General features: G+C 32.5%; 2 protein-coding genes and 1 long non-coding RNA gene across 13 annotated transcripts in view; 1 reads left to right on the forward strand and 2 right to left on the reverse strand.

Moving 5' to 3' along the window:
* The first annotated feature begins 10141 nt into the window (after window positions 1–10141).
* Window positions 10142–12475, forward strand: LOC143066278 (uncharacterized). Its single transcript, XR_012975526.1, has 3 exons — window positions 10142–10543; window positions 11556–11623; window positions 12074–12475. It is a non-coding gene; the product is annotated as an uncharacterized LOC143066278 (long non-coding RNA).
* A 19768-nt stretch (window positions 12476–32243) lies between these two features.
* On the reverse strand, window positions 32244–40104 carry LOC143066279 (uncharacterized). The gene is made up of 10 exons (XM_076239272.1): window positions 40003–40104; window positions 37422–37459; window positions 36545–36686; window positions 36073–36321; window positions 35001–35117; window positions 34853–34888; window positions 34331–34390; window positions 33634–33720; window positions 32833–33013; window positions 32244–32475 (listed from the first exon to the last, which is right to left on the reverse strand). Exons 2-10 carry the CDS (start codon window positions 37455–37457, stop codon window positions 32427–32429), a joined length of 957 nt encoding a protein of 318 aa, XP_076095387.1. The 5' UTR covers window positions 37458–37459; window positions 40003–40104; the 3' UTR covers window positions 32244–32426.
* An 18691-nt stretch (window positions 40105–58795) lies between these two features.
* The window catches only part of LOC143066887 (uncharacterized), a 16954-nt gene continuing 3660 nt past the window's right edge, over window positions 58796–72089 (reverse strand). Inside the window, exons 7-26 of one of the 11 annotated variants that reach the window (XM_076239696.1) lie at window positions 71765–71797; window positions 71397–71420; window positions 70828–70842; window positions 70098–70127; window positions 67057–67095; window positions 66468–66491; window positions 66000–66047; window positions 65269–65298; window positions 65003–65050; window positions 64669–64692; window positions 63876–63902; window positions 63294–63317; window positions 62868–62891; window positions 62262–62309; window positions 61950–61973; window positions 61416–61463; window positions 60812–60835; window positions 59690–59713; window positions 59230–59404; window positions 58796–58971 (exon numbers count right to left, since the gene is read on the reverse strand). In XM_076239696.1, coding sequence (XP_076095811.1) covers window positions 58947–58971; window positions 59230–59404; window positions 59690–59713; window positions 60812–60835; window positions 61416–61463; window positions 61950–61973; window positions 62262–62309; window positions 62868–62891; window positions 63294–63317; window positions 63876–63902; window positions 64669–64692; window positions 65003–65050; window positions 65269–65298; window positions 66000–66047; window positions 66468–66491; window positions 67057–67095; window positions 70098–70127; window positions 70828–70842; window positions 71397–71420; window positions 71765–71797 — 758 coding nt within the window. In that variant the 3' untranslated portion in view covers window positions 58796–58946. Of the gene's footprint in view, window positions 58972–59229; window positions 59405–59689; window positions 59714–60811; window positions 60836–61415; window positions 61464–61949; window positions 61974–62261; window positions 62310–62867; window positions 62892–63293; window positions 63318–63875; window positions 63924–64668; window positions 64693–65002; window positions 65051–65268; window positions 65299–65999; window positions 66048–66467; window positions 66492–67056; window positions 67096–70097; window positions 70128–70827; window positions 70843–71396; window positions 71421–71764; window positions 71798–72089 lie in introns of all 11 variants that reach the window. The other 10 variants (XM_076239695.1, XM_076239700.1, XM_076239705.1 and 7 more) reach the window with 10 other exon arrangements.

Genomic DNA, 72089 nt, shown 5'->3' on the forward strand with positions numbered 1-72089 from the left:
AGTCATTAGGTGTTTTATTATACTGAACAACACAGCCATTAAGTATTTTATATATATACCAAATAACTAATTTTCTAAAAGTGTATATATATCATCTGAAAGAAAACAAAAATGTCACATAACTTTATATGCACATGCTGAACTATACTTTATTTTATAATTCGTTTTGTATTAATAAATGTTTCATTAATTTCAATCAAGACTAGACATACTTGTGTTAAACTTTCTGTGCTTATAAAAAATTCTAGCTAAAATACACCAAACGCAAATTCACTTTTAATATACGGAGAGCGAACCCATATTAAGAATAAGGTACTATATTTTAGATCTTCAAAACAATCTCCGTGAAGATTTTTTTTTCTTTTTTATAATTGCTTCTTAAAAGTGAAATTACAATCAACACAAACAGATTCCACCGTTTAAAATATTAGCGGGAGTTTGACGTTGCAAAGCATACGTAACCAAGCAGAGTAGTCAATGAAATCATTATCGTCCAATGAAAAAGAAGCATGAAAAAGTACGGGAAAGATGATTATGAAACTATTCACCGGGGCAATAGTCTTTAAAACTATTGACTGGCAAATGGTTCTGTGAAATGAAATAGCACAACTATTTCATTACTTTTTATATAGAAAAAACACACTGAAGTATAATAAAAGTAAATATTAACTAACCTGATCGAGTATAAGACTTCGTGTCGATTGTTTAATCCTCTTCGTGCAATAGTTTTAAACGCTAGACCTTCCTTCTTCCGAACAGATGAAAAAATTAGTAGCAAAAAATATATGATATGGATCTTGAAAACAGATATTTTTATTCTATTAGCAGTAATATGTAGACATCTAGTAGAAATGAAAATCGAAACAGGGATTGCATCAAAGAGACAACAACCCGACCAGTACAAAACAATTCAAGGTCACCAATGGAAGATGCATTTCATTATTGGCATAAGTTATTGATAAATATAACAGAAATTCGTATTCATTCATGTCTCAAACGAAATAAAGAAGATTAAACAAATACTAAACTCCGAAGAAAAAAAAATAAACGGGGCAAAGTTCATGATCAACTGGCAAAACCAAACGCTCAAAAACATTAACCAGCACAACGAATGGAAACAACCGTCATATGTTTAAACACAGACATTTAGTTTGGTCTCCTCCCGTTTAAAAAGGCCGTAAAAAGAGTTGCATAGCTATCGTGTCCTAAACATGTCAAGTGGAGCACATTAAAATGTTATACCCCCAATTCCTTCCACCGAAGTTAGTGATGGCGTTTTATACCCAGACATTGTTATTTACATACGGAACACTCGAAAATGTTAGACCAACGTGTATTTTGGTACGTTGTATTGACCTTATTTATGATGTTAACCAACGTTTTCTTGAACTGGTTGTAAAGCAAAAACTGTAGATTAAAATCGGATACAAAACATGTTATTTATCAATCTCTACTTCAGCGACCAGTGCGCATTCCTCCCGCCTTAGAAAAAGGAGTGAACTTTAAAAAAAAGGTATTTGGCGTATACATGTAATGACATATATATTGTCGGTGAAATTTATGGCATACATTTTTTGGAGTTTTCTCCTGCTATCAATGTCGGTTAAAACATTTTGCATAGCAAGGTGGAACACATGCTAAAATTGTACCAGGAATTTTAATATTTACCAGTATATCTTGGTACAATGTTTTCGAGTGATCACTGTTTAAATCACAATGTATTCTTATTAATGCAGAGAGCAATCTCATGAGACTTGTACATGCTGTTAAAAAGGGGGAAAATTTCTAATACAAACATACCAAACTGAATCAGCAGTAAATTAGTAAAAATCTTAAAAAACATGAATGTCAATATTACACAACAAGAAGGAGAACTTATTGTATGTTTCTCTCACCTAAATATCTAGTTACCATGGAGACAACACGAAATGGTAAGTGCATGTTAAAGGGGTCTGTGATTATTTTATCTTAAGATAATACGTATTACCTGACAGTTTGTTGTATTTTTGGCCGACATTATGACAAAAAATGAGATTCAACACTTCTCATCAAGATACACCTTGGAACAAAGATCTTCTGAGCTCCATTATTAATAATTGATCTACTTAAACAATTGAAGAAATCTATCGCCTCTGATATCTCCATTTTGAACTAAAGGGCTAATTCCTACCTGTACATACCACAGTACATAAGTGTCTCTATGTTTTCAATCTGAAGGAAGCCAACCATTAGTTTTACTTTTCTTATTCATGGTACAACACAACCATGTGCTCCATCTATTCATCAAATATACAATGACCATGAATGTTCTTAATCAGCATTAAATACAGAAACTACTCAAGTTATTGTCAGAAACCCATATAGCATTTTTAACAGTTGGTAATATCACACCAGTTACAAAATGCGCAAAAGTTTGGAGCATATAAGACGTGTATATCTAGCGGGGTAATTGAGTAACAACATGAAACGTGTTTGAACAAAATCGATGAAAGTAGAAATACGCCGGCTATTTCACACCGTCCAAAAGAATTTGTCATCGTTTCTCTCTCTCAGAATAAGGTGTGTAAAAATTTAAAATGTGTGGCTCACTTCCAAAGAGGAAATCAATATAGTTAAAAAAAAATTTAAACAAATCTTTCAAATATCAGTGACGTCATCGAATGCAGCCGTACACTTCAAATGATATCAATACGTTTTCATCCTCTAGATCGCCTTTCCATCTTTTAGGAACAGTTAACTTTAAGAAAATATCTCTATTCAATTCCATTCTACATCTGTTTGAAGATTGAAGTCAAAGGCCACCATTTTCTACATTAGAGAACGCCTGTACCAAGTCAAGAATATGACAGTTGTTATCCATTCGTTTGATGTGTTTGGACTTTTGATTTTGCCTTTTAATTTTTGATTTTCCTTTTTGAATTTTCGTCGGAGTGTTTTTACTTTTTTCATACTCTGTACTTAGAAATATTTTTGGAAATTTCTGACGCATGCGCAGTCACAAAAAAGGTCAGACATGCACAGAAGTGAAATAGGTCACCTCACTAACCCTCGCCAAAGTACACTACCTTAACTCTAACCCAAACCCTGACCTTGACCCTAACTCAAACCCTAACCCTAACCCTAACCCTAAGTCAAACCCTAACTCAAACCCTGACCCGAACCAAAACCCTAACCCTGACCCTAACCCAAACCCTAACCCTGACCCTAACCTAAACCCTGACCCTAACCCAAACACTAACCCTAATTCAAACCCCAAATGTGTTAAAATTGTTGATTTGGAGGCCTTACTTTATCTCGGAACGGGTAAGTCTAGGAGGGAAACGATTGGATTTTCGTATAAAGTGTTTCCACGAACTTCTTAAAAAAAAGAGTTTTGGAAGAATGGGGGTCAGGTTATTGTTTTTGTTACTTTTTATAAGCGATCTTTTCAATAGTTAAACATGATCCTATGCTTCGATCGGCTTGAACATAAAAAATCAGCCCCGTAACAGGTAGTACTTTTTGACAATTAACCCCGTTGCGAAGACCGTAAGTCTTTTTTCTGCAGTTTGATAGTTGGGATAATTTCGGGGTTAGGCTTCACTCTCGCACAAACGTTTCTTCAGAGAGGTCGGAAAGTGCGGCCGTACACTTCAGTGATACCAATAAGTTTTCATCCTCTAGATCGCCTTTCCATCTGTTAGGAACAGTTAACTTTATGAAAATATCTCTATTCAAATCCATTCTACATCTGTTTAAAGTCAAAGGCACTTTTCATACTCTGTACTTAGAAATATTTTTGGAAATTCTGACGCATGCATAGTCACAAAAAAGGGCAGACATGCGCAGAAGTGAAAAAGGGCACCTCACTAACCCTTGTCAAAGTACACTACCCTAACTCTAACCCTAACCCTAACCCTAACCCTAACACTAACCAAAACTGTCCACAAGAGACCAAAATGACACAGAAATTAACAAATATAGTTAACCGTACGTAATAGTCAGCTATAAAAGGCCCCGAAATGACAATGTAAAACAATTCAAACATCTGTGTCATTGCTTAAATACAAAATACACAAATTGATCAATAACAATGAAATGACTTTTATTTTACATATATATAAATTTATTTTTACATATGATAAGGCAACAAAGATACGTGTTTAACATAATATTTCAACCTTTGGTTTGAACATTTGTTTATTATCATTGTAATCATCAGAGGGGATGGTGAAAGGACAAGGATGATATTTAAACAAAATGATGGGCTAATTAAATCATCAATGATCATTCATCTAAATGCAGGATATGTGTCCATGAGCCTTAGTTTATATTGGAAATAAATGTCAAATATGGAAGATCTAACCGTTTGTAAAAAAGGAAAGCTATTAGTATTGAACCTAGCAATATTTTGTTCCCTACTTGCTGCAAAATTAATTGAAACTTTAATAAAACAGTAGCATCTTCTTTTTTGAGTAATACTTCATTTGCTAGAACTGATGGCAATATAATTTGTCTATTGAACAAAAACGAATTTAAACTTACAATCAAAATACATGTTAACTTTTAAACTCTTTTTAAACAGAAATCAATTCCTCATCAACTATAACATAATTATATTCATTCACAAAATAACAATAGCGAACATCATTCTTGGTTTACAATCTATTTTCTTCGCTTTCTGTTTTCAGTTGTCAAATTTTTTTCAGTATCCTGGCAGATTGCATTAATTAACTTATAAGGTAAGTAGTTTCCGGCAATGTGGATTCCTATTATCATTTCCTTGACAAGCACATAAGTCAGATATTGGGAAGCCAATCTGAAAAGAAAAATTGTATACAAATATTAACACATTTACCTATATACTAAACATTTCATTTTAGCATGTACTAATATATTAACTTCGTGTAATACTTTTTTCGGGGTTATGCATTTTATCAGCGTGTATACACAATAATAGGCAAGTTACAAGTTTAAAGTTAACTGTTTTTGTTTATTAAGTTTAAAAAGTAGCTTGAGAACTCGTGTAACTCAATAAGTCCATTACTGTTTTGGTTTATGCATCTCATGTTGTTAAACGGAAACTTTTATTCAGTAAATTGTTAGATAAATCTGATTTCTACTATTAAGTCTTATATTGAGGGACAGTTTTCATGTTGTTTACCGTATTTTGTGTTTTTCTCATAATCACTCTTAAGGTTAAACATAGTTTTGCAATAAAACGCATATCACAAGGAATGGTCATGTGTTGTCATGAGAAGTTCTCAAGAACAAGAATGATGTATGTATTTCCTTAAGGTATTAAATAAGTATCCTGTAGGCCATTTCATATGCCAAATTGCCAAACATAAAAAAAAAAACACTATAGTGGTACAACCAGTTAAAAGACAGTTTTCTTTATTATCAATTTTGAATATTACTTAAGGTATTTACCTGTACACTTTAAATGTTTGATTCAATTGTTTGTTGTCCATTCTAAAAATCGTTGCATGTCCTGGATTAGTGTATGGATGTCTGAAAACTCAAAATTGAAAACAAGCATGATATATGATGCTACTGTTGCCGATTTTAGGTCGGAAATGATTGTTGTTTAAAATATATTATTTTTACAATAATCTTAAGATGAAACCCATAAGATAAATTGCATTTTGTTTTCTGTATAACTTGAACAAGCCTCTAATTGGTTTCAGATCTAAAATCAGTATTCTAATTATTTGTTGTGTTCTATCACGAAATGAGCAATACTATATGATATGTAATTTGAAGACTTGATAGTTATTACTTCGATTTTCATGATTGGATCTGAAAAGAAATAGATAATGAAAAAGACACGCAATGACAAATATATACTGAATACTTTATAAACTTTGTTTTTTTATGTGAAAAGTATCTATCATGAAATGTACAATTCTAAATGGTATGTAATTCGGAAGACACAATTTGATTTAAGGCTCTTCGTGAAATATATTAAACAAATGATCAAAAACATAATGAGACGCAAGGAATAAGAACGGAGAACCATCAGAGCGTAAATATTTAGATTGTTGTGTTACAACTAAATAAAAGAATCAGTATATCAATTCTTAGAAATATATATTTTAAATCTAATTATTCTATCAATAAACTCACTTTGGATCCCGTCCTGTATTACACAGCAGATCATTGAACAAATTATCATGTACATACTCCATGGCCTAGATATTAAAAAAAAAGAACAGCCATTAATGAACAATGAGGACACCATTTTAAAATGACATTTAGTTACGTATCCTTATGATTTGAGTTAAACATATCTTTGAAATAAGACTGGAAAAAAAATGTTGTTTAAAAAAAGATTAAAAGTGACATGTGTACAACAACAGTTAATCACAATGCATAGTTAGGTGGTGATGCAGTAACAAAGTTCCAGCATGATGTTCCGTTTATATGTTATTTTACTTTCGTTGTGTAATTTTGTAAATCTCTGAATATTTTTCATAAAAGTTCACATGACACATGTGACCGATTGTTTGTGTGATTCCATATTTGGTATGGAAATTAAAAAAAAAATAACACCAGTCACAACATATAACTTTACGAACCCTCTGCTTGATCACATTCATTCCAAAGCCGACCGTCACTCTCTCCCGCTGGTAAATGTTCAGGGGATTGGTTATAAAATCATGATGTCTAGCATGGTTTTCACGTTCACTGGAAGACAAATTTAAACAAACGATCGCATATCAATTGAAATAGACCGAAATTGTTCTTGTTGTGTTGTTCGTTCAATATGAAATACTAACTCGAACATTATAAGAATGTTTTATATCAACGAAAATCGTATTGACAGGTCCGCTTACATTCTGATTGAAAGAATGAAATAATGGACAGACGAAAACATGCAACAGCGAATGCAGATTAATGAATAACCGCCTCGACATGTTGTCGAGGGGATACATACTTGGTAGTATCTTTCTTTTGTATCAAATGGTGACATATAGATTCTTACTCTGCAACAAGTGTATTACGATATTTCTCCACTCGAGACAGTTAAATTTTATTATTTAAAGCGCGAGGCTTGCCGAGCCCTTTAAATAATAAAATTTAACTGTCGAGAGTGGAGAAATATCGTAATACACGAGTTATAGTGTCGGAATCTGTTTCTCTGATGCTTTTTATCGTTCTTTTTCAAAGATTTTCAGAAAATTGTGCTCTTTATATGCGACGTCATCAGGCAAGGTCGCCTTTTTTCATGACGTCACAATAGGAAAATTGAGAAGAAAACAAAACATTTTGACGTCATAATCAAATTTTGACTAATCATTTGCCGAGAACAGATTTTTCACTAGTGAGGAGAAATATTTTTCTCACACCGGTCAGGAAATGTGAAAATAGCACAAAAATTAGAGAAAATATTTATTCAACTCTGTTAATGGTGTCGACCACCACAAAAAAAAAAAAACATTTCTGTACAGCCAATTTTTTTCAATTGATGGGACCAATTTTGTTTGTCTTGAGCAATTTTTTTTTTTTTATAAAATATTTTAAGGAAAAAAATCGTTAAATAAAGATACGTTACCATGAAATGTCTTGGCAGTTAATTATTTCATAAAGTTGTTCTTTACAAGTCAGGTACTGAAACAAAAGAAAATCAATCAGGTATATTGGAAACAGAAGAATAAGAATGAATCAATGAATTTACATTCGCAATATTATTAACATTTTCAATATATAAGAGCATACATTACATTGCACAGGTTATGCATCCAATAACAGAACATTAAGAGGAATGTTTGCCTCTCCAACTGATAATTAAAAGACAGTAGACAACATTTTCTTTGCTCATATTAAGATAAATAATATGATCTGTTAGACATTTTTAATTGAAATTCTCAATAATTATGTTATTATTATCAAGGCTTGATGTTCTAAACTGTATAAATAGATTTAAAGAATATCCGTGTTTCTCTCAGATATACACAAACAATACATACGTGAAGCCTACAAGTTTCCAATGAAATTTTACTTTCATCGTTATCATCTGTATAGTCTTCTTCATAACTTTCATTTTGTTCATCAGGACCTATTATCTGAGTTTGTGCCATCTCTTGAATATTATCTAAATTCATTCATATTAACATTATTTCAACTTATTCTTTAAAGTATATGTATGACATATTATAGCCGTGACAACACAATTTGTAACACATCACAGGTCTAAACACTATAAAAAGCAATACATTTACGAACCTCGTTGTAGACGCATGAACATGTCAAGTTTCGTGGAACGTCGAGACTGATTTTGTTAAAATATATGTACAAAACAATTTCAATAAATGTCAAATAGGGTCGAAAAATACCCAAAGGGACTGTCAACGTGGTTATTTTTGGCCTAGGTATGATGGTCTTATCAGTTTGAAAATTAATTTGATAATTGATGCGGTTCTTCGGATTCACATTAGCGTTGCAATACAAAAAGTGATATATTACATATTAAGTGAAACGCATTTTAAGCCGATATTAAACTTCGTGTGTAACATATGCAAAATATGTGTGTATATGTGAAGGTGATATAATTTCCCTCCGGACAATAAATACACGAGGAAGTAATGCAAAATAACCTGATCTGTTTACAGTGTATGACAAACCTCAACAAACTTTATTGATAAGATCCCTCTTTTATCTTCAAATAATCGTCCAAGACGCCAATAGGGTTACGTGTAATAAAAGTATGGCACCATTTAACTGAATTACTTACCACAGTTGTCCATAATTTAAATGAACGATTTGTTATAAAAATAATCGTTTGAGATGCAACTTGGCTTATGTTGGATAAATAAAACAAGTAATGTATACTGTCCTTTTCGCAGTGTATGATAACATTCAATTGACTTATGGTTACCAAGTCTCCCCTAATATAAATTGCGATAAAAATATATCAATTGACTGAACTTCTTACAGTGTACGACAAACATATTCATAATACTTTTATGCATTTATAAAAAGAAAGGCGTATTCAGTTTTACCCAAAGCTGTGATTGTATAGCGATCAATGTACACTTTAACTGATATTTATGTACACTAACGCTTCAGTCTGATTCCTTTTTTGATGTGCTGATTATCGTGCAGAAGCACAAGGCGTCCCGAAAATGCAGGTCAACCACCTTTTTCGGCATGAAAATGTCCTGTCGGACGAAAAATACACGATTAAGTAATGCAACATAACAACATAAACGTATGTAATCAAAGTGTATGACAAACCTCAACAAACTTTATTGGCACAGAGTCCTCTTTTCTATATAAACAATCGTTGGAGACGTTAATTCGGTTATGTATAATAAGAAATGTGTAGTAGTTAAGAAATAAGAAACGCAATGTGAAATGTCCTTTTCGTGCGGTATGACAACATTCAACTGACTTACGGTTACCAAGTCTCCCCTAATATAAATGACAATAATATATATAATACAATGCTTCGCTGAGCGCACTTGATACGACCTCAGTGGTCAAAACCCTGAACAGTAGGGGCAAATTTGAACATAATATTCAATCTTGATACTATCTGAATTTGGAGTGTGATCACATGTTTGCTATTATATTTTAAAGATTTCTGACAAAAATTAAATGTGGTCAAAGATTTAACAAACTTAATGCGCAATACTGTGCAATTGAAAATACCTCTTCTTGAAACTTTTCATAAATTTGATCTTTGAAAAAATGTTGAAAAAAATATGAACCGTTTAAACAATATTGGACCCTAACCCACCCCTATCCCCAACTCTTTTAAATCCATCTTAAAAGTATAAGATAAAAAAATTACATCATAGTCATGGCTAAAATTAGAAAACCTTGTTCAGCAAAATTTGATAGTGATATCTAAAAAATAAATTCCTTCATCAAACCAAGCCCATTTCAGGTGGCTTGGTCTTATTCAAAGTTTCTGTCAGAAGTGCCATTTTTGTTTAATCTTTACAGACAGTGAATCAAATTGGTCGAAAAAACGGATGGTCCCGGACCATATAAGCACAAAATATTACCTTTAAACCGGTATGTTAAAGGGACCATTTTCAATGAAATGATAGTAAAAATTGAGGTGTTCAAATATTTTTATCGGAAAATGAAAAAAAACTGTCTATGACACTTGGTCCAAAACTGTAATATGAAAATTGAAATATAGCGCGGGTAGGTTAATGCGGTTTCAAATAATTTTTTACAATTTTTGGTGATTGCATCGAAATCTCATCTATTACGTCATTTTCGAAACTATACGAATTTTGATTGGCTAAATCGGACGTTGGGAGAATTTGCTATAGAGTGGTGATTTTTTGGCTTCACCGAGGTCAAAGATTTATCAACTTGTTGTTTTTCGACAACGGCATTGCGACATTAACAATGTCTTCATACATGATCATTGTTCCCTTGAACACTTACAGTTTTAAGTAAGAAAATCGCCAAAAACTAAGATTCATCAACGTCAATGTTTAGCTTGTCACGTCAGTCATTATTATCAGCTGTTGAGCACCTTGTCACAGAAGTCGGCACATGGAAATCACAATGGAAAGGTGGATTTAGCATACATTTTGAGGTAAATACGTTGTAAATTGTAACTCTTTATCACCGGTACCCATTTCTTCTTATTGAATTTGTTGAAGTGAATCAAAACATTTATAATTCGTCATTTATTTGGATAACCGACGACGAAAACCGTTGACCTATGAATCAATCAACGAATCAATAAAGTTAGCTAAATGGAAACAATGCTCGGAGAAAGATTGTTTTAATATTAGTTTTATTAGACTTGATTTTTCCCAAGCTAACTGTTACATAATAATTACAACCCCCCCCCCCCCCCCCTTAATTCCCCCTTGGTTTAGTGTATACATGTAATAAATTAAAACTATTCATTTTTACTTTGGTAGTAAATTAAGGGGTGCACCCCCTATATTATCATACCCAGTCTACCTATCCTTAAGCTTAGTCATTTTTTGTTTATACTTTTATACACCACCTACGCAAATGAACAGTGTTGGTGTTTTTACATTTTAAACAGCGAATGACATTGTTTCAATTCAGAATTATTTTTTTTCATTGTGATTTAAGCATAAATTTTATTAAAATAAAACATGGATTTGTTTCACAAAGAGTATTTATATATCCATTGTCATTTCTAAGTTTATAAAAAATACCAGAATTTATAAATGCATGTTCAAACAAATAAAATGTACTATTATTAAAGTTATATTTCAGTTATCAGGCTACTGAGATTTTACAAAATGAGAGAATTTTTCATCTCAGTTAATATATTATCCAATTTAATTTTTAGTAATAGACATGAACATTTTAAATTGATCACCACTTTCATTCAATTGACATAAAGACTATTGATTACTTGTAGGATTTGCTAATCCAAATAAGTGACTTTAAAAGGTGTCAATCTACATTGATGTAAATATTTCAATATCATACAGATTAAATACCTAACAGTTTTTTTTAAGTATCTCCTTTATTGCCTATTTCCTACATGTTTAACAAAAAACTTTTGGTGTGTTTATTGCTTTAAAGTTTTGACTATGCAATTTTATATTTGTCTTTTGCAGAATTTGTATTCACTGGTTTTTTTTACTGCTTCCAAGTGAGTTGACATGTAGGAAGTCTGCATTTTGATGTAAGCATTCAAATATTATATTATTGTTACTGACACTTTAATATTTTTTAGTCACATGAAGTGATATGAAAGCTATTTTAAGATTAATTGCTTATGAGTTTAGATTACTCTGTCTATCATATTTATGTGTTAAGAAAGTAAACAAGCATGGCAATTATTTTATTACAAACATGTAAGTTTACTATTAGTTTTACCAACCACTGCTGATACTAAGGGCTATAGCTATTAAGCTTACTAAAATTTGATTATATTGAAGTTCTCTTTTTGTATCAGAATAAGAATATAAATAAGATAATTGTTATGTTCAAAATATTAATAACAGGGCACATTAAGAGCATATTATTATATAAATCAAGTTCAATGATTGAAGTAATAGATATTATGCATATATATAGCAATGGGGCTTATAAATTAATTATATTGTGTATAATAATATCATTTTTTTTGCAGGATTTTAAGATGAATGAGAAACAATGGCTACTTCCAATACAATAGCACAATTGATAAAATGAATAATACACAAGGACTGCACTTTTCATTCTAAGGAAGATCAACAAATGATACCCAAGCAAGGATATTATTTTCATATCAGATTCCTGTACATGAGATATAAAGAGAAAATTCATTTTCCTGAAAAGACAACTCTTTACTTATAAATATGTGTGACAAAATTAATGGAATCAAGACTGTTTTAACTGTGCTAAAAGGAATACAAATTAGAAGTTAATTGACTGTATTAAAAAAAAGTGAGAAAAAATTTACTGTATGAAAAAGCAGGTTCAGCAAAAGGAAATATGTTGAAATGAATGAATAACTAACTGCAATGATTCTGGAACATGTGTTAGTTCATGATCAAACTTTAACAAAGGAAAAATTTATAAGAAAGTGGAATACATATGTGATATTGTGTCCTAATTATGATCACTGAGGAGAGGATGTTTCACAGAACTTTTACTTCATAAATGTGTCACTGTGTACAAATTGTGATTTCATTCAGTGGATGAATTATATTTAGCTGTGCTCCATGGAATATTAAAATCAAAATCATTAATAGTGTTTATTAATAATAATGTGAAACAAAAGCAAAAGTGTTAGGAATGATGAAATGTTTTCACATACAAATTAGCATATAGATTCATCAATAGGAACACTCATTCCCTAATTTCAATGATTGTGAAACATGTTTTATAACAAAAACAAAAAAAAATCTATGTTATTTGGTTATGATGGTAAGTTGTGACACATTGAAAAACATACCACATGAAGTAAAATAAGTCATGTTAGCTGCATTTAATACACAATTTCAAATCAATCAATCAGTGAATGTATATTTTAAATTACTTGGGTTAAATGAAAAACTTTAAGGTTTTCAGACACTGATCATATATTCCCTTACAAAAACATTCACACCCCCTTTTCAGAAAGTACCAAATAATGCTTATTGAGGAGCAATTATCAATATTAATTCAATTATCTAATTACATGAAGCTTTCACTGATGATAAATATTATAATAACTTTTCTTATTCAGTTCAACATGATTTAAACTGATGTCTGCTAGTTTTATGCTGTTTTATCCTTAAAAATAAACAACTCATTGATGGTTAGCATTGCAATTATAAAAGATAATATATTATATTGATATTAATAAAATATAGATAATCAAAACAGTTGTCCAAGTTCATGATTTTTCTAATTTATACAGATTTAGGCCACAGATTCATTAATTGGGATCTGAACTGGGGGTGAGGGGGTTGTCAATTAGTTGCTATGAGAATTTTTCTCTATTATTTTTATTCAAATAGCATCTTTTCTTTACCCTGCAAAATTATTATTATATATTCTTTAAAAAAAACTTTACACCCTATATATACCTATATTTCTGTTTCCTGTACCTTAAAAAGAGATTACAGCTAATTTCCTAAAGCATGTAGAGCAAGACTTAGGTTACCTTGCTTGCTTTGTTTGTATATTGTACAATAATAATTTAGATAACATCCAATAGTGAATTTCACTATAATATTTACAGGTTTAAGTTTGCCTATATTTATTGTTTGAAGATGACAACCTTAAGTGCTTTAAGCTTTAAGCCTGGGTAAATATTTATACAAACAAGACAAGCAAGTCAACCAAAGTTTTACTCTACAAGCTTTAGGAAATTAGCTGTAAAAGAAAATATTCTGCAAATTTATAAGTTACAGAGATAATGGTACATATATACATACATAGAATAAATACATATTTTGGAGTTTTAAGTATGCTTGAATGAGACACAGAATATTCATTGAATGTGTACATGGTGTATAAAGGGTATGTGTGAAAAAAATGTTGCAGGATTTAAAATATAATTAAATTTCCATTAGCTCTTGCACTATCATATTTGGTATAAATTGATTTAATGGTCCCATACTTACTGACCATGGCACCATAAGTTTTTTTGTTATGAAATCATCATCTATTTTTCTTAAAGTATGTTTTCTATCAGCATGTGGTTGTTAAATTTATTGAGAGAGAGAAAAAGCAGGACATTGAATATATATTTCAAGCTGTCATTTATATATGGTGTGATTGCCACTGTGACCAACGACTGAATAATGTACAGTGTATGGGTCTGTATGATTTATGAAGAATGAGCAAGATTCATGATTTTATTGTACACTCTAAATGTTTACACTGTTACAAGTGGCAAAACCCAAACATGAGAGGCACCTCACCTGACAAAATAGAATGCAAAGAGCTATCTGATTGATTGAATGGTGTTTAACGACACTTCCCACACTGTTGTGCGAATACACGGAGGTCATGTTTTATTGGTAGATAAAGCTACAGTGTCCGTAGAAAAATTCAATACATAATTTTTTTGCCAAAAAATACCAAACAGAAAGAAAAGGGGCTTCATACCCCAAGCCGATGTGTAATTATAATCATTCTGATCTATTCTCCGAGTAAAATATATATATTTAAATAGTTTGTTTCCTTTATTAAATATTTGGTTATGGAGAAGATGCAACAAAAAGTACATTTAAATAAAGATCAGCAATAATTTCCCGATGACTGAAATTTTTATTTCTGTTTACAGAATTACTTCCCTTTGAAAGTCACTTGTGCGTTTGTAAACAATGTCGGACACAAAAAATTGTGAAACACGTTAACTTTGACTCAAAAGTGCTAGCGTGTAGAAATGATGAATTTTTGGGTCAAGTTAACGTACAGAAAGCTGAATATTAATATTTTTCGAAAACTCGGTTCATGTTGTTAATACCGTTTAAGTGTTAGACGTTGTAATATCTGAAGGTCAAAGTATTTTTGGCACAATTCAGTCGAAAATCTCCGTTTATGTATTTAATCTTTTTATTCAAAGGAGGCGAGTAGCACTTTTCTAATACTTTGGTATATAAGCTATCCACAGATAACAATATTTAGAAAAACAAGACTGTCTAGACGCTAGCACTTTTGAGTTTACTGTTTTCACGTTTATAAATAGATTTTGAGTGTCACGTGATAACCACGTGATAATTTGAGAATGTTATTTTTGAAAACGAAAATTTATATTGTCAACTTACTAGCAAAACTAAAAAATATAACAAATTACACTATTAATGAGTCAAAAAGTCTTTTTATTAAAAGTCGAAATTTAAGTATCATTTTTTCATTTTTTCGAAAATACAGCATTAACATACCCGCGAGCTTCAAAGAAAAAGCCAAAAAATATATAGGTCATTCCTTCGTAAATTTTACGGACGCCATCACGAGTTGGTTGACCGTTATGAAATAACCGTTTCAGAAATGATATCGGATATGTTCCTTCCTTAACTACAATCCCCTTCCCTTTCATGAATGTGACCTACCGAATTAGACTATTTACCAGATTTGTTATCACATGAGCAACATGACGGGTGCCACATGTGGAGCAGGATCTGCCTACCCTTCCAAAACACCTGAGATCACCTCGTTTTTGGTTGGGTTCGTGTTGTTTTTATTCTTTAGTTTTCTATGTTGTGTCAATTGTTCATCTGTTTGTCTTTTTCATTTTTAGCCATGGCGTTGTCAGTTTATTTTCCATTTATGGGTTTGACTGCCCTTCCGGTATCTTTCGTTCCTCTTTTATCGGGTCAAAATATTAGGCTGCATCCATGTCCTTCCTTTTTCTTAAAGGGCTCATGTATCGACAAAGGAGGAAACTTCGTAAATGGTTTTCTTTTACCCGTGAACAAGAAAGATTTTATAGTTTGTTTGAGGTTTGGTGATTTTGAGTTGAAGGCTATGAATGGAAATTCTTTGTGAAGGTTTTATTGGATTCTTCGAACAGACATTGTTTACATATTGCTTTAGCGCACTTGTGCAGTGATGCTTGTCGATACCCTGTTTTTGGTATTGTTTTCACGTGTTCTCATCATTTCAGTCAATTTGCAGTACTGAAACTTTTAGTAATTTTTCCGCACTGAAAGTTTCAATCCCTTTTAAGTAATAACGATTTCAGTCTTTTATGAGGACTGAAATTGTCAGTTGAAAATATTCCAAGACATATGAATAAATGAAATTAAACAGGCAAAACACACACATGCTTTATTGCCGTTTTAATCTGGCTGACGACAACTTCAAAATGTACCATTGTGATGAAAATTACAGACTGAGAACTGTCAACAGATTAAGAAAACTGAAAATTTCACATAACGAATTACGACTTAAAACAAGGAAGTTTACATTGTAGGATGATAAAGTTGAATAACATCGACAAGGAAAAAAAATCTTTTGCCCTTTAACCCTAGATTTTGACAGGGAAATGGTGAAATTTGGTGAAATGTCATTTTAGCCTTTTACAGGCACACATTACACCGATAACATTTTTTTATTGACAAAAATATCAATTATTTAACGTTTTTATCACTCAAAATATTTATAAAATAATAATGACTTTACGACACAAACTGTTCGTGTGCTTGGTAATTCATGGGTGAAATTATACGCTGTCAAATATTCCCGATTCCCGATTTTTAAGTACATCATCAAAGTATTAAATAGAAAATGACATCATAGTCATGGCTAAAAAAAGAAATTCTTGAACAGTAAAATTTAATAGTAATATCTAAAAATAAATTCCTGTATCAGCATTTAACGCACATAAACAACAAAAAAATGAATTCCTATATCAGCATTTAACACACACAAACAACCAAACAACCCCACCCAAAATTTTTTTTTTTTTTACCACAAACCTTTTTTTACAAAAGATTTTTAACCTCCTACCGTTGTTCCAAACAACCTCAACACAAAAAATGTCCCCTTTTTCATCCCTCTCCCAAAATTTCTTTTTTTACACCCCCCCTCTTTTTCCAAACAAAACATTCTTCCCCTCAAGTGTGGTCAGAATATCCAAATTGCTATTGGAATTTGCAACCATAATTCACCATTTAAATAAGTCTAAAAATAGAAAATGACATGCAAAACAATGACTAAAATCAATATTTCTTAATCATAATAAATTTAATAGTAACTTGTAAACCTTAAAATTACAAAATTTCTTTATACATTATGTAAAAGGTATCAAACATAGTATATTTGAATTACGGTTTTTGCCTCAATTTTCCTTTAACCAGAAAAACCCTTATATTCCCCTTGTTTTGACCCTAGTTTCCAAATGATTTGAGCCATAACTTCCCAAAGTCAATCATAACCATCATTTTATGAAATGAAAACTTGTGGTATAATTTCAGAGAGATTCATACACTTCAACACAATTTATTGTGGAAACTACAAACATGATTATTTGGGCGCCCTTTTAAGCCTCTAATTCTTAATTATTGGGACCATAACCCCAAAAATCAATCCAAACCTCCCTTTAATGGTTACAAAATTGTCTTCAGACGACGCTGACGACGACAACGACGACGACGACGATGACGAAGTAATACCAATATACGACCAACCTTTTGTTTAATTCAAGTGGTCGTATAAAGACAGACCTTCTGACAGTGTTTGAAAAACCTATTTTGGTTATTTACATAAATTTTCCTTTTTATTGTGACAATTACCTTCCTCTTTCCAATTGTTGCCGCATACATTCTTCTTCCATCAATAACCACATTCGTTTACTCTTTCTCTTGAAAGAACCCTAACCTTTACATATCCCTATCCCTAACTTAAAACCTCAATCTAATCAGAATGTGGCATGTCAGTAACTACTATTAGTCCTTCATTAATTAATGTATTAATCTACTTAGTTTCTTCTTTTACCTATGTTGACATCCGAGTCGAAATTCTTTTAAACTGAGATTTTACTATGCGTATTTCTATGTGAATTAATAAAATGCTACAGAGGAGGGAGGAGATTTCATAATACACATTGACCCCGTTGCATATATGCGCCTGTCGAAAGTTAGTGGCCGCCAGTTTTTTAAAGTCTTTAGTGAGTTTTTTTTAAATTTGTTCATCTATATTTTTCGGAGTTTAATGTGACAACCTTTTCCACTGAACTAGGACGCATGTTTATTGCTTGAGCCAATTGAAGCTTGTATGTCAGTGCTGTATGTTCTCGTTTTTGGGATGTCAAATTGTTGGACTCTTTTCTGTTTTTTGGTTTTTGACTCTTTAACGCATACGCCGTTTCATTTTCCATTAGCTGGGATATAACGATATAATTTACCAATGACAGATAGATACATATAATACTATCTTGTTTAATTGCAGCATCTGTATGTTACTGCTCTTTTCTATTTCTACATCATCGTTATCAGTGTTATCATCCTTACCTTCCTCATCATGAATATCACAACGATCCCTGCTGTCTTCTTCAGCATCATCCTCCTCACTGTGTTCGTGTTCAGTCTTTCCTTGGTAATGCATGTATTGACTATCTTCATCCTCATTTGATGTTGTGTCAGCCGTCTGCGTGCTGTCTTTTTGTCCGCTGTTCTCACGTTTGGTATTTGCTGTTAAAACAATTAAATTATCAAACAGATTCGATATCAACAACATAAGTAATTAACTAATTATAGCATTAGTATCTATAACTACAATGAACTTTTGAACAATAGCCTGTTGCGTTGTGGATTCTCTGTACAACTTTAGTTCTATTTTTATATCAAAGGTTTATTTCACGGAGAAATGTTAAGAAATGAATATAGTATTAAGCGATACAAAATGACAAAAACATTTACTGTTGATAAGATCTGTCAACATTGCTCTCAATTCCATGTTGCCATTCGTAACTTCTGCTTTCATTTCTTCTGCATTAAAGCTGTTCATCAAGTCTTTCAATTCCATGTTCCCGTTTCTTATTTCCGCCTTCAATTCATTTCTCTGAAAGTTATAAAACTGCGTTTTATTTCAGTATTTCATCGTATTTTGAATAAATGATATATATCTTGTACAAGTTGCACAGCGCATTTCATAATAAAAATAAAACACAAAATTAAGTTACATAGGCGCCTTCATAAACAGATCAATTAAATTTTTAAGAATAACCTTCAGAAGAAAGAACAAACCCAAGGGTCAAGCAATACATATTACAATTTAGTAGAAAAGTAGCCAAAGTGTGCACATTACTTAATTTCATTTCTGTTCAATCATTTTAGATGTGATATTTCTATAAAACACGCCAAAATCCATTATTTCGTTATGTACGCAGTTCAAATTGCATACATCTCATTTCAATATATCTGCATGTAGATGGTCCAACTGTCTTATATTTTGTCATTTCATCTTATATTATCATAATTAAATTATTGTTTTGCATTAGCGTCGCCAATATCAAGTGAGTACGTTCTACTGAATAATTCTTATTATTTTGACAGAATAATTCCCTCCTTTGACTTACCATGTGTTTCATGTGTATTGTCATCCAATTATCCATTTCTGCAACAACAAAAAACAAGGAATACAAGTGTAAAATAACAATGTCATAGATACGGGTAGTTGAGCATGAAATATTTATTACATCTCATAGTTTTGATTTGCAGTCGTGCTAATTATTGACAATGCAAACATACGTATAAGGTCTATTCAAAGTGATAGGTGGAACACAGACAGATAAAATGTTTGTAATTTATCTAATTTTTCTAGAGGTTTTTGTTAGACTTATATACCTATTCTTATTTTCCGGTTTGAATATTTGGTAGAAGATACATGTATTTAAACACTAATATTGTATACTACGTTGTCACTTAGCTACCACTAGTTAATATTTAGGTAAGCTTTTTGTAAAAGCTACATTTTTCTATACAACTCTTTATTAAAAAAAAAAACATCAATTGATACAGCCCTTGGATGGTGTAAACTTCCAAAAAGCAAAGCACTGTAAGCTCTGAAGACAGTTAGTTAAACACCCAGGCAAACATGATCGTGAAAACTGTATTGCGTCACTTATTTTTTAAGATTTGAAAGAAAAAAAAAAACATTAATAGATATAAAGATTTGGTTTTGAAGTTTGGTTTTACTTGTAGAAAGCTTATTTCAAACGGGATAGCACATCCTCATTTTTACGGAAATGTTGTTAACCGTGCCCGGAAATTTTAAATGATCCATGTAAACTTATCGCTCCTTTAAATAAACTTATTCTAAAAGGTTACCAATTCAACACTGTAATAAGATCATTGAATATAGTTTTTATTGGTATAAATATTGATTTTGTAATTAGTAAATTAAAAGCAAACTAAATATTACCAGTATGTTATATACATATAGACATGCAATCTGTCGATACCTGTAACTTGGCATTGCACAAGGTCATTTGTTCTCTGGCTATTTATGACGTCTTTACACTGAATCCATTGGATGTTGGATTTGTATGGATTGATAGTTTAGTCTTAGATGCATGATATTTTTTTATTAGTTGTTAGTGGCTTTGCACTAGCTGTCAGATAACTGCGAGTACTCTCAGATCTGTTCCTAGTGTCCTTTTGTTGTCGGGATGTACAAGTACCCGGCCACGTCCTCTTGTATTTTTGTCCATCTGATGAGTTAATCCTTTTTCAACAGATTCGTTCTTATGTTGTACTGTTATACCACTTTCCAAGGTTAGGGAGAGGGTTGGAATCCCGCTAACATGTTTAGCCCCTCCACATTATTAAAGTATGTGCCTGTTCGAAGTCGGAAGTGGTAATTCAGTGGTTGTCGTTTGTTTATGTGTTACATATGTGTTTTTCGTTCATTTTTTTAATATAAATAGGGCCGTGAGTTTTCTCGTTTGAATTGTTTAACATTGTCTTATCGGGGCCTATTATAGCTGACTATGCGGTATGGGCTTTGCTCATTGTTTAAGGCCGTACGGTTACCTTTAATTGTTAATGTCTGTGTCATTTTGGTCTCTTGTTGACAGTTTTCTCATAAGCAATCATACCACATCTTCTTTTTTATATTAAACATTTATTGTACATGTTTCTTTATTTAATGAATTATTTAGTAAGGCAAATTAGTCAATAGTTATCAAAGGTACCAGGATTATAATTTAGTACGCCAGACGCGCGTTTCGTCTACATAAGACTAATCAGTGACGCTCATGTCAAAATATTTATAAAGCCAAACAAGTACAAAGTTGTAGAGCATTGAGGATCCAAAATTCCAAAAAGTTGTGCCAAATATGGCTAAGGTAATCTATGCCTGGGATAAGAAAATCCTTAGTGTTTAGAAAAATTCAAAAGTTTTGTAAACAGGAAATTTATATATGTTTTTTTAGCAATGTTCCCTTAATTCGTCACTCCTATAGTCGCTTGCCATTGGGCAAAGTTCAGTACACATTGAATTGGTCTAGTAAAGTGATATGAATATGTGACGCCTAGGAGATTGACCCTGTATATCATTCAAATCTTTTTGAAATGACGAACAGGAATGAATAAGGTGTAGTAGTGGATATTTCTACTGTTTAAAAGTTATCAAACAGCAGGGGGTGTGATGACCCTAGGAACTCAATTTATATTTCATTTATTTTGTTATATTGTCCCATACATTAATACATATGGTTGGGGATCTTGACCGTTTACAATTTCTCTTACAGGAGGGGGTAGTACGACCCCTGATATGATTTGCTATATTGTCCCATACATGAATACGTATGGTTCAGGATCTGAGGATCTTGAAAGAGCAAACGTTTAACATGCATATATTGTAGATGTATGTTAATTTAATGAATTGATCATTAAAGGGAACTAGCTATGAGATATATGAAGTATACAAAGTATGATTGTTTTTGTTCAATCATTAATAAAAGTGAAAAAGTGAAATAATGGTTTACTCTTAGCAGCCAGTATGGTACAATTCTGCCAAAATAAGCTAGGAAACCTCGATTTTAAATTATTCACTTGCCAGTAAGTTTTTCAACCTCGTTGAGTGCGTATTCGTGGGAACTTTAATTAAACTCCTTAGCTCGAGATGGATAACGCATGCATTGTGTGCCTGTTTGATTTAAAAAAAAAAAAAACAAACATTGAAAGTGAAATAAAGGTCAATCCTTTGATTGACACATTCAAATCTCCAAAAAGTCACTTAAATACACGTATTAAACGTGCTTGTAAGCTCTGAATGGTAACTATTGGTTCAATTTATCGGTGGGAAGTAAAATTAATCATTGCATTGGTATAAGTTGATTAAACAGCAATTATAGACAAAGGAAGATAAATCCGATTTTTTAAAGATGTTTTTAACAATGACATCATGTTTCATGTAAAATCATCAAATTTTGCCAGAATTTGCAAGATTTTAAAAACTCTAACAATTTGTTGGATTTGTCATCACATAATCAACACGACGGGTACCAGGAGCAGGATCTTCTTACCCTTCCGGAACACCTGATATCACCCCTAGTTTTTGGTGGGATTCGTGTTGTTTATTCTTTAGTTTTCTACGTATCAGGACTGGGAAAAGGTATAAATAACAATGAAAATCTCTTTCATTGCAAATAACATAATGGTTCCAAAATAAATAAAACATTTTACAAATAATTCATTAGCAAAGTGTTCAATGAACACAGTGGTAGTCATAAGAGTAGTAAACAGTTACTGACCTGATTTCAATAAGTCTTCGTTCTTCTTTCTAACGTTTCAAATGATCAACCTTCCTACTTCTATTTATGAATTTTGACATTCTTCCTCCTTCCCTTTCTGACGTAAGGGAAGGAAGGAAGAATGTGTCCTTCCAGAAAAAGGAAGGAAGGTATGCGGTACCAAGAGGTAGGATTGAGGTCTGTAGAGAGAAGCTGAAGGATCAAAATATTTTGTGATAAGAGGAAGGAGGATGGTTTGTGGTTACAAGTAGGAAAAAGGAAGATGTGTATAAAAAGAAAAAGAAAGGTGTGTTTATAAAGAAAAGGGAAGGGGGAAGATGTGTTTTATGAAAAAGAAGGAGGAAGGTATGTGGTATCAAGAGGAAGAGGGTCAAACAGAAGGAGGAATGTGGGTTTTAAAAGAAAAAGGAATTGGGAAGATGTGTTTTAGGAAAAGGAATTCAGAAGATGTGTTTTAGGAAAAGGAATTAGGAAGATGTGTTGAGAAAAGACAATGAGGTATTTTGTAGCAAAACAAAAAGAGAGGATGTGTAAGTAAATATTAAAGACATGACCGACATGGTCATTTCAGTTGTTCGTTAATTGTCCGTTAGACTTTTAAATATATATTTTCAGCTAGTGTGTACAAAAGTCTTGACGTAGGTAATTTTTTAAGACTTTGATAAATACTTGGCAGACATGATGAACTGTTTAGATACAAGTTTAGACATAGAATAAAGACTAACGAGAGTTAACCAATTTGGGCGTGTTTGAGCTTTGGGCGTTTGGTCTTTATCTGGTATTTGCATCCAGTGGACATTTACTTTATAATATGTATTATATTAGTCAATAAATCATTTACAAACCATTTCCTTTGATTCACACACCACACTCCTCTTCCTCTTGTTACATCATATTCTCCTGTTATCGCCAACCTTCCTACTTCCTTTTATTACCGCACACCTTCCTCATCGCAATTCCTCTGGTTATCGTTTACCTTCCTCCTTGCACTTTTCCTTTGTTACTGCACGCCGTCTGTTTTCATCTTGTTACGCACATATTCTTGTTTTATTTCTTTTTCTTGTAACCGATTATCTTCCTCCTTTTTTCTTATTACTACATGACTCATCCTTCCTCTTGCAAACGCACACATATTAAACCTATTCCTAACCCTAACTCTAATCCTTACCTTAACCCATTCTTCCTTTTTTCTTGTTTCGGCATGTGTCATCCTTCCTCTTGCGAACGCACAAATACATCTTTTGTCCTTCCTCTTGTTACAGCTGTTGTCGTCATCCTTTCTCATCCTTCCTTTTGTTTCCAAACATAATCATGTCCCTTTTGACCTTTGACACCTTCCTTCGTCCGTCCGCCTACGTCAGAAAAGCAAGGACGAAGAATGTTAAACGTCATAAATGGAAGGAGGAAGATCCATTATTTAAATCTAAGAGGGATTAACAATATAAACAATTGGTACGAAGTCTTACGTAACAGTTTAGTTAATATTAACTGCTGGAATGACTACCATTTTATTGAACAATACAGAAATGAGGAATCTGAAGACATGTTTTTTGTTTGTTTTAAAAACCGAAGTTCTTCTATTAAAGAAATTGACAACGGTTCCAATACGATGTGATATTTAAAAATAATACTAATATGCTGTTACATCTCTTCTATGTTCCACTACCAGTATATTACTGTGATATTTTATGACATATTTTATATACAAAAAATAAAGATTGGGCTGATAACGGTATTTTGTTGATTAATGATCTTGTAGATAATGAGGGTAAACTAATGTCTTTTCAGCAATGCAAAAATATGCATGAAATTAAATCTAGTTTAAAATGGAGTTATTCTCTTAAATATAATATCTCTAATGAAAATCTTTATACAGTTCAATTCTACCAAATAATATAAGAATTTTTTTTTATCAAATAACGGACCAAAAGATGTGTATTATGTTTTCTTAGAAAAGGGCAATTCAAGGCCTAGCTGTGAAGATAAATGGTCTCTAAGATCAAACCAAAATAAAATGATTTAAAAAAAGCGCATAATACATGTATGTCTTTTTACGCCACAAAAAAAACTCTAAACTTCATCGGTTCCAATACAGAACAGTGCACAGAATCATAGGCACAAATGAATTTTTATTTAAAATTAAGATAAAACAATCAGATAAATGTACTTTTTTATGAAGCTATTGAAGATCTTGAGAAAAATTTTAAACATGCCATAAAATATAAGATTGATGGATTGAACTTGGTGATTTGATTTATAACCAAACACAAATATTTATTCCATTCAATATAGATATTATTTATTTGGAAATTTAGGTAACAAAGGATATAATATGAGAACAAAACTTAATAATACTCCTTACAAAACTCTATATGTACAGAACAAAACTCTGTGAAAATAAGGTAAATTTTACAGGACTAAAAAACTACCTAAAAAAATCTCTTGCATTATAAAAGAATGTATTTTTTAAAAGAAACCGTTTTTACATGGCCAAGATCTGTTGGGACCCCTGGCTTCCAATTTTAGAGGAATAATTTTGATTATACAAAAATTAGGTACATTGTGTACCGGAATTACTTTCATGTACAATTCTTTACCTTATCCATATTGTCATCTACGTTATGATTTGATACTGTTATCTGTTGGCTTAAATGTAGGCTGAATGTTTTGTCTATGTTTATAACTACATTTATGTTCGTCTAAGTTTTTACCTGTACGCAAAAATTTAAATAAAAAAATCCTTTGCAAACTATATTATGAATGCTGTAAGTAAAATATATTTATCATTTTTTTACTTGATTTTTTTTTTGTTGCTTTTTCCAAAATTCTAAATTTCTGTGATTTTTTTTATTCTTTATTTTTTCTTATCTATTCAGATTTGTGGATCATTTAAGTTTATAATGTATTAGTTGGATATACTATAATTTATAAATGTATATATTACAGTTTAAAAAACTAACAAGTACTAACCAAATTGGTTATATGCTATTAACGGTTAACGAGGACGGGATAGGGTACCGGTATTTGATGTATTCACTAACAAAGGTCGAAACTATCGATAAAGTATGATTTACTAAAATAAGAAAAACAAATCAGTAAAGATAACGGTGAGGGTTTTGATTAGGGCAAAGGTTAGGGTTGAGGCTGAGGATTAGGGTTAAACAAATATAAGTACAACAAAAAGTATATTGCAAAGGCACAATCGCGTGTTTTTTTTACCAGTTGGAGTTTAAATGCGCCTTTCAACTGCTATTGCACACTGACATACGTTACCAGCTGTTAAACGTTAAAAAGATATTTATTTTGACATATGTTGTGTCTATTTCGTACAATTTTGCAATCCGAAGATATTGCGTCATAACTAGATATTTTTTGGTCTATAACTATAATAAACATTTACTTGCATCATCCCTGTGTTTGTGGTTTAAAGGATATTCTAACACAGTGATAACTGCTGTACCCATATTTTGATTATTTCATTTATTATGTCTGTTTTGTTCACGCATCAATGTAAAGATAAAGGAATTTGATGAGACTGTCGTAAAAGTGAGAGGTTTAGTGCTATAAATCAGGTCACCATTTTCTACATTTAAAAAAGCCTGTACCTAGTCAGGAATATGACAATTGTTGTCCATTCGTTTGATGTGTTTTGTCATTTGATTTTACCATGTGGTTAGGGACTTTCCGATTGAATTTTCCTCGGAGTTCAGTATGCTTGTGATTTTACTTTTTCTATTACCATTGGCTGGAAATATCCTAGGGATTTTCAGTTCACGTTTAATATTCTATTAGCCGATGAAAAATATCTTATGCAATTTTACTAGAAAATCACGGAGGGAAAACACATAGAAAACATTTACGTTGCAATTCAAATTAGACAAAAAGAAATGCATGTTTCCATTAAATTGCTAAGATTGAATGTTTTACCTTAAATCTGGTTGTGAAAGTGTATAGCTTTGGAATATCTAGAAAGAGATGGAAAGAGGAGTTAAAAAAAACATTAAAAAGAGGGGCGAAAGATACCGAAGTAACAGTCAAATTCATAAATCGAAAATAAACTGACAACGCCACGGCTAAAAATGAAAAAGACAAACAGACAAATTATAGTACACAAAAAACAACATAGAAAACTAAATATTGAGCTACAAGAACCCACCAAGAAATTGGGGTGATATCAGGTGGTACGGAAGGGTAAGCAGAGTCTGCTCAACAGATGATACTCGTCGTGATGCTCATGTTATTAAAAACACGGTAAAAAGTCTAATTTGGTAGATCACATTAATGAATAGGGAAGCGGATTAAAGTTACGACATAAAAAACATATCCGATATCATCTGTGAAACGGTTATTCAATAACGGCCAACAAATGGATTTGTTAAAGATAATGAACTGAGACCTACTGTGAAGGACACCACATTGCTGAGAAGGATACATGTTACGTTTTCTGACTATTTAGTAAATAAATATGCATTTGTAAACATTTCAAGGTCTGGGGAACCAAGACCAACCGTTCAAATATTAACAAAAGCGTTGTCATATTGATTGTCACTACACGATCCGTCTATCACTGGTGGTAAGCGGATGGTCGTAACTAAAAGTTATGACCATCCGGAGATGGGAGACAACTCTAGGGATAAGTTTTTCTTTTCCGATTTTCGTGCAGTAAAATGTTCATTTGAGTCAAACCGCTTGTCTCATACATACTATTCGGTGGTTCGGAGATATTGAAACCAAATTTGATGCATTAAAACATTCCAATTTTCGTGAAATAGTCATTCAAATTTCTCAAAAGCGGAGAATTCATTTTAAAACAAGAAACACAGCCTTGGTTATGATAATTCTTAGTTAGAAATAAAAAGCACGAAATGTATCAAATCATTTTTAATTACAAAATAAATTATTTTAAGGAAAGGCATTTTTAGTAAAATGGACATCAAATGAAATAACAGTATCCTGGTTTTTTTTCTTATTTAGATTTTGCATCTTTGTTAAAAATAAACATTGTAAAAACTTTTTGAGGATGTACTACTAGTTGATTTTTTTTAAAATCTACAATTTAAGATTGATACATTAAGTCGAAAGAGCATTAGTAAGGAGTCAAAATAATCTAAAAGTTGATATTGATAGGTTATGAAGGTCGTTATCTAGACTAGACCATTCCCGCGAATTCGCAGGTCCGTACCTGAGTTAAAGAACATACGCTTTATTTTTAGCCTGGATTTTTAGAAGTCATTTTGTTATTTGGTGAAATCAAGCTGATAATAAGGTGGACAGTTATGTCCATTTCGAAGTCCATGAGTAGCGTGTAGCCATTCATACAATATAAACATATAACCTACACATAATGTTCAATCTGCATACCGTGGGGTTTGTATGTGATAGTTGCCGCAGTACATTTAGTTCTACCTAAGTCTCTGACATATTAGCTTAAGTCTGGCTTCAAACTAGTATTTTATTTTACTCTTAAAGTCAGCGCGTGTAGAAGTGTAAAATATATATATCAACAATATTCCTACTTTCGAGAGATTAATACAATTTTCATTGCGACACAATGGATTCAGTTTTCATTCCGTACCAATACTTAGAACTAATATCAATGATATACCGCTATATATAATCGTTATGTAATCGATAAACAATAGACAGCACGTTAAAAAATCCTGGGTTGAGTTCAATATCGTAGCTGCTACGTAGCTGCTATCAATATCTATGTAGCAACTAGTCTATAGCTACACGTTCAATAGTCAAAATCTACGTAGCACTATACCTAGCTGCTACGATATTGAACTCAACCCAGGACTCCGAAGTGTATTTGTGGATTTAATTTCCGCATGAACCACCTAAAGCCGAATATTTGAAGGCCTATAGTTTATAAGAACTGCAATAGCTGATTAAAAGTTAACGATGATTGTTCAGAATTGTACGTTTAATAATTTCATCTGCCGACATGATTGCAGAAAAAAAATCTAAAAATAAAAAAAAAATATGAGGGAACACACGTGTATTTGATAATTTTATGCCCTAACGTACAGTAAAAAAATATTAATACTCAACCCAAACATACTTTTTTGCTTAATGCGAGTTGACAGTTTTCACTGTTCCTCCTAAATGATGAGCGTTTTGAATGCATCAGAACTGTGTGTGTTTAATAATTCTCTAGCTTAATTTCTGCATACTATTATCATGGTAACAAAAATTATTGTTTGTAACAAATCATGTATGACATCTGAGTTTATTACTTTTACTTTTAAAATACATTAATAAAAGTTTGTCTAAATACTCGAGTTACGGTCATCTTTCAAAGTTACGACCATCATCCAAAATATTATAGTTGAATTTAAGACCATCACACATTTAAAGTTACGACCATCATGCATGCTCCAACTTTTGAATGACTATTTTACGAAAATTGGAATGATTTTGTCTATCAAATTTGGTTTCAATATCAACGCACTCACGATAAGTGTATATGAGACCAGCGGTTTGGCTCAAATGAACCTTTTACTGCACGAAAATATGAAAAGAAAAACTTATCCCTAGAGTTGTCTCTCATCTCCGGATGGTCGTAACTTTTAGTTACGACCATCCGCTTACCACCAGTGGTCTATAGGTTACATTTCTGTGAATATCGACAATGCATTTGCCCCTAGGAACTCCCTTTACGACTAAAACTGTACCACTTTAATTCAGAAATTTTGATTAATAAAAAAAAATCCTATCCTAGAATAAAAAGTTCATATGCATCAATTTTTTTCCAAAGGTCAACATATAGGGCTTTATGGCATATTTTCAACGTTTATATGCCTCGAACTTCTCTGAGTTTAAACTTACACTACATGTCTTAACTACTCATATCTCGACTGTATGGTTACACCATATTCAAATATAAACAATCTACTCATTCATATTTACTGGTAACATTCCCAAGGTAAGTCTCTATGAGATGCAACATAGAAATCATTACTTAGAACCAGCATGTAAACAAAACTAATTATCTATGAATATTCTATATCTCTCAAAAAGAGTCGTGGTTTGAGAAACAGCTGCATTTACAGAGTGCAATCTTTAATTTATGTCATGTTGAAACTTCTAAATACATTTTTCTGGTGTTGATTACTTCTCTTTTGTACATTCTGATAGATACCAAAATGGAACCCTGAAAACCGAGACAAAATAAAATGACTTATAGCTATCCTTACGATCATCACAACGTTTCTTTTTCTAACAAAAAATGCATTTTTCAATTATGTGCAAACAATTTTACCGCATGTTTCTTCCCGATAAAGAATATAACTCCCGAAATAAGGCAGACGACTGTGGCAGGATTTAGCTTAACAGCGATAGTAAATATCTTTACCGCAATAAATTATAAAACTGTGGTCAAAAGTAAAATTCTTAAAAACTCTTTCTTTGCCTTACAGCGATAAAAAGAACAATTTTACCTAATCAGGTAGAATTCTGAAGTTAGGTGTTGGGATAAAGTATCATAAACCCTAACCTGACGCTTCCAAATTGTGATTTTGAAAAGTTCGTGAAAAAAAAATAATTTCGAAAATCCAATCGGTTACCCCTTAGCCGTACTCGTTTCAAGACAAGTAAAGCCTTTAATATAAACAATTTTAGCAAATTTGGGGTTTTAGAAAGGATTGAGGTTTAAGTTTGGTTTATTGATAATGTTAGGGTTTGGGTTTTGTCAAAAGATGAGTTGGGGGATATACATAAATGGCAGAATATATTATGACTGGTAAAGCTTGTGTGTAAATATATAGAGTTAGGGTTACGGTTATGGTAAGGCAGAACTTTTTTCCCAAATATATGCTAAGTACAGTGTGCTTGTGAATTCAGTTTTCCAACAAGTGTTAAATGGATTCGAATAAAAATAGCGTATTACAGTTTACTACTTGCATTCCAAAAAGTAAAAAAAGCACTCTGAAGACGAGACGGTATTGTATCACTAAAGATAATAGGCGTACTTTCCGACCCAACTGAAGAAGCGTTTTTGTTAGAGTGAAGCCTAATCCCGATATTAATCCCAACTCCGAAAATACAAAAGATAAAGACTCACGGTCCTCTTCATAGACTTGCTAGTCCAAAAAAAAAACACCATGGAACCGATCAGACAATATGATCGTGTTGAAATGTGGGAGAGATTGACTGCAAAAATTAAATGGGTAGCCCTGACCTCAACTGCGAAAAAATAAAAATCTGCGATTTGATCGTCGAAAAATATTGTACTAATGGGTGATATAATTAAATTTTAAATGTAATCATATTTGGATTGGGAATATACTAGTTTTATTAAAAAAAATTGAACACAACTTCCGTCGCAACTACAATCCCCTTTCTTTTCAGGAATGTGACCTACCGAATTAGACTATTTTCCGGATTTGTTATCACATAAGCAATAAGACTGGTACCACATATGGAGCAGGATCTGCTTACCCTTCTTGAACAACTGCGACCAACCCTTGTTTTTGAAGACCTGTTGGTGACCTTTGCTGTTTTCTGTTCTATGGTCGGGTTGTTGTCCCATTTCCATTCTCCATTTTTTTATTTGATTGGGTTCGTGTTGCTAATTCGTCAGTTTTCTATGTCGTGTCATGTGTTTTATTGTTTGTCTGTTTGTCTTTTTTCATTTTTAGCCCGGCGTTGTCAGTTTACTTTCGATTTATGAGTTTGACTGTCCCTTTGGTATATTTCGTCCCTCTTTCAAACAATGTTTTATTGGTATGAATACTATAGTGCTACTGTCTGTTTACATTATAGGGTTAACCATGGTTTTAGGTAGCACAAATTAGAATACAAAAGGTTTATAATCTCTTATAAAACAAATACCTTACGATCTTTAAGCTGACGTGTTTCAGCATATACACTACAGTTCATGTGAAACTTGCCCTTCAGTTACAGGACTCCAACTATTTGGGTTGATTTAATATACATGTAGAAGTAAGCAATGAATGTGGTTGTTAAATTTGATATATGATTTTTTTGTAAATTTTTGTTAAATATTTATTTGTTTTTGTTCTTATTGCGATTGTGTCACGGTTTTACCTATTATGTCTGTTTTATTCCCGCATCGTTATAAATATAATGCGACTGTAGTACAAGTGAAAGGTTTAGCGCTATATACCGGGTGCAATCCACTATTTTCTACATTTATAAATGCCTGTACCGAGTCAGGAATATGACAGTTGTTGTCCATTAAAACAATGTGTTTTATCATTTGATTTTGTCATTTGATTAGGGACTTTCCGTTTTGAGTTTTCCTCGGAGTTTAATAGTTTTGTTATTTTACGTTTTACTTAATAACTTACTAAGTCTTTAGTGTTTCATGTTGTTTCTTGTGTACAATTTTTAGGTCTGTTGTTTTTTGTTCATTTTAAGCCATTTTGTTGTCCGTAGTCAATGTTGATGAAAAAAACCTTGTTTGATATTAAATTGCAAGTAATTTTTACAGGGAAAAAACTAATTAAGGTATGTTTAAGAGCATGTATGTTTCGTTCATCAATGTATTGTATTATGTACATTTTGTAGGTAAGTAGGTAAGTAGCAGTATATTTTGATGTGACTGACTCTGAATTAATTGAAAACTAACAAGCTAGAATATTCACATATAGTTGATTTATTCAAACATAGATATCGAAATTTATTTTATCATCATCTGTTTTAAGGTTACACAAATTACCCTATTTTCCATTGTACAGCACAAACAGAGCGATATCGTAAAAAAACAGCAAACTTATACAAAAAAACTTTAACAAAACTGTTTTATTTACACTATGGTACAGCCGAAGAGTAAATTCTTCGCTCAACATTTTGGACTTCTAACATTTTTCCTCTCTTTCTTGTCCTCTGACCTGTAAAAAAGATATGAAATGTTACAAATGCATTACACTATAAAACATTGCATAACAATTTTCAATAATGTGGTCAATTGAATGAAATGTTAAGAGAGTTACAAATGAGGCAAAACTTCATTGTTAGACATACAAATCTATATTTCAGTATAAAACATACATTTTCAAGTGTTTGAATTTATCTTTTTTTTTGTTTTACGAAAAATTATTACACGTGTAATACACAATAAATAATCCATACCATTTTTCAATAATGTACTTAATTTTAAATTTTAAAATTAAATTTAAAAAAATTAAAAAATGTACGCAATTGTTTTCCATGACACATACAATCCTATATTTTAGCATAAAGCATACCTTTTCAAGTTTTTGACTTTATCTTTCAGCTGCTTTATTGAAAATTCGTCCTCAATCCATATACTCAAGCGCTCACCAGTCAGTTTTAAGTTCTGCATTACATGATCGGCTGACGACCAGGTTGGATTGCAATTACTATTGTACTTTATTATGTATGTTGTTTGTTCATCTGTGAAATGTCCTGAAATTAAAGTCAAATGGGAATTATTTTATCATAAATGATAGCAACATTACGCAAATGAAATTAATATAGATAGAAATCACAACCACGACATAAAGTACCTACACCTTATTGTTAGCCTGGTTTGTATTTTCGTATTGGTTTTTGATCATGCCATGCTGATAATAAGGTGGAAAATTTCATCTGCTTTCAAAATTAATCTGTTTGAGTACGTACTGATTTACTAACAATAATTGGCAATTATTAGATATAAATATTTGATCAATGAGTAGATGTAGTAGTGTCAACGTCTGTGTACTGTTGAAGTATAGGTGATGACGCGTGTAAATAACAAATCTCAAATAATACACAGTTTAGTGGTGTTCCTGACAGATTAGTTTACTGGTATAAATAGTTTTGGGATTGGTATCGGATTCGACCTGGAACATGTGATTTTTTTCCCAATGATAACTATGTAAACAACTTGAGGGCATTATGTGTCATTATTTCTATTGATAATAAATAAAGATGATTTCTTGAATTGTCTTTTATAAGTCATGCCCGCTATCAAGTTGCCACTCATTCTTTTATTGGTATAGATGGCTATTGGCATATGCTTTTGTATTATATAACAAACATACCTTTAGATTTGATCTTTGACTTCGATGAACTTGGTTTAGATGGTGTTTGGCTCGGGGTAAACAATTTCGCTTTTACACTCATAGTGCCTGACAAAAAAATATGTTGGTTCATTTACTGATTGTTTCTTACCTTACGCAAACATCTGCTGACGATTATAATCCTTGTACGATCTTCCATTCATATTTGATCGTATTTACAAACGCATTTGTTTCCTTGTTAATTTTAGTCTTTTTAAAAAAATAATTAAGGAACAAATACATAACATCTGGTTATATCAATACCAACAATCCTATACATTTTTTCTTTTTTTTGTGTTGAAATGGTACTGTATGGCAATTACAAGGCATTGTTGAACACTACACTTGATTTTAAATGTCTTAAAAACATATTTTGCCACAAATGCATGTGTCATCTTGTTTAATGAAATGCTTTGTAATTATTATGTCATCATTACCTTAATTTCCCATTAATAAACTTATAAATTATATAATAATAGTGATTACAAGTCGTTAACGATGAAACTACAAGATAACAAACCTTCCTTTACAAATTCTTTCTTGTCTGTTTGACAGAAGTTATGTTTGGTCAGCGGAATCACAAAACAAAAGATTTTTCGATATTTTTTGGTTTAAACATTCTAAGATAAATTAGTAGTTTAGATAATTTGACCAATATACTCTAGTTTGTTTTACATACCAGTTGCTTTGGGTGTGTCGGACTGTTCCTTTGTTTTTAATTTCTGTAATTTGTGTGACTCTGTGAATACAAATTAGCAGTTAATTATCGGGAATTGTCATTTACAAATGCAATGACCAATTATCAGTTTTATCAAATTTATTGAAGTTCTAGTAAAAAGTAAAATCACAAAATACTGAACACAAAGCAAAATTCAAACCCGAAAATCCCTAATCAAGTTGCAAAACCAAAAGCTCTAACACATCGAATGAATGGATTTAGGATGTCTGTATACTATTGTTTTTCTGTTTGTCTTTTTCATTTTTAGCCATGGCGTTGTCAGTTTGTTTTAGATTTATGAGTTTGACTGTCCCTTTGGTATCTTTCGTCCCTCTTTGAAATCAATTACTAATGTTATGCAGTACGATTTGTCCAGACGATTGCACTAAATCATGTGATTAAGCACGTTTTGGTTTTATATTCTGACCATAGAATCGTAAATGTATTGTTTCAAAAATTATTAGCTTTTTCTATTATACGTACTTTGCAGTTCATCAAACACCTGTGTCAAGCTTTTTCCTAAAAAACACAAATAGAAAATGTTGTTTTTCAATGTTGCTATCTACACATTACATGCAATTCAAAACACAATTCGCGCACCTAAATAGTCAATTATAATATATATTCTTACTTTTTGGCTTGCCTTTGTCCGGAAGTATTGGTTCTAGTGGACTGTTTTCTCTTGGCGAAATGGTATGCTTTGAAGGAGGTGTCCAATTCACTGGTTCCATAAATAACATTTCCATCTCTGTTGAAGGTAAAGTAGACTAGGTTATAAAATATAAAACTTGAAGATACATGTTAAAAGTATGCAAGGAAATACATTTGATATACACACATTTCTCCCAAAACTGCTCTCCAAACATACTGTCTCTAAAAAAAGAGAATGTTGGTCAACTCATGAGTTCGATTCACTCGTGTATGTAACAACGTATTTGATTTGACCAAAAGAAATCTAATAACTGCAAACATTTACTACATTTCATAATCGGTTATTATCACATTTATTCTGATATCAATTGTTAGCGTTTTATGGGTTGTGTTTTTCACCTATATATTAGGATGGTTTTACAAAACCCATAAACGGAGATTGTACTTAATTGTCATAGATTGAAGACATATCCCTAACTCTAAGCACAACCCTCACCCTAATCTTTCATCAATGTTAATTGCGATCTTAAGCTTTCATGTCAGTAACTGCTAGTAGTCTGCTCAATGTCCTCTTTTACCTATTCTGAAATCCATCTCGAACATCTTTTTTAATAGTTTTTTCTGTGCGTATTTCTATTTGCCTTGGCTAGATATTCAGAGAGGGTTGATATCTCACAGTACACGTTGACCAAGCCGCATATTTACGCCTGTTCCAAGTTAGGAGCCTCATATTTTTGCTAGTTTTGCTAGTTTTTTATTTTAATTTGTTCATCAATATGTTTCAGAGTTAGATGTGGAGCCCTTCTTTATTCAACTAGATTCCATATCACATTTTTGTTTAATGGCCAGGTCAAGCTTATTCCAGTGCTGTATTTTCTCGTTTTGGGGGGAAGTCTAATAGATATGCTTGGGCTGTTTTCTGCTCTTTGGTTTGGTTGTTGACTCTTTGACGAATACGTTGACGAATAGGCCGTTTCCATTCTCAATTTGCCTGGAAATAACGATATAGTTTAGCAAAGGAAGGTAGATCTATATAATATTATAAGTTTTACCTGCTCCATCTGTCTGTTTCTGTTCTATTTCTATGTCTACATCATCGATCTCAATCGTATCATCCTTAGCTTCCTCTTCATGAATATCACTATGATCACTGCTGTCTTGTTCAGAATCATTCTCCTCACTTTGTTCGTGTTCAATGTTTCCTTGGTAATGCATGATGTATTGACTATCTTTATCCTCATCTGATGTCGTGTCAGCCCTCTGCGTGTCTTTTTGCCCGCTGCTCTCAGTTTTAATATTTGCTGTTCAAAAAGATCTGCAATATTATCAAACACGAAAACAGCTTCGATATCAACAACATAAGCAATTAACTAGCTATAATAGTAATTTCTATAAGTGAACTTCTGAGCAATAGCCTGTTGAGTTGTGGATTCTCTATATAACTTTATATCTACATTTTTATCAAAGGTCTATTTCCTTGAGAAACGTTAAGAAATGAATGTAGTGATACAAAAAGATATTTACCGTTCATAAGATCTGTAATCATTGCTCTCAATTCCATGTTCCCTTTCGTTACTTCTGCTTTCAATTCGTCCACCTTCAAGCTGTTTAACAATGCTTTCAATTCCATGTTTTCTTTTCTTATTTCCGCCTTTAATTCATCTGTCTGAAAGTAATAAAACTATGTTTTATTCTGTTATTTCATCTGATTTCGAATTGAATGATATGAATCTGATACAAGAAGTAATGTGCATTTTATAGTTAAAATAAAACTGGAATTAAATTGCCTATATTAAAAGATTCATTTGAGTTTTTAAGAAAACCTTCAGAAGGACGGACAGACCCCAGTGTAAAGCAATACAAATTACAATCTAGTATAGAAAGTAAACGAAGTGTGCACATTTACTGAATAAAATTTCTGTTCATTTAAAGGTCAGATATTTATATGAAACACGCGAAAATCGATTATTTTGTAATGTTCTCAGTATATATTCGTTTTATTTCTCAATTCAGTTTATCCGCCTCTAAATGGTCCAGTTGTTTATATTGTGTCATTGTATCTTATATTTTATATTATGATTGAATTATAATTTTGCCTTTGCGTCCGCAATATATAATGAGTACAAAATTGAAAACAACACGTTGGATTATATCTTACGTCCGACGCTCTTTTCTGGATTTAGCTTCACCAGGAACGCTCAAAGCCAAACATTTGAAATCCGAAGATAAATAAGTAGCGAAAATTGTTGAACAGCTATATGTCAAAAATACCTAAAATAAATAGCTAAATTCAGCTAAAGCCAACTTTGCCTGCGGGAGTTTTTACCTTAGTTTCATATTAATTTTAGACTACATAACAATTCTTAATATTTGTATTGAGTTATTTCCTTGTTTTACTCACCATTTGTGTCATCTGTATTTTCATCCAATTATCCATTTCTGAAATCAAACAAGAAATATAAATGTAAAAAATAATGTCATAGATACGGTAAGTTGACAATGAAATATTTTATACAGTTGACAATGAAATATTTTATACATGTCAACGTTTGAATGCAACTGTAAAATTTGCAGTCGTGCCGATTATTGATAAAGAAAACAGATGAATACAATTCCACTTAAACTAATAGGCAGACAAACAGACAGATATGATATAAGCAGATCATCTCATTTTTCATTTTATAAAATACATGTATTTTAAAACTGTCTTTAAAAAAATCCAATGAATAAATGATTTTTTTGTTGATTTAAGGTAGCACAATACAAAGATTTTTCATCCCCGATCTGACATCGTTAAAAAAGAGGCACGAAAAATACCAAAGGGACAGTCAAACTCATAAATCTAAGACAAACTGACAACGCCATGGCTAAAAATAAAAAAAAAACAAACAAACAACAGCACACATGACACAACACAGAAAACTAAAGAGTAAAGTTAAACTGATGTAATTCCACTCATCTCTCTTTAAATTTTATAAATGAGGTACCAAAAGAAAGACGAAGGATTAGTCTTTCAAATTGTGATAATTTCATTATGACATAATTATTACATAATTAATTGTTATGTAATTAAATGCCATATTGTTATGTCCATACTTGAATGAATTAGCTTCTTTGTTATTTATAGCATCCCAAAATATTTTATAGATTCTTGCACAACACAGTTTGACCTCCAAAACAGTGTCTCAGATTTTTCCTATTGTATGTCAACCTCTCATAAATCTTCAATGAAGTTTGCAACATCAATTCATAAGGGACCACGAAATTCAATTGGGTATAAAATTTGTTCTATTGATGTTTTTGGAAATCTGAGACACGGTTTTGGAGGTCAAGCTGTGTTGTACTAGAATCTATAAAATATTTAGGGATGCTAAAAAAACAAAGACGCTAAATTCATTCAAGTATGGACATCACAATAGAGCAATTAATGACATAATAATTAATTATGCAATAATTATGTTATGATGAAATTCTCACAATTTGAAAGATTAATCTTTCTTCTTTCTTTTGGTACCTCATTTATAAAATATAAAGAAGGATGAAATGAATTACATCAGTTTAAAGTTGTCTAGCTGGGAGTGAAAAAATCTTTGTATTGTGCTACCTTAACTACCCTTTTTTGAAAGTATACGTTCCTCTTATTTAATATAGGGTGTCACACATGTCAATTCTTTTTGTTTTGTTTTGATTCATTATGTTTTGTGTTTCCCAAAGGAAATACAATTTTCAATAAAACATTAATTATTTAAGTATTCAATGACAATCATGACATTAATGTATACAACTGGATTTTGATTGGTTGATACCCAGTGTATGTGTCACCAATTTACTGTTAACAAATGAATATCGTTCATTTGGAGACGCCACCGGGGTTTATGCATAAAGGAAATGCCTTTTTTACCATCTCTGCCGTGGTATTTGCCAAAAAATACGCTTTTTTATATAGATTAGACCGTTGTTTTTCCCGTTTGAATGGTTTTACACTAGTAATTTTAAGTCGCTTTATAGTTTGTTGCTTCGGTGTGAGCCACAGCTCCTTGTTGAAGGCCGTACATTTATGCCCCTTCCTAACATGATATATTTGTTTAATACTTTATAACATACATAAAAGGGTATAACATGTATACATAACACTGAACACGTTTTTTCAAGCATTTTTGTGTTTCCCAAAATAATTCAAATAACAATTCAAATAATTCATCATTTAGGTATTAAAAAAAACCAATGTTAATCATACCAGTAGTGGAAAATGAAAGATCATTTTTTTCCCACCATTTATTAAGTTCAAAGTACTCGAAAAGAAAACAAATATCATCCAGTTTATACAAATCATCATTTAAAAAAATACGGTTGTATGAAGTAAAAACACAAAAATACGGAACTCCGAGGAAAATTCAAAAAAGGAAAGTCCAAAACAATAATATTGTATAATATTCTGATAGAATTAAAAATATTAGATATTCTACAATGAAAAAACATGTTTTGCAATTGTCAACTAAAAATTCTTCACTTTTATGTGTAGCAAAGCAATCTGATGTATAAAATGGACTGAAATATCAGGCCAGTACAAACATATTAATTAAAACGAGAAATATTGTCACTTTTTATCATTATCGACATACATATTGCTAACCTTAGACTTATACACTTCTTGATTTTTGTAAAACTATTTACCATTGGCCACAAAAAGAACATAATTTAAATATTGTGCAGTTTTGTCAATTTTATCATTTTTTTTTGTAGAATATATGAATGAATGTCGATGAAAAATCTCAAACAATTTAATGGTACAGTTACTCTTAGTTTACATTGAAAAAAATGAGTATGTAAAATTTTAACATTTTCTTATTTAAAATCGTTCTGAAACCGCTGTCAATTTCTTTTTAGCAGAACCTTGGTGTTTAAAATCAAAACATGAATTCAGATTTTTCCTTTCTTACCTGTTCAATAAAATGATAAAATGAAAGTAAATATTAACTAACCTGATCGTGTATAAGACTTCGTGTCGATTGTTTAATCCTCTTCGTGCAATAGTTTTAAACGCCAGACCTTCCTTCTTCCGTTTGTGACGTTTTACATTCTCCCTTCCCGATTTTCTGAAGGTATAAGGAAGATGTCAAAAGTCAAGAGGAAGGAGGATGATGTTTGGTAACTAGGAGAAGGACGGATGAGGAAGGATGCAAGCATGACATAACATATGGAAAGAAGAATGAGGAAGGTGTGTGGTCGCAAGAAGAGAGAGAAAGACATTCCGTAATAAGAGAAAGGTCAGCAATTACAATAGGAAGGAAGAATGAGGAAGGTGTGTGGTCCCGAGGGGAAGGTAAAAGACGTACCGTAATAAGGGGAAGGTCAGAGGTTACAATAGGAAGGAAGAATGAGGAAGGTTTGTGGTCGCAAAAGGAAGGAGAAAGACGTACGGTAATAAGAGGAAGGTAAGCGATAACAATAGAAAGGAAGAATGAGGAAGGTGTGTGGCCGCATGGGAAGGAGAAACACGTACCGTAAATGGTCGCAAAGAGAAGGAGAAAGACGTACCGTAATAAGAGGAAGGTCAACGATTGATAACAATAAGAAGGAAGAATGAGGAATGTGTATGGTCGCAAAAGGAAGGAGAAAGACGTACCGTTATAAGAGGAAGGTAATCGGTTACAGTAGGAAGGAAGACTGAGGAAGGTGTATGGTCGAAAAGAGAAGGAGAAAGATGAACCGTAATTAGAAGAAGGTAAGCGGTGACAATAGGATGGACGAATGAGGAAGGTGTGTTGTCGCAAAGGGAAGGAGAAAGACGTATGGTAATAAGAGGAAGATCAGCGGTTAAAATAGGACGGAAGAATGAGGAAGGTGTGTGGTCACAAAGGGAAGGAGAAAGACGTATCGTAATAAGATGTCATGTATGGAAGGAAGGTCTACGGTTTTATAAAGATCTTATGCTTATGTATATGTGTTGTTTAAACATTTGGTTCATTACTTGTCCTAAAATAAACATATCAAGGATATGTCTTTTTACCCTCTCTGTCGTGGTATTTGCATACCACATCTTCCTATATTTATCTATCTATCTATCCGACTGGACACTTGTAACGTCACCATCATCAATGCGTTTTTGAACGTTAATATTTGGTGTAATTAAACAGATATAGCATGGTCTTGAGGGGCATTAGCGAAAAATAACCTTCCTTAACATGATATATCTGTTTAATACATTCTAACATACATAATAGGGTACAACATGTATAAATCACTCTGAAAACGTTTTTTAAGTATTTTTTGTGTTTCCCAAAATAATTCAAATAATAATTCAAATACATCATTTAGGTATTAAAAAAACAATGTTAATCATACCAGTAGTGGAAAATGAAAGACCAATTTTTTTACCACCATTTATTAAGTTCATAGTATTCGAAAAGAAAACAAATATCATCCAGTTTATACAACTCATCATTTAAAACTGATAGTTGAAGTGTTTTATTCTACAAACTGAGGTATAAAATGGACAAAAATATCAGGCCAATACAAAAATATTAATGAAAAAAAGAAATTTTGTTACTTTTTAGTTTAAACATATTATGTATAGTTGATTGGGAGACACGTTTTGCAACTTATATTAATCCCTTTCCACTTTGCGTGTGCGAGTACTGCCTTGTAGAGGCATTAGCCTGTTCTTTTTCGAAATCTACAAGGGTGTCTTTAACATGAAAGAGATATGGCTCTCTCTTAACACGGATCAGCCATTTATCATCTCCTTCCGACGGACTATCATCGTTTCTTCGAGACCATACTCGCAAAAGGTGTCAAGGGAGAACCGAATATTCAGTTCCTGAAATGTTCATCCCAGACGGGAATCGAACCAGGACCTTTGTGTTAGTAGTCCAATGCACTAACCACTTCAGCACGGCTCTCTTACACCACTTGTCACTTGTTATCATTATCGACATAAATAATGCTAACCTTAGACTTATACACATCTTGATTTTTATAAAACTATTCACCATTGGCCACAAAAAGAACATAATTTAAATATTTTGCAGTTTTGTCAATTTTTATCAATTATTTTTTGTAAAATATATGAATGAATGTCGATGAAAAATCTCATACAATATCATAGTACAGTTACTTTAAGTTCACATAGTATTTTCTTATCTAAAATCGTTATTTAACCGCAATCAATTTCTTTTAAGCAGAACCTTGGTGTTTAAAATAAAAACATGAATTCAGATTTTTCCTTTCTTACCTGTTCAATAAAATGAGAAAATTATACTAGAAGTAAATATTAACTAACCTGATCGTGTATAAGACTTCGTGTCGATTGTTTAATCCTCTTCGTGCAATAGTTTTAAACGCCAGACCTTCCTTCTTCCGTTTGTGACGTTTTACATTCTCCCTTCCTGATTTTCTGAAGGTATAAGGAAGATGTCAAAAGTCAAGAGGAAGGAGGATGGTGTTTGGAGAAGGACGGATGAGGAAAAATGAGGGAAAATGTGGAAGGTGTGTGGTCGAAAAGTGAAGGAGAAAGACGTACCGTAATAAGAGGAAGGTCAGCGGTTACAATAGGAAGGGGGAATGAGGAAGGTGTTGTCGCAAAGGGAAGGAGAAAGACGTACCGTAATAAGAGGAAGGTCAGCAGTGACAATAGGAAGGACGAATGAGGAAGGTGCGTTGTCGCAAAGGGAAGGAGAAAGACGTACGGTAATAAGAGGAAGGTTATTGGTTACAATAGGAAGGGAGAATGAAGAAGGTGTGTGGGCGCAAAAGAAAGGAGAAAGACGTACCGTAATAAGATGTCATGTATGGAAGGTAGGTCTACGGGTTTGTAAATATCTTATGCTTATGCATATGTGTTGTTGAAATGCATTTGGTTCATTACTTGTCCTAAAAAAACAAAAAAAAAAGGATATGCCTTTTTACCCTCTCTTTCGTGGTATTTGCCTAAAAAATTTTTTTATATAGATTAAATCATTGGTTTTCCCGTTTGAATGGTTTTACAAAAGTAATTTTAGGGCCCTTTATAGCTTGTTGTTCGTTGTGAGCCAAGGCTCCGTGTTGAAGGCCCTACATTGACCTATAAAGGCAACAGTAGTATACCGCTGTTCAATGGTGTACTTTTATAAATTGTTATTTGGATGGAGAGGTGTCTCATTGGCACTCATACCACGTCTTCCTATATCTATCTATCCGACTGGACGCTTGTAACGTCACGATCGTTAATGCCTTTTTGAACGTTAACATTTGGTGTAATTAAACATATATCGAATGTTCTCGAGGAGCATTTGCGAAAAAAGACCCCTCCTTAACATGATATATCTGTTTGAAACATTTTAACATACATAATGCGGACGGATGAGGAAGGATAAAAGCATGACACAACAAATGAAAGGAAGAATGAGGAAGGTGTGTGGTCGCAAAAGGAAGGAGAAAGACGTACCGTATAAAGATGAAGGTCAGCGATTTCAATAGGAAGGTAGAATGAGGAAGGTGTGTGGTCGCAAAGGGAAGGAGAAAGACGTACCATAATAAGATGAAGGTCAGCGGTTACAATAGGAAGGAAGAATGAGGAAGGTGTACGGTCGCAAAGGGAAGGAGAAAGACGTACCGTAATAAGATGAAGGTCCGCGGTTACAATAGAAAGGAAGAATGAGGAAGGTGTACGATCGCAAAGGGAAGGAGAAAGACGTACCGAAATAAGATGAAGGTCAGCGGTTACATTAGGAAGGTAGAATGAGGAAGGTGTGTGGTTGCAAGAGGCATAATGAAGGCAAGTTATGTTATGTATGGACGGAAGGACTAAGATTTTATAAAGATCTTATGCTGATGAATATGTATTGTTTAAATGCATTTGGTTCATTACTTGTTCTTCAAAAGTAAATGAAATTTGATTTGTTCATAGTCAGGAGCTATTTTTATACGACCGCAAAATTTGAAAAATTTTTCGTCGTATATTGCTATCACGTTGGCGTCGTCGTCTGCGTCGTCGTCGTCGTCTGCCTCGTCGTCCGAATACTTTTAGTTTTCGCACTCTAACTTTAGTAAAAGTAAATTGAAATCTATGAAATTTTAACACAAGGTTTATGACCACAAAAGGAAGGTTGGTATTGATTTTGGGAGTTTTGGTCCCAACATTTTAGGAATTAGGGGCCAAAAAGGGCCCAAATAAGCATTTTCTTGGTTTTCACACTATAACTTTAGTTTAAGTTAATAGAAATATATGAAATTTTGACACAAGGATTATGACCACAAAAGAACGGTTGGGATTGATTTTGGGAGTTCTTTTTCATCAGTTTAGGAATTAGGGGCCAAAAAAGGGCCCAAATAAGCATTATTCTTGGTTTTCGCACAATAACTTTAGTTTAAGTAAATAGAAATCAATGAAATTTAAACACAATGTTAATGACTACAAAAGGAAGGTTGGTTTTGATTTTGGGAGTTTAGGTCCCAACAGTTTAGGAATTAGGGGCCAAAAAGGGACCCAAATAAGCATTTTTCTTGGTTTTCGGACCATAACGTTAGTATAAGTAAATAGAAATCTATGAAATTTAAATACAAGGTTTATGACCATAAAAGGAAGGTTGGTATTGATTTTGAGAGTTTTGGTCCCAACAGAATAAGGGGCCCAAAGGGTCCAAAATTGAACTTTGTTTGATTTCATCGAAATTGAATAATTGGGGTTCTTTGATATGCCGAATCTAACTGTCATGACTGTGTATGTAGATTCTTAACTTTTGGTCCCGTTTTCAAATTTGTCTACATTAAGGTCCAAAGGGTCCAAAATTAAACTTAGTTTGATTTTGACAAAAAATGAATCAGTTAGGTTCTTTGATATGCTGAATCTAAAAATGTACTTAGATTCTGGATTATTGGCCCAGTTTTCAAGTTGGTCCAAATCGGGGTCCAAAATTAAACTTTGTTTGATTTCATCAAAAATTGAATAAATGGGGTTCTTTGATATACCAAATCTAACTGTGTATGTAGATTCTTCATTTTTGGTCCTGTTTTCAAATTGGTCTACACTAAAGTCCAAAGGGTCCAAAATTAAACTTAGTCTGATTTTAACAAAAATTGAAATCTTGGGGTTCTTTGATATGCTGAATCCAAAAATATACTTAGATTTTTTATTATGGGCCCAGTTTTCAAGTTGGTCCAAATCAGGATCTAAAATTATTATATTAAGTATTGTGCAATAGCAAGTCTTTTCAATTGCGCAGTATTGCGCAATGGCAAGAAATATCTAATTGCACAATATTGTGAAATAGCAAATTTTTTTTTAATTAGAGTTATCTTTCTTTGTCCAGAATAGTAAGCAAGAAATATCTAATTGCAAAATATTGTGCAATATCAAGATTTTTTGTTAATTGGAGTTATCTTTCTTTGTCCAGAATCAACTTAAATCTTTGTTATATACAATATACAATGTATATTCACTTTTTACTACCAACTGATAAATTAAAATAATATTTACCATTCAGTGATAACAAGCAGTTTTTTTTTACATCTTAATATTTTATGATGTATTTAAATGAGTAGTTATTGTTGCAAACTCCATTAGAAATTTTAATTGAGATTAGTTTTGGAATAAGGGAAAGGGGGATGTGATTAAAAAAATTGGGTTCAATTTTTCTCATTTGAAATTTCATAAATAAAAAAGAAAATTTCTTCAAACATTTTTTTGAGAGGATTAATATTCAACAGCATAGTGAATTGCTCTAAGAGAAAACAAAAATTTTAAGTTCATTAGAACACATTCATTCTGTGTCAGAAACCTATGCTGTGTCAACTATTTAATCACAATCCAAATTTAGAGCTGAATCCAGCTTGAATGTTGTGTCCATACTTGCCCCAACCGTTTAGGGTTCAACCTCTGCGGTCGTATAAAGCTACGCCCTGCGGAGCATCTGGTTATATAATAAAAAGATGATACATTTCAATTATACACCATATAAGACAAAAAAATGTATAAATCACACTGAACATGTTTAATGCCTTTTGTTGCTTTTCAAAAAATAATTAAAGCAATAATTCATTATCTAAGTGTTTAATGAAAACAATGGTGGTCATACACATAGTGGAAACCGAAAGACCCTCATATTGTATACCACCGCTTAAGGTGGGATACCACCAAATCATGGTACTTCACATCCGGTTGTATACGAAAGTAGGTCTAAAAATATATTCCCTTAAATTTGGCAGTTGTAGAAAATTAACCCTGCATTTTGATACACTTAAATTTTTCTGAGTCATAAACATGTATGTTCGGTGTCTGAAAGCATCATTTCTTTTTTGTTTGATGGTCTTATATAATATTTTGAAAAGTTAACGTTACATAGTTACCAAAGCAGGTAACCAGTAAATAGCAGTGTAAAATTTAGGTTGTTTACTTCCGGTGATGGTTACTGTCTTATATGCAATGAAATGTAGTGTGAAATTTTCACTATAGCACTGGAAAGGATTAAACTTTATTCATGCAAAGTATTTCTTTGGTTGAAATAAAGGTAAATACTGTACAATTTTTTTTTAAATGCCAATTTATCAAAGACTAATAGGGGAAAATCAATGGTAGTATTACACCTTAAGTGATAGGGTCATAACAGAACTTTGAAATAGTTGTATAACGGAAATTAGAATACAAGAAGACGAACTATAACGCGTGAAGGTATTAGTAAGAAATTAATACGTAATATATGCACTATCTTTTTTATAACGTTTTCATCAAAACATTTCTGGTGTGAAAAGTACAAAAAAAAAAAAAAAAAAAAAAACACAACAAATAGAAAGCCAGTAATGAACTATGTTTATATTCATAATGTAGAATAATAATCAAACATAGACATATACAATCTTCTATATACTGAAGGAGTCACTCCTTAGTCTTTAAGTTTTAAAGACAACTGTTCCGAATAGCTGAAAAGGTGATCTACAAGACAGGACCTTACTGGTATCACTGCGGGTACGACCGGATTTTCCGACCTCATCCGTGTGATAGTGAAGCCTTACCCGAACATTAACCCGACACTACAAGAGATATAGAGATGCAGTGTTTACCATAGGCTTGCTCGTCAAAAGGTAACGGGGTCGGGTTTTTTTTTCATTTTGATCCGATCGTAAGATAAGTTCATGTTGAAATTTTGATAAAGATTGACTTTGAAATGAGTTCAGTTCAAACCCGATATTAAGTACAATTCCAAGACTACAACAGATAAAATCTTGCAGTCTTCACTATAAGCATACTCGTCGAAAATCATTTCCGCTAATCGGCCTATTTTTCGTATGTCAACGCAATCGAAGCATAGAATCGTGTTTAAGTTAAAACAAAAGGTTGTTATGAAAAAAATCATAGAGACCTACCTCTCATATTCTTTGAATTTTGATAGGTTCGTGAAAAAAACTAATTGCGATAATTCAATAGTTTACCCCTAGGCTTACCCGTCTAGAAATTAAGGAAGGCCTTCAAATGTTTATACACGCATCACTCCCTGTAGAGAACAATCAACGATACTTGAATCTCACAAATCAATATTGGTATCCCGGGGTTCGAGATTCATGCAGTACATGTAGTTGTTAAAAAGTGAATTAGTAAATATTTCTGTTAAAACATATTTCAACCTTTATCATTCTACTGAGTATTAAGATGTTTAATATGTGGGATTTTTGTAGCATATGTCGCTGTTGTTAGTTAGCTTACGGTTATTGAAAAACTATGAAATAATAATTAATGAAATTTTAATAATCTAAAAAATCATTGCCATTTTTTTCTGTGAAAAAATATAACTGGTGCAACCAAAGAACCTTATCCAAATGATGTTTATGCATGGTGACGATATATGCAATAACGATGAAGCTTATTCTTTTATCTGAAGGACGATTTTAATTTCGACATGCATCCGTTACACCAGTCTTTTGTCAAAGTTTTTCTCGGAAACTTCCAGCAAATTTATATTTGTCTTTATAATGAAAAATATATTGAGATTGTTAATTGTTGGAAGTTCACTTTTCAACATACTGATTCCTTTGTATACTTTATCCTCTATCATGATTGGAAAGGGGAAAGTACACAAAAAACGTATACTTTGTGTATTCTAAGTATTTCTACTTTAATGTCACATGTAGAGTAAACATGTATACCTTCAAAATTATATTGTATATCAGCATCTTAAAAGATGTAATCGTACTAATTCATATAGTATAAGTTTTTTTTTCCGATGACTTCGTATCCAAGCGTGTAAAATTCTCTTTTCCATGACAATTTTTCAATTTTCAACCATAAAAAGACGGGAGAATTACAAAAGTTAACTTTTAGACAAAAATACCTTTTTATTGCCCTGTCTTTGGAGATTATTAAAATATCCACGCAAAATAAGAAAATAACGAATACTATTTGTTATTGAAGCAAACTGATGTCAGGGGTTCGCAAAACAATGCCTTATCTGTGTACATTAAAAGGGCTACTTTGCTATCTAAATTTCAAATCAAAAGTGACGGATGTTTAAAATATCTGACTTTCATAAAATTTACATCATTAAACAGTTCAAACCTTTAAGAAACTATATTAAACCACGCAAATGTTAACATTAAGTAATACGCATATCCGTAGCCAGGGGGTGGGTTTAGACGACCCCTCCCCTTGAAACCAAATAAACACTGTTATAGTCAACGTTCTGTTCAAATTGTGACTGTTAAATTCGAGTTCATGCGTCCAATTACCCCCCCCCCCCCCCCCCCCCTTGTACATGCATCACACAATTACTGAACTCCGAAGAAAATCTAACCGGAAAGTCCATAATCACATGGCAAAATCAAATGACAAAAACATCAAAAACGAATAGACAAGAACTGTCATATTCCGGACTTGTAACAGGCATTTTTGAATGTAGAAAATGGTGGATTAAACCCGGTTTTATAGCGCTAAACATCTCACTTTGATGACAGTTTCGTCAATTTCCGTTATAGTTATAATGATGCGTGAACTAAACAGACACATAAGTTGTTTCTGCCGTTTCGGGGCGACAAATGCCCTCCACAGGACAATTTTTTTCAACTAGACTATCACATACTGCTCATCATGTTTCTACATAATATAATAAAAAGCTTGTTATTGAATTTTCGGTTTGTTTGTCATTAAGATAATTACTTTTATGATACTTCGTCCATATGGTACTGTTTGTATCAGCCCTACATGTTTTGATTGTCTTTGTCTTGATTTTTTAATCAATATCCAACAAGCCTGTACATATCTACAGTATATATCCCTTGACAACGAATTTTCGGGGTCAAACTATTCAACCTTATCTAAACTTTTAAGTGTTTTCCATATTTGAGTTGTTTGATAATTGGCATTTTATTGTGTGGTTAAACAATGACAATTTTTCGTATATTTGTAAATATTTGTTTACTATTTTTGATAAAGTACATAGAAATATGTCGAAGTTCAATCATATATTAAAGAAATGGAAATCTGTGTTTTGCAATTAAAATTAGTAATTAGTATGTTTGAGTCTTTGTTTGTAACGAAATATCCTATTGAAGAACACCTCGTTCTTCCTTTTTTGTTTTGAAAGAAGGACCAACGCAAAGGCAAAGGCAAAAGCAAAGAAGGGAACTTCGCTTTGATGGATAAAGGGAAGATGACTTTACCTCAGACAATGCAAGATAAAGAATGTCAACCGTCATGTATTACAGAAGAAAGGTCCACAGTTCAAAATCGATAATAGGGATAGGTATATTGAAAGCCGATCGTGCAAAACCTTTTTTTGTGGTGGTGGATATTAAATTGCAAGTAACTCTTATAGAACAGAAAATCATTAACGTGATTTTAAAAGCATAGGTAGTTTGTTGGTTAATGTATGTGTCATGTATTAGCTACCCTTTGCAGACAAGGCATAGTCTATTTGAAATTTTCTTTACCCTGAATCAATTGAGAACCATAAAGCTGGTATAGCTATATATACGTAATTTATTCAAACATATATACATTGGAGTATATTTTGTCATGATCTGTTTTAAGGTAGCACACATTAAACAATTTTCCACAATCACCCAAAGCCAGATGACTGATGTTAAATAGTGACTACCTGCAAAGGTACTGAGGTAAACATTCACTCTAAAAATTAAATAGCTTTGGTTGAAGATTATAGTTAAAACTTATCCATATTACATCTTACATAGCATGTAAAATAACATCAATCATATAAGTGAAACTAAGAGGCTAACCATCTATTATCTGCTAGGACATCAAGTCTACGTTCGTTATAATCCCAAACGCATTCACAACCTTTTGGAATTGAAAATTTTGAAACGATGTATAGCTGTATATCATTTCCGTGATGTTCGGCTAAAAGTTTACAGTTCGGAAATCTATAGGAATGATTAACAAAACGTCCAATATTCTCATCAGCGTTAAACAGTCTCCCATTTTTATTTCTATTTCCATCTAGAACTGTGTGTTTGTTAGAGTTGGAAATGGCTACAGGTGGCAAACCTTGTCTTGCATATATACTATCTCTCTGGCGATGACTTTCTTCAGTAATCCATTCACCCATGTATTCTGTTATTTTTGCACCCTTTGCAATGTTGACTGAGGCAAACACCCCTCGTCCTTTCCGTGAATCAATTGAAAGTCTGTGTATTAAGGAGGTAGCCGGTCTGTTAATATGGTCATATTCGACAGAATGAAAACTATGACGTGAGTACCGCTTTACCCGTATAAAGTAACCCCGTGGTTTCGTTGATTCTTTCCATTTATTAATTATGGCTACTTTTTTGAATGATCGTGGAAATCCAGACTTGAACTGCTTTTTTATGTCATTAGATAACGAATTATCTGTCCTTATATTTACAAATTCTGTATAAAGTGTCTGAATTTCAGCGGACTTTATCGGACTCTCGGAGACTTGAATCAATTTGACAAAATCCTCCAGATATGGCGTAAAACTCCCTGTGTCTCTAGGATGGGCTGATGTTCCCCTCAGTAAACGATTTCTTGGCATCTTAGTAAGAATTTCTCCTGTAAATCTACAATACAACTGTTATATTGAGATTATGCCCAACATTTTATGAGTCTTACAAGTTAACTCCTAGAGGCAAAATCTCAGTTTCAATAAAAAAATGGAAAACTTCATAGGACAAATCTTGATTTTACTTAGGTCGTTTAAAAAAATGTGTCAACAATTATGAAATACTTAATGCCTACTAGGTCAGACTTAATGGCGAGTAATCAACATGAAATTTGAATATAGCATGGCATGACACGACTCTCCCTTTTCTTGGAATCGTGATTAGCAATTATTAAAACATAAGATTACTTGAAGAATATCACCATATGATTTTATGTAAGCTTCAAACACATCTGTGTCAATAATTCACCGTTAAAACAAACTTGAACAGAAACATAAATATCAACTGCTGCTGAACTCATCATTAAGAACTAAAGATGTAATACCACCAAATGACAGTACATCACATACGGTTGCATACGAACAAATAGTTGAACAAATTATTTCTTGAATTTGACAGTTGTAAGAAATTGATCAAACACTTCATTGCAGTAAAAAATTGCAGATGTATATTTTGGATGTAGTTTCATATTTATATAGATGTTATATGTTCTTCGTGTCTCAGACAAGGTGTATACTGTGACATTCCCGGCTTAGAGTTTATATCCACTGAGCCGAAGGGTTGGCCCTATATGACAAATATTTTTCCTTGAACGATAGCGAGGGAAAAAATAAAGGCATAAAGGGAAAACTCGTGGTAAAATCACGATATATTCAAGCCCCCATTAATTGTGTCGATTCTAATAGAGCAAATATAATAATTTGTTTTGGATCAAAGCGCTCTAGGTTGAGGTAAACAATTTGCCGTTCCAATGAATAAACGCACTTTCAAATTGGCTTAAAGAACGGAGCAAACTTAATTTGTGACATGCTTAAAATATTAACAATAGCGTATTTAGATAATTTTGGATGAATCTAAATGTTAATTTACTTATTTGTCTTATACGTTTAAAAAATGTCTATTATCCCAATTCAACATCGTTAGTTAACGTTTCCTTGTTGAGATGATTTTCGGTTTCACAAGCGTGTTTTTTCCCGTAAATGCATCGTTCCATGACGAGGGGAAGCTCATTCATAAAAAAACAACATATGACGTAGGTGTACAATCGAAACAGCCTCGGCAATATATTCATTATTTACCAAGTGTGTGTACTGAACGCGTTTGAAGAACGTCATGTCAGAATTGAATTTCGACAATAGATAGAATAAATCATCACTATACCGTCTATATTAAGTATGAAGGAATAAGAAGGTTGTATGCAAAGATTAGTATTTGCTTGTGAACAAATACAATGAAAGCGCTGTAAAAGAAATATGGCATAATTTAGTGTTTCACAAATTAAAATAGAAGATATTTTTAGAATATTCACTTTAAAATGTTCAAATAAATGCTAATATCAGTTATACGATGGGTAAATTTAAACTGACCTGATTTTCTATAATGATTCGTCCCTTCTGATTCTCTTCGTTTTTATCATTTGAAACAGTCGATCTTAATTCCATTATTCTATTCATTCCAATAGACAGCCTTCTCTTTACTTTTTTCTTTTATCTAACAGAAGAAGGAAGTATGTATGCGGAAACATTACAAAAGGAACAGCCACAGCTTCCTCTTTACATCTTGTTATTGTGTACTTACCTATTTCCTTCAATTTTTACCGCACACCTTCCTCCTTCCTGTCCGAACCGTACACATTCCTAATCCTTCCTTCATCTTGTTATTACGTACCTACCTATTTCCTTCCAATTGTTACCGCACACCTTCCTACTTCCTGTCCGAACCGCACACATTCCTAATCCTTCCTTCATCCTGTTATTGCGTACTTACCTATTTCCTTCCACTTGTTACCGCACACCTTCCTCATTCTTCCTTCATCTTGCTATTGCATACTTACCTATTTCCTTCCACTCGTTACCGCACATCTTCCTCCTTCCTGTCCGAACCGCACACATTACTCATCCTTCCTTCATTTTTATTTCTTACCTAAATATTTCCTTCCACTTGTTACCACACACCTTCCTCCTTCCTCTTCGAACAGCACTCTTTTTTCTTTCGGCTGTTTTATTGTTATCGCTTTTCCTCCTTTGATACTTATCAAAGTCGATCTACTAAGTATTCAAAATATGAACATGATCCTATGCTCCGATTGGCTGGAAGCAAGACTTTTAGGGGCAGTTCCTTTTGACGAGCAAACCTATGTTGCTAATCGCAAATTTGTAATTTCGCAGTTAGGATAATTTGTCGGGGTTAGGCCTCACTCTTTTCAAAGTCAATGTTTTCCAAATTTGACCCTGTGTCCCGACATGATTGAAAAAGCAATTCGAACAAACAGAGACAGTATTGTTGAGAAAGCAGGCATATTATGACTTAACGTCTTTATCAATTGTAGTTTCGGAGTTGGGGTTACTGTCGGGGTTATACTTCATTCTCAAGTATCTTCAGTGCGGCTGAACACAATAATGCGAGTCCCGTCCGCAATATCGCCTTTGTTAAGTTTCTGAACAGTTAACTACAAGGAATTATCTCTATTTGAATCCTTTGTATACCTGTTTAAACATTGTTTTCAATGACACACTTTACTTGGCATTTTTTTTTTGGGGGGGGGGGGGGGGAAACAAGAAGTGATAACTTAACAAAACCCTAACTATAACCTTTATATATTCATACACCAGCAATATCACAACCATAATACATCCTTTCATTTATGTCTGTAACCCAAGTTTTTAGACAGACCTAGCCCATACCCTAAGCCATACCCTCTCCTAACCTACATCCAAACCTGAACCCCAGTCTTAACCCGAACCTAAAACTCTTGACAATTGGTAGTTTGAAGACTTTTTTTTTACATTGGAGCGGGTAGGTCTAAGGGGTAACTGACTTGATGTTCATATGGCGTTTTTCACGAATTTCCGCATTATCAAAGTTTTGGAGGGGTAGAAGGTCAGTTAGAGGTTTTTTGTACTTTTCAAAGTGGATCCTCTATGAATATCTACATCATCCTATCGGCTTGAATGAGCATCGAACTTTCAGGTGCAGTATTTTTTTGTCGAACAAGCCTTAGGTGAGGAAAGCACATCGAACCTTCAAGTGCAGTATTTTTTTGTCGAACAAGCCTTAGGTGAGGAAAGCTCATCGAACCTTCAGGTGTAGCAATTGTTATTGAACAAGCCTTTGGAGAGGAAAGCTCATCGAACCTTCAGGGTAATATTTTTTGTCGAACAAGCCTTAGGTGAGGAAAGCTCATCGAACCTTCAGGTGCAGTACTTTTTGTCGAACAAGCCGCAGGTGAGGAAAGCTCATCAAACCTTCAGGTGCAGTATTTTTGTCGAACAAGCCTTAGGTGAGGAAAGCTCATCAAAGTTTCATGTGCAGTAATTCTTGTCTAACAAGCCTAAGGTGAGGAAAGCTCATCAGACCTTCAGGTGCAGTTTTTTTTGTCGAACAAGCCTTAGGTGAGGAAAGCTCATCAAACCTTCAGGTGTAGTAAGTTTTGTCAAACAAGCCTTAAACTCAACATGATCCAGTTCTCCGATAGGATTGAGATTAAAAAAATGATCCAAAGGAATAGTATTTTCATTAATAAAGCACGCCTATTGTAAATACTGCATGTTTTATCAGTTATAGTTTCGGAGTTTCTTCAGTGAGGTCGGAAAGTGCGGCTGTATACTTCAGTGATACTACGGAATCATTATTATTTGTTGAATAGCAGGTAAACCAGTCAGGGGCATTACTTAAACAAGTAACCATTAAAATTACCTATTCAGGTAATGTTGAAAACGAGGCTTTTTCAAATACTACTTATGAAAATAACTTTTCTGAATATTGTTTTCATAGGTGTCCAGTAATACAGATTTTAATAGCTTTGACAAATTTTGACAGTCATCTGGTTATTTTTCTCATGAATTATAAAATCTTATCCTTCTGAAACACTAATTAGATTTCTGACGCACTTATCTTTCATACCGACGCTTCTGGATCAACAATTGGTCTCTTGGGACTATTAAATTATCATTTTCCTCCAAAATCCTGAAGGTATATTGATATAAATAGATAGATACTTGTGAATGAATCAAGACTTGAAGACAGTTATAACTTGTAAACCAAATCAATTACACCTGTTCCTTAAATAAGTGTTATTACTAAAAAAAATTGTAAATGTATAAAAATAACCTATTCAAGTAATATTTTTTTTAAGTAACCCTTTATCTCTATACTAGTTTCAAATATCATTCATTCTTTATTTTATGATATAAAATGATGTAAAAATTCATGAAAACTACATTAAGTCTATGCTTTTATTGAAATGTAAAATAACACTATTAAGTATTTTTTTTATTTTCATAAACAAAAAATACTAATATAAGTAACTTAAAGAAAATACTTGTTTAAGTAACGCCCCTGACTTCGAATTTAGATGTTCAACTAAAACATAGCGTCTATTAGGTTGTAAGCGGACTTTTACAAAACCACAAAATCACATATCCACGAAAAGGCATTTTGTCTGCAATCCAGGACAATTGCTACCAACGAAAATATATGAATTCACAGCACATGTACCAATAAGGTCCCATCCTCTAGATCCACTTTTTAGCAATTCTGAACTGTAAGCAAATTTCTCTTCTTGATTTTATCCTACACATGCTTGACCATTCTTTACCTGTTTGAACATACCGTTCAAAGGCACACTGTACAATCACTATTTGAGAGAAAAGCAATGTTCTACCTAACCATAACCCTAACTATAACACCTCTATTTGCATACACCAGCCATACACAACCATAATATATCCCTCTATCTATGCCATCCCCATAGTCGCCTGACACTGTCCAATACAAATTGGTTTGGTCTTTAGGTGAGGTTAAGGAATTGAACATGCATGACATTCAAATCGTCTTGAAATGACGAAGAGTAAAATTATATGGTTTAGGAGTAAAGATCTCGACCGTTTACAAATACTCCAAAGGGGGGATCCCAAGAGAACTCACACTTTAATTCATTTGATATGTTCTGTTGTCCTTTACAAGCATATGTATTGTTTCAGGGTGGTGATCACGACTTATCAGAAAAAAAAGCTTGACTGACCCCCCCCCCCCTTTCCTTGTTATCTAATTTGATAGGTGTATTGTCCTGTACAAAATAATCGTTTTGAGGCGGATATCTCAATCATTTTCATGTTTTTCAGCATGAGGTGTTTAGGTGTCCCCAGGGACTTGACCTATTTTTCATTTGATTTGTTTTATTGTCCTATACAAGATGATATATGATTTAGGGTTGGGGATCTCGACTGTTTACAAATTTGCAAATATGAGGGGATTGAGTTACCCCCTGCACTTCCATATATTTTATTTGATTTGTTTATTGTCCCATACTAGAATAGTTGTGGTTAAGGGGTTGGGATCTTGAACGTTTACAAGTTTTTAAACAGGAAAACACCACGGGTGTCACATATGGCACAGGATCTGCCAACCCATCCGAAGCACCTGAGATCATCCCTAGTTTTTTTATGGGGTTCGTGTTGCTTATTCTTTAGTTTTCTATGTTGTGTGTGCTATTGTTGTCTGTTTGTCTTTCATTTTTTGGCCATGGCGTTGTTAGTTTATTTTCGAATTATGAAACAACTGCTGATTCGGTTTATTTTGTTTTGATTTTTATATTCTTTTTTTAACATCAGATACAATTGTGACGAGGTATTTTCCCTATTTCTAAGCAAACCGTTTGGTTAATTGGTTCATATTGTTTATCGATACTTTTTTTAATTTAAATTAGACCACTGGTTTTCCCGTTTGAATGGTCTTACACTAGTAATTGTGTTGCCCATTGAAAGCTTGTTGTTAGGTGTGAGCGTTGGCTTCGCGTTGAAGACCGTTCCTTGACCTAAAATGGTTTACTTTCATAATTGTGAATAAACTCATCATAGATATCCGGACTAAATTTAGTATATAAACCAGACGTGCGTTTCGTCTTCAACAGACTCATCAGTGACGCTCGAATCTAAAAACGTTTAAAAAGCCAAATAAGCACGAAGTTGAAAAGCATTGAGGACCAAAATTCCTAAACGTTTCGCCAGATACAGTTAAGTTTGATTGAAAAGTGTCTTATTTGCACTCAAACCACATCTCCCTAGAACTATAGATATTTTAATCACACATGGGTCAATCGAAATGTGTGTACACAAGTATCATTTGTCATGTAATGTTCATATATTTGAGATGAATGTGGAATGTTTCCCTGCAATCTTGTTTTAAATAAGATTGAGAATGGAAATGGGGAATGTGTCAAAGAGACAACAACCCGACCAAATAAAAAACAACAGCAGAGGGTCACCAACAGGTCTTCAATGTAGTGAGAAATTCCCGCACCCGGAGGCGTCCTTCAGCTGGCCCCTAAACAAATATATACTAGTCCAGTGATAATGAACGCCATACTAATTTCCAAATTGTACACAAGAAACTAAAATTAAAATAATACAAGACTAACAAAGGCCAGAGGCTCCTGACTTGGGACAGGCGCAAAAATGCGGCGGGGTTAAACATGTTTGTGAGATCTCAACCCTCCACCTATACCTCTAACCAATGTAGAAAAGTAAACGCATAACAATACGCACATTAAAATTCAGTTCAAGAGAAGTCCGAGTCTGATGTCAGAAGATGTAACCAAAGAAAATAAACAAAATGACAATAATACATAAATAATAACAGACTACTAGCAGTTAACTGACATGCCAGCTCCAGACTTCAATTAAACTGACTGAAAGATTATGATTTCATCATATGAACATCAGGCACAATCCTTCCCGTTAGGGGTTTAGTATCATACCATCATAACATATATGAGAAGAACATAACCCGTGTCATGCCAACAACTGTTTTTAGAATAAATGTGTTTAGTTCCGATGCAAAGACCTTATAATGTATATTATTGTATTTCTGTCGGTACAGTTTAGTTGCAACTAAAAGAAAATCTAGTGAAAATGACATCATAACTCCATTTGTAAAATAACAATAAATCTTACTCCCAATATAAAGGAATTAATAAATTGTAAAACAGGGCAAGAGACATGTTTTTTTGTATCTCCTGTACTTAAAGTCTGCAATTATTTGACATAAAGCACCGTCACAGATATTGACGGTAACACATTCGAAAAACGAAAAGTGTCGGTAGGCTTTCTCTGTAGTTTTGCTTTTACTAGTAACTGAAAGAATATTTTATTCCTAAAACCAGGAAAAACAAATTAAGATTGACCTATTGTGCGTCTAACATACAAAGTGTGTCAAATCAGGTTACATATCTTGGAGCAAGGGCTATTATATACTACAGACGAAGAAAACAGTCATTCTACTATTCAAGAGAATATTATGTTTGAACCCCCTGCAGTCCCTATCAAGAAACAACATGACACTCAGAATATTCCCATATAAATTGATGCATTTCAGACTCAGTATACAATATTCATTTTAATTAATTTTATTTTAATGAGATCAAACACATTATAATCTAATACTTGTTCTGTATAGATGAAAATGTCTCACGTTAAAGCATGCTAGTAAAGAAAAAGAAATCAATAGACTACATCTAATCACGTATAACAATGTGCATTTAAGAGGCACTTTACCTATAAACTATATAAATAAGTTGGAAAATATGTAAACCATTATTGTCACAAAGTTCAATGAATCGTGCATACAACAAGTGGGATAAATAAATGTTAAAATGCAACACTGTCAATAAGACAGGCTTTAAGATGTTTTTAATGCATCGTTGTAGAAAAACATATAAATCATTTAACAGAAATGAGGACTGTCACAATGTTAAAATCTGTATGGGACATCATGGTCGTTCTTGTAGCGTTACGTGCTTACAAGTAAATGTCTATTAATCATCTTATAGAGAGTGCTTTAATGGCTGCCTGAAACGAAAAAAATATTAATTGTATAACATGTGTGGTATATCGAATGGTTTATGAAATAATCGATCAATCTAGAAATGTTTTTGTTCATGTCATAAAACAGAGTCTGTCGCGTGAAAAGTGTCAAAGTGAAATTTAAAACTCATATGCTTGAATGCAGTAGAATTTAAGTGACCATACATGTCTAACACTGAACAATTGGACCAAGCATGAAGCACATTACATTTAAAATATATTACAGTATTACAATAAACTTACTTTCTCAGGTTTTTCACCTTGTCCCTTATTTGGGACACTGTGAATTCCTCCTCCTTGAACACTCCTTGTTGCACCCCTTTGGAAATCATTGTTCGTAAGGCAGTTTCGTTTACAGTCCAATTCAGTTTGACAGCAAAGGATCTCACAAATTTAGTCTGTTCTTTGTTAAAACAAACTGTAATAAGTTAAAACAGATAAAAAGGTTAAATATTCACCGATATGTGTTTCTTTCGTTATTCTGAACTGCTGTGCTCCGATACCTACAGATGAATTCTCCGGAAATTAAAGTTTATTAACATGTAATACAATGTGTAATGCAAATGAGTGAGAATATTGTAAGATCAGGTGGAAAAAATCCTTATGTTTCTCCTCAAACGAAAATGTGTTGGTAACATAGTATTATGAAATCTTGAACTTTCGAAGATATATGTTTACAAGGAAAATTGTTAAAAGCCCTTACCTTTACTGTTTGAATGACATGATGCTGGAAAAAAAACGTACACAATCTTACAACATAATTATTGCAAAATATGGAAAAGAAAGTGTAGTATACTGCTCTTCGAAATTCATAAATCAATAAAGAAAAAAAAACAATCCGGGTTACCAACTAAATCTGATGGAAACGCATCAAATATAAGAGAACTACGACACAACAGAAACACAAAACTGGAATGTTACACACACACGGAAACGAACAATTATATAACGATGACAATTTTCTTGACTTGATACAGGACATTTTAAGGGGGACAAATGGTGGTTTTAACCTTGTTTTGTGGCATGCCAAGCCTCCCGCTTTAATGACAATATTAAATATAACATCAAAATGACAACATTAGATGACAGGACTACAATACAAAAAATTAAAAGAAACTAAAGAACAGAGAAATACACGAATAATAGCCAACAAAGGGTACTAGGTTTAAAATGTAATACGCGTTTCGCGCGTTTCGTCCACACCAGACTAACCAGTGACGCCCAGATGAAAAAAAGATTGAAAACTAAAACATGTTCAAAATTGAAGAGCACTGAGGACCAACAGTTCCAAAAAATTGTAACAATACGACTGAGGTTACCTGCCTCGGATAAGAATATCCTTATCATTTAGAATAGTTCAAAATTTTGCAAACAGTAAATTCTATAAAATGACTATATAATAGATATACATGGAAAAAAAAATAAAAAAAAACATACCTAGTTAATTTGGAACGCAGAACTACTGTTAGAAAGTCTAACCTCGTTAATCTACACCTTCGTTCCTGTGGTAATTATTCCTTAGTACACATTAATTAGAACGGATTTAATTGATGTGTGTATCAGTTTACATAGCCTCTTTTTCCAGTAAATTCGGTAATATGTATACGCGTATAACTGTTGAAAAGTCTAAATTTAATCTTATGTTTAAAACAAACCAATATAAAATTTAACTTAAAATAAATATTCATTTGTTAACCTAAATTCGTCTGTGATATTAAAACAAATAATTTCAAATGATTATGATTGAGTCGTAGGGTCGATATTTGCTAGATTATTTTAATGATAACTAAATCAGAGCTTTACATACAGTCTGGAAAAAACTTACCAGAAGGCTGTACGTCAACTTTACCTGAAATATGCCGGAATTGGGATGTATGATATAAAAAGAGAAAACCAAAAAGTCTAAACACAAGGAATAATTGACATGTATACATATGCTGTTAACCAATTTATTTTCGCGGATACTTTTTTTTTTGTTAAGCTCATTCTAATAGAATTCGCGGCGTTTTAATTTCGCTATTTTCAAATTTACTTTAAGTAATTAGACAAAGAGATCCAAGATATTCACTTTTGAGACAATTTATATTTGTTTTATTGTTCTTCTCTCCTACCTCGCCAAATACAAATTGTTCGCAGAAATAAGTTGGTTTACAGCAACATCCCGAAAGTTTACTTAAAGTCTTCATTGAAAAAGTCATATATTCTAGTATTTTACACGTACACGTATAACTTTGCAATATACGCCTATAGTTCTATTTTTACCTGTTAGCACACAACAATGTCAGTTATAAAATATTGTAAAAATTAATATTTTATAACTGGTGAATATTTTCCCAAATCTTAAATGTACTCTTTGCATGTTTAATACTGTCATGTTCATGTACTTTGCAGTTTTATATGTGCTTATAACGTCATATAGATAAACCTACTACTTGTTCCTTCCATTTCTTTCAAGGCTGTTTTAACAACATTTGACCCTATATTATAAAGAAACAAATGCCATGTCAGAAAAAAATATCAATCAAAACTATGTAAAGTTGAACCAATAACATTAAATAAGTTACAGGTGGCTCATGTGAAAATTGCATGTTGTATTTTAAAAAGCATGAAATGTTATTTCAAATGATTGTTTTTTCATTCTGAATTCAACAAATTAAGAAACACTTGAAAAGCGCACGTGTAAAGGCATCGGTAGATCATTGTATTTATGTGCTATTATCTACTTTGTTTACAATCAAGCAATCATAATAAACATAAATGTTATCTAATTGGAATGGTTGTTACAGGCAGACGATATGCATAGAGGTCAGTGGAAATGTTAACTTCATTAAATTTATCTTCGTATGTCAAAATGCATCTTTACTAATTATAATTTTGATTTGATAGAGTAGTTTCGTCGATGTTTGCTGTCTTTAACATTGCACTTCAATTTAAACTTTTAATATGATCTGAAAAATACCTACCAGATGGCTGTTGTATAACTTGACCTGAAATATACAACAACGCGGATATCAGATGTAATGGCGAAAACGAAGAAAAATATGAACATAAGGAAACTTGTTCAATAATTTAGTAACACACGTGTAACCGTAGACATTTCGACAGTTAAATTTTTTTCTCTCAAATGTTAACACACAATAATGTTCTAATTGTATTGTTAGCATACAGCCATGCATTCACATACAAAACTACCATACTCATTCACATTTAACAGTGAGGTTATATATATTGCAGCTGTATATGTGTTCATTACAACATATGTATAAACAACTTACTGCTTTTTCTTTTCGGTGCTTTTGAGGATGCATTTAGGACATCAAACACTAGAATATAAAAATACAATGACAATGTCAGAGAAAAAGTAGAAAACAAAATTATATAAAGTTTTAACAAATTCGAGGCATAATGTATAAGTGACTCATATGAAAACTGATGTATTTAATACAGCATATATTTTTTTTTTTAATTTGGTAGAAAGGAACTGTCGATGTTTGCTCTTTAGTTAACAACACACTTCAATTTGACCTTTTAATATGATCTGGAAAACAAATTACCTATTGGCTGTGGTTTAGTTTACCTGAAATTTACAACATTTCGGATGTCATGGATTACAAATCCAAACACAAGAACAGTTGTTTAGTACTTTAGTAACACGCATATGACTGTGGAATTTTCTCCTTTAAATCTGTATTTTACTGTAAGCACACAACAATGAAAAATGCATAAAAAATCAATAGTTCATAATTAAATGTATCTATTGATCTTTATTTACATAATTACCAACAAAGTTGAGGGAATAGTACTGTTAATGTTTGCTTTTTTCTTTGCATTAGTATGTAGTGATATAAATACAGCTTTAAATAGTATTAAAGAAAACTTACCAGACGGCTGTATTTGGTAGTTACCTGAAAAAAACAATACTTTGGATGTCAAAATCAATAGATCAAACCAGAAATTCTGAACACAATGACATTATTTACATTGATATATATTACATCTGTAAGTTTGTGTGTATCATTTTGTTTAGCCACTTCATTCAGAAAGTCATATTTTTCAGTACTTGGGTAAACCGCCTCCGCGTAGAGCTGTTGAATATTATCCTATCAATCTTATAGAACTGTTTGCACAAACCAATGTCAGATGGCACTTAAATAAAAAAATATACTTCCATATCAAACTTCAATTGATCGACTGATGTTTATAAAGATTATTACAAATGATTCTAATAGAATAGTAATGTCAACGTTTGCTTATTAAAATCACGCTTTCATTTGAATTTAAAGACCATTGGAAAAGAAATAGCTCACCAGTTGGCTGTCGTTCACCTTGGCCTAAAATAAACAAAACTTGCATATCAGATAAAATAAATGAAACTAAACATTCCAAATACAAGAAAATTATATAGATTGATAAATCGTACATTCAAAAGAGGGACGAAAGATACCAAAGGGACAGTCAAACTCATAAATTTAAAACAAACTGACAACGCCATGGCTAAAAATGAAAAAGACCAACAGAAAACCAATAGTACACATGACACAACATAGAAAACTAAAGAATAAACAACACGAACCCCACCAAAAACTAGGGGTGATCTCAGGTGCTCCGGAAGGGTAAGCAGATCCTGCTCCACATGCGGCACCCGTAAAAAGTACATGTGGATCAGTTAACATACTCTACTTACAATGACTTAAACTTGATAATTTAGTCGTATGACATGTAAATAATAGTTGAATATTCGCTCATAAATTCCAATTACACTGTTTTCGTACAGCCATGTAAATCGACATTCACATTCAATTTGGCCTTGTTCATTCATATTTGCTACCAATGGAACATATGTGGAATGCAGTTACATGTGTGTTTATGTCTTGATAGGATAAACTTACTACTTTTTCTTTTATTGACTTTAGAGGCTGCAATTAGGATATCTGACACTGTGATATATATAAAAAAAACACTATATCAGTGACAAAGTAGCAATCAAAACTGTACAAAGTTATAACCAATTAGATACAATATGTTATAGGTGGTTCATTTAACAATTGCATTGTATATAGAAGACAGCATTAAGTGTTATTAAATATGTTTGCCTCATTTTTACATTCTGAAGTCAAAAAAGTAGAAAACTTGTGTACACTGTTCAGGTATCAGTTAAATTTTATTCAAATTATCTTCTAATACATCTTTACAAATGACACCATTTTTTCCTTTAAAAATGTCCTGTACCAAGTCAGGAATATGGCCATTGTTATATTATAGTTCGTTTCTGTGTGTGTTACAATTTAACGTTGCGTCGTTTGTTTTCTCTTATTTTTGAGTGTAAATTGACATTGCGATAAGACGTGTCACGGTACTTGTCTATCCCAAATTCATGTATTTGGTTTTGATGTTATATTTGTTATTCTCGTGGGATTTTGTCTGATGCTTGGTCCGTTTCTGTGTGTGTTAGTTACATTGTAGTGTTGTGTCGTTGTTCTCCTCTTATATTTATGCGTTTCCGAAAGTTTTAGTTTGTTACCCCGATTTTGGTTTTTGTCCATGGATTTATGAGTTTGAACAGCGGTATACTACTGTTGCCTTTATTTAGTGTATTTGATATAAAAGAATTGTCGATGTTTGCTGTTTTGTTAACATCATACTTTCAAATGAGCCTTTAAAACAATACAAACAAAATATTACCAGATGGCTGATGTTCAACTTGACCTGAAATATACAACACTGCGAATGTCAAATGTAATGCATAAAAGAGAAAAAAAAAGGTACAAGATAACCCTTTCAGTTATTTTCATGAATATATATTTGTATCAGGTAACGTAGTCTGAACTGACAATAATCATTTTTTCTGTCATTAGGATGCTCTCTTAAAACGGCAAAATATCCTCCCATGATTAATTTTTCTAACGTTTCGTAACCGCTTAGAATTCGAAACTGTCTTCATAGCCCCTTAACATCTAGACATTTTCTTTACTGTGTAATTCCGTATCTGTTTATATAGAAATATGAATAAACTTACTACTTCTCATTGACTGTAGTCCGGAGCCAGAAGCTACTGACTTAAACCCTGAAATATGAAAATTAGAATGTTAAGCAGAGCAAACGTATTTAAAATGGTTCCCAAATAGATACCATATGTAACAGGTAGCTCATATTGACACTGCATGATGTATTTAAGACCGATTTAATGTTATTAAAATAAAGTGGTTGCCTCAGTTATTACACTTTGAAATCATAGATTGAAAAAAGTGCATAAGCTTTGAATGCTATCTGAATAAAACTTACCTGGAATAGAACTTGCTGGTGAAAATTGGCCTATAATGTATACAAAAAAATGATTATTCATATCAAGAAGGACAACAACATATAGGACACAAGTAAACTACTTTTATTCACTTGAAATTAAGAAAGTTCAAGTGTTACATTTTATGTTAGGGAGATAATGAAAGAATAGTATGCATGGGTTCTTGTTGTTTATTGTTAGTTTTCTATGTTGTGTCATGTGTACTATTGTTTGTCTGTTTGTCTTTTTCATTTTTAGCCATGGCGTTGTCAATTTGTTTGAGATTTATGAGTTTTACTGTCCCTTTGGTATCTTTCGTCCCTCTTTTAGAAGTGTATATAAAGAAGTTTATCTAAAATAATTGGTAGGTTTCATTTGGTGGATTTTTTTCTACTGTTTAGGATTGTTGGTAACATGTTTCCTTCAGTAGGCAGACTTTCCAAGTTATCTTTTCCAATGTGTTGATTCGATACTGTTGTAGTTAGAAAACAATTCACGATCTGCTAAGTGTGTATGTATCAGTTAACATGCTCCACTTGAACATTATTTCTGTCGTGTAACATGTAAACAACGTTGAATATTCTGCCATAAATTCCATTTACACTGTTACAGTAGGGTCATATAAATCGACATTCACATTCAATATGACGTTATTCATTCACAATTACCAGCAATTGACTATATTTACAATGCAGTTGCATATGTGTTTATATCGAGATAAGGATAAACTTACTACTTTTTCTTTTCATGACTTTGGAGGCTGCAGTTAGGATATCTGACACTATGATATGAAAAAAAAGATTATTATGACAGAGAAAAAGTAGCAATCAAAACTGTACAAAGTTATAACAAATTAGTTACAATATGTTGTAGGTGGTTCATATGACAAATGTGTATTGTAGACAGCATTAAGTGTAATCAAATATGTTTGCCTCATTTTTACATTCTGAAATAAAAAAAAATATTTTGTTAATTATCAGACGGTTTAGACATTAATGCTATCTAATTAAAATGTGCTTTTGTTTACATGTATAAATGAGTATGCAAGGAAGTCAGACACCAGTTAAACTTTATTGAAATCATCTTCTCATACATCTTTACACATTATTTTATTTTATTTGATAGAAAAGAACTGTCGATGTTTGCTGTTTTGTTAACATCACACTTTGCGCTTTAAACCAATATATAAAAAAAAATTTACCAGATGGCTGTGGTTCAACCTGACCTGAAATATATAACAATGCGAATGTCAAATTTAATGCATAAAAAAGAAAATAAAAACAAGCACAAGGAAACTCTTTCAGGAATTTTACGTTATCTGTACTGACAATATATAACTTTTTAGTTATTTAGTAACCCTCTTGAAACGGTAAAATATTCTTCCATGATTTTTTTTCTTGCGTTTCGTTACCAGTTAAAATACAATTTTAAGTTCAAATTCAAAACTGCCTTATTCACTCCTCTTTACCACCTAGAGTGTTCTTCACTGTGTAGTTCCGTATCTGTAGGGAGTATATCTAACGTAGTTGGTAAGTTTAATTTGGTGGATTTTCGAAACTTGATTTTTGATTCAGTGGTTGTCGTATGTTGACCTATAGTTGTTAATTTCTGTCATTTTGGTCTCTGTGGAGAGTTGTCTCATTTGCAATTGCTTTAGTAGGCAAGCTTTCCCAGTTGTTTTTCCTAATGAATTGGTTCGAAACTGATGTAGTTGAAAACAAAGATACGATCTGCTGAATAGAAATGATATGTTATAATTTTCATTTAGTTAAATGTTTTAATCTACTTACTAAGTATGTGCCTCAGCCAACTGTCATTTTCTGCAATATCTAAAATAATTTAGTTAAAACATTTTAATTAAGAATGGATATGGATGAATGTGTCAAAGACAAAAAGAACAAGACTGTCCGAATAGTTTGCAAAGGTACCAGGATTATAATTTTGTACACCAGACGTGCGTTTCGTCCATACAAGTTCCAACAGTGACGCTCACATCAAAATATGTATAAGCCAAGCAAGTACAAAGTTGAAGAGCAGTGAGGACCCAAAATTCGAAAAAATAAAGGTTAATACGGCTAAGGTAATATATGCCTCGGATAAGATAATCCTTTGTTTTTCGAAAAATTCAAAGTTTTGTAAACATGAAATTTATAAAGATTACCACATTATTGATATTCATGTCAACACCGAAGTGTTGACTACTAGGCTGGTGTTACCCTCGGGGACGAAACGTCCACCAGCAGTGGCATCGACCGAGCCAATAAGTGAACCCCGAGCATAATTAAAATCAAGTAAACAGAGTGTGCTGGTAAACTTGCAAATTAAAATAAGACGAACACGACCACATTTGTTAGTTTGGAGGGGATATAGATATCGAGAAACATTAGAAAATAATTTAATACTAACCACAAATATTGAATATTGTTTCAGCTTTTGATTTTTCCATATGATTAGGAACTTTCCGTTTTTAATATTTATTGGATTTCGGTATTTTTGTGATTTTACTTTTTGATAGCTGAAATTATTTCCGATGGGAGATACATCTTGTGACATGTAAAAAGTTCATACGTTTTTCGTGTACAAAACATGAATGACATGTATAACAGTCAGTCTCATAATTACAAAACGGATATTAAAGGTAAGAAAGATTGTAATGATTTATTTTTTACACAAAATTCAAACGGAAATGAATATTGCTGTAACATATATTTATATAATTTCTTTGCTATGTTTGTTAAGGCGGAATTCTCTTTTAAAAATTTGATGTTCATTGCAATGTGCAAATAGCTGTACGTATCCATAAGCTTAATGCCCGCGTCACACTGTCCCGATTTTTACGCCGATGGCAACACGATTATGGAAATTTTCAAAATCGGGACTGATCGTATCCAGATCGGGCTATTCGTAGTGTCATCTTTAACCATCGTAGAACCATCGGCCACTTTTTCTAGCCTTCGGGGACAACTTCGGGAAGGGTTCTAAATTTTTTAACATGTTAAAAAATCCCCGAAGGTGCGTCCGATGTTTATGGTTCGTATTGAGTTCGTATCACCATCCTCACCATCGTAATGTCACCGGGAATGCATCTTTGAACATCGTATTGCATTCGTGTTTCCATCGTTTCCATCGGGCAGTTTTGACATTACGATGTCTACACGAATGAATCACGAAGCTAACCGAAGGTCTTACGATGGCAACACGACTTCGTGAAGACCTCGTAATCCCGTCGTGATGCCATCGAATAAAAGTACGAAGGTGACAAGATGGAACTACGACGGCAATAAATCCAGCTAAATGTAAGTTAATTCTCGCGCTTAAATTCATTTAAAGTGCCATGCGCGATATGCACTGGTCAGTCTAATACGACACTTAAGAAAGACGTTCACAAAACATGGACCTCATATCATATGATTCTATGAGAACAAGAAAGGCGACAGCGTTGTTTCTATTAATTCAAATGGAACAAGAAGAGCAGGTATTACAGGCTCAGGATTTACTTTTACATATAAAATATTATTTTTTGTCAATTTTTCATATCAAATAACATAATAAAAATCATAAAGTCGCTTGGTATACCAACACTGCAGGTACACGTATATAGGGAAACCAACTTTTTCTTCATTATTCTGATTTTTTATGTATCGTCTGAGTTGTTGTCCCACGAATGTTTACTCCATAAACATTTTGTTTTCTATATGTCATATTTTGCCGCATTTGTTGCTTTCCCCACATCCTTTCTTTAGTCTATATTATTATGATATTCTCCTGGAAAGAGCTCTTTTTGAATAAAAGGGATCAACGAACCCATTACCTTACCTTTAAGATAGATCAGTAAATATGGGCATAATTATGGGTGATTATTTAAACTAGTGCACACATTTTACAGTTCAAACAAGGCAATGCCGAGCGTGGCATCCCCTCGTATGTAACATATTGGGACAAATATGGACACTATATTTGTATATGACACATGCAGAAAATGGTAAATTGAATACGCATATTTGATACATAAACTATTTTTTTAAGAAATCAACCAAATTATTCAGTAACTGGAAATACCCACGATCTTCCGTCTTATGATTAAACCAAAAATTAAATGTACAATATAATATATATTCAATATTGATCAAACAATTTAAAACGCGTGATGCCTTCGGCATATGATTTAAATGCATCGTAAGCTGTACACGACGTCTTTTAGACATCGTATGGCCATCGAGCCATCATCGTAATCCATCGTGTAGCCTTCGTGATCCATCTTGTAGACTTCGGCTGAGATATGAAGGTCAAATACCGTCTTCGGTTAACCTTCGTATGTCCATCTTTTGCTATCGTATATACTTTCGGCACCCTCGTATAGACTTCGTTATTCATCGTACTTGCTTCGGTCACTTTTGGGTATTTTAAAGAGATCGGGACCAACTTCGTACGAACTTACAATTTTCGCATTCGGGTGTCCATCGTATATAAAAATCGGGACAGTGTGACGCGGGCATAACGGAAATCTGCTGGTACATGATGAAATTACTACCTTACTTTACTACATTTTTTCAATTAATATAAGAAACGACTTTACTAAACAAAACTGCACTCAGACTGCAGCTGTATATTTCTGGAGACGATAATAAGTGTACATTTTAAAATAGTCTTTTTAAAATGTGTCAATGTTTTATTAAAACTAACATCCAAATTTATAATGTTTTGCATTCTTCAAAACACCTAAGCGAACAATTGAAATGAAAGATTATTCAGCCTTCTTTGCCTGATAGCTATACGTATTATACACCATGTTTCTGTTTAAAGATTTCTAATTGAACTGAAAACAACTTACTCTTCTTCTTTTTTCGACCAAAAACGAGACCTGCAAACAAAAAACATGAAACAATTATCAAAATTAACTTAATTTCCAAAAACAGCTAATATTGAAGTGTTGGAATTGTCAAAAAAAGACACCATGGTACAATGATGCATAGGTACAAACTAATTCTGTTGATTTGATTTGAACACAATATTGTCTGCTTTGAAATTTAATATATTTGGACATTCATACACCATCAAAACACTATTGTTTTATTGGTTACAATCTTGAATATTAATGTTCATCCACCATTTCTTTTGAAATGCTAGAACCAAGTGGATACTATTGTGTTGTTTGTTTTACCTCTTATCTAGGAAAGTCTTTTATGTGTTTTTTAATTTTTTCAATAAACGATATTGTATGACTATAAATTATTTTGCTGCAATTCTGTTTTTTATATTTTTTATTCTCATCGGATTTTGTCTAATGCTTAGTTCGTTTCTGTGTGTGTTACATTTTAATGGTGTGTCGTCATTCTCTTGTATTTAATGCACTCCCCTCGGTTTTGGTTTATGACCCGGATTTTTTTTTTAATTATGAGTTTTTAACATCGGTATACTACTGTTGTCTTTATTTTAAAATAAGATATAATAACAATCTATCAAGCAGTGCAAAACTGAGACTTTTATGCAAGTTTCTAACATGTTTGATGAAGAAGTGGAATCGATAGTTATATGTATGTGTAGCTGTAACATTTACTTACTTGCTGGATACATTTCTACAATTTAGTAAATGAATGTTTAGAATAACATTATAAAACATTGCAGACAGCTCTCACAAATCATTGCAATATGCAATGACTGCGGAAGCAACTAACCATAAAGATAAAAAAAAAAAAAAAAAAAAAGTGTAACAAATATTAATCGATAAGACGCTTTTATTATTCTATGTCTGCTTTTTTCCATTCGTGTCGTCTTTCATGTTTCTTTGAACATATTTGAACTACTGATGCTAAACTGTAACTGTAAATTATCAATGAAATGCACAATGCCGTGCACAAATAAGAGACAATGAAGAATGAAATTTGACTACGGTTTTGATTTACAATCTCAATTCGTATACATCTAAACCGAATTAGTTCACTTGTTTCTTCATGAAATATCAAAGGCAATCATTGTGTATTTACTGTATTGATTTAAATCATAATTATTCATTTTGACCATGTTCAAAACCTTCCTTATCGGGTATACTCCTATTATTCTTCCTTTATATATTAAAATAGTATGAATGAAGATACATTTACCGTCTCACATTTTGGTTAACAGTTCTCACCTGAGAATTCCTGCTCTTCATTTTCTGATGAAAAAGAAAATTGAATTATTACTCAACCATTATGTTCAGAAATCATAAAACTATTATCTGATGTAAATAAATTAGTACATGGGACAATTTATTAACAGTTCACGACAGATTTCCCTTCTTCCTTGCCTTAACGCATTGATACAAAAGATGAATCAGGTGTCTTTAACAAATAAGTTGATTTTTTTTTCTCTGCTATGCAAAATTTAAAGCGTGAGCGTGCATGTTATTTTACTTTTCAACCTGGTAAAAGTTGATACTCAAAACATCACAGATGTCAATGATGATAACATTAAGGCATAATTAAAAACTTGAACTATTGGCCAACTTAGAGTCCTTACCATCCATATGTTCTGATGTCTTTCCTTCTTCTTCTACCAATAAAAAATTGTGCATTTACTATATTGATTGTTTACGACATGATGCTTTACCAGTTCAATACGACAGAATTTATTAAAGTAGTTTTGTAAAAATTTGCATTACGAAATAATAAATGGGAAAACATGCCTTAAGAAGGCAACATAACGGTCATTATCCTTGAATGTCAACTCTTAGAAATTGAAAGTTGTATTGAGCTCAGTGTTGAAATCATGTTTTCGCAATGCACACTATTAGAAATTGACATGATCCTTTCTGAAAGAAGAAGATACTGTCAGGCCACTAGTA

The sequence above is a fragment of the Mytilus galloprovincialis genome, chromosome 3 (assembly GCF_965363235.1).
Source record: "Mytilus galloprovincialis chromosome 3, xbMytGall1.hap1.1, whole genome shotgun sequence".
In the NCBI taxonomy this organism is placed as follows: Eukaryota; Metazoa; Mollusca; class Bivalvia; order Mytilida; family Mytilidae; genus Mytilus; species Mytilus galloprovincialis.

Bases quoted from the DNA above. Each gene is read 5' to 3' on its own strand.
- LOC143066279 (XM_076239272.1), bottom strand. From the start codon at position 37,457: ATGGATAATTGGATGAAAATACAGATGACACAAATG. The intron at 33,014-33,633 runs GTATGTTTGTTA...CTTTAATTTCAG, and splicing joins GTCAAAGATCAAATCTAAAG to GACATTTCACAGATGAACAA. The intron at 32,476-32,832 runs GTATGCTTTATG...TCTTTTTTACAG, and splicing joins AAAGTCAAAAACTTGAAAAG to GTCAGAGGACAAGAAAGAGA.